This window comes from Wolffia australiana, chromosome 4 (genome assembly GCF_029677425.1).
Source record: "Wolffia australiana isolate 7733 chromosome 4, ASM2967742v1".
NCBI classification, from domain to species: domain Eukaryota; kingdom Viridiplantae; phylum Streptophyta; class Magnoliopsida; order Alismatales; family Araceae; genus Wolffia; species Wolffia australiana.
The window spans coordinates 11,340,280-11,412,368 of NC_135838.1; the positions used below are offsets into that span (position 1 = coordinate 11,340,280).

At 40.1% G+C, this 72,089-nt stretch overlaps 1 long non-coding RNA gene and 1 pseudogene across 1 annotated transcript; one reads left to right on the forward strand and one right to left on the reverse strand.

Moving 5' to 3' along the window:
* Positions 1 to 16,835: 16,835 nt before the first annotated feature.
* Positions 16,836 to 16,946, reverse strand: LOC144702822 (small nucleolar RNA R71; annotated as a pseudogene).
* An 11,417-nt stretch (positions 16,947 to 28,363) lies between these two features.
* Positions 28,364 to 30,131, forward strand: LOC144701934 (uncharacterized). The gene is made up of 2 exons (XR_013581149.1): positions 28,364 to 29,516; positions 29,596 to 30,131. It is a non-coding gene; the product is annotated as an uncharacterized LOC144701934 (long non-coding RNA).
* Positions 30,132 to 72,089: the final 41,958 nt, after the last annotated feature.

The following is a 72,089-nucleotide window of genomic DNA, read 5'->3' on the forward strand; positions in this document are numbered from 1 at the left end:
AGTATTAGATGAACAAATGCAAATGGGTGCAAGCCGCGCTGCTTGGAAACACCCAATGCTGACCACACTGAGAGACAAGAAAGCGAAGGTAATGCCAGTTGGCAAAGTGTCATTTAGCATCCCAAGCCGTACCGAGAGGTCTTGATAATATTATCTATGTTCGTACCGCTCCTCGTGGAGTAGGTCCCGCATCTAACCAGCCCTTTTTACTAGGGAACAGGATAATTCCTACTCCCGCTGGCAGGCCAGCCGGGCCATGAGCGCGATGGGAATGGGCTTCCCAAAAAGCCAGCCCGAGCTGGGGTCAGCATAGAATGAAGGGGATGCCCCTAGTTGCCAAAGAAAGCTGGTTGCTTGATGGCGGATAAAAGTGGACGTGGATCAACTTTAGGAGCAAGGTACAGCGTGACTAGGAGAGCCATTTGGGTGAGACAGAATGGGCAGGCATGAGCGGTCTTGTATCTGAGCTGATTCGTCAGATGACGACTACTGCACATTTTTCTTATAGTATTAGCCTCTCGAAATGGAATGTTGAGCTATATAAATGTAGAGCTAGAATGTAATATGAAATAAATAACTCATCTTGCCCCCATGGGGTCTCTTTCCTTGGGCCATGTACTTTTTGTTGGTGGCTTGGTGTTATGCTTTGCCTGCTTGTGTGCCAGCGCTTAGCAGCCACTGGCTGGCTTGAAGTTATGATCTCTGGCCTGCTGCTGGTTTGAGCTCTATTGTGCTTAGCTGGATTGACCTCTGAGCATTGTATCCAAATCCACATTTCCTCGTATTAGTCTTATTATTATTTTCTCTTCTTAATTTTAAACTAGATTTAACCCTCAAAATATAAACCAATGAATTCGTGATAAGGTTAAGCCCCAAAACTTGCTTGTTGCATCAAAATTCATAATGTTAAAGCATATTTTGAGTGAGATAACTATTGGACAGGTAAATGATGTAGAAAAGATAATAAGAGGGTACTTTTAACAAAATGGCTTAACTAATGCATGAAATGTGAATTCATAGTAAAATGAGGGCAATTTCAATGTAACGATGCCAACATTTTCTTAAAAATATGATCTTGACGCATAAAATGGAGTCATTAGTAGCATACATTTCTAGTAGGCTAATATGTATACATTTTTATTTATGTTAAATTGATTATATGTGTGTTATGAAGCTTAAAATGATAAATTTTGTTACATAAGGGCCGTGTGAATTTTATGAATATTTTTGTATTTTAATGGGTTTATGATGTCATATTCTGAAAGAGCATAATTATTTTGAGTCGGAATATGATTTTCCTGAAATTTTTATTTTGTATTCAAAGAGATCTCCTTTTTTTAGTTCAAAAAATATATTGGTTAACTTTGTTATGACTTTTTTTGGTATTCCAAAATCAGAGGATAATGTAAATCAGAGGAGAGAGAGAAATCACAAGGCTGATAATGGTCCACATTAAAACTGTAATATCTGACATTTAAGGAGTTTTGGCTTAAAGTTTGAGTGTATAGCTTAATTTTCATGCCTCTTTCCATCAATATGGCTAGCTCTATAGACGGATCCTTAGATTTTGTAAAGTTTATCTTTGAACGTACTTCATCTTAGAGAGGGTGATTGAAAGAGATCGAGGATTTTGATGGTCCATCAAGGTGTTTTTGATTTTTCTACTGATAAGGGAATGATGGGGAACCATCTCGACATCAAGACGGAACATCACCAGCAACCTCACCGAGCCACACTAGCTGACGTCCGTGGCGCCTTGTTCAAATACTCCAAGTGAAGACGAAGCCACACATGTTTTCGTTTATTTTCTTTATTTTTATTGTTGTAATTTCCTCGTCAAATAATGGACCAGGCCGTTTGTTTTGGCCTCGTCCATTTCGAACGATTTTATTTTTCTCATCGTTTTGAGAGAACCGCTCGTCTTGAGACGATTCCCTCAAGTTACGCCTAATTGGGCATGCCCACGGCCCTATATAAGGACGACATGCCCAAGAGGATAGGTAGACTGGAAAATTTGAATCAAGTTGTATTTCTTTGAGTTTCTTCCTCTATTCCTAATTCCTAACCGTAGTTAGCCATAGCTTCGAATATAGATCGTCGAAAGAACATGGCTCGTCCTTGACACATTACCGTAGAGAGTTGTTCGCACCCACGTCTTTTGCCTGTTGATTCATCATTGACATTGAGAATTATGTTCTTGAGTTGCGCACGGTCATGAATCAACTAAGAAAGGCTGATCGAAGAGTTTCTTGGAGCTTCGGTCGCCCATTGGTCCATACAACAGTTCATTGGAAAGAAGGAATTGATAGACACCCTCCGTTATTGGCTCCTTCGGTCACCTCACCTTCATTTCTTGGTTTCCTTCAATCGGGACACCAAGAAACTTCATCCGCTGACCGTCTACTCCCGAACGTATCAAGAATGTGCGCCATTGGACTTGCCTCCAAGAAAACCGCCATTGCTTAGGTGGTTTGCGGCGCTCGCGCACGAGAACATGGCCAGTCCCCGTGCGACCTTACCTTGTCATGACCACGCTGATTAACTCAGGTACTTCGCATGCTGCACACCTTCCGCTGTGCCTGCGCACGAGGACGCCGCCCACTGATAAGCATAAAAACGCTCGTAAATATGTCGTTGATTTAATGTTTAGACTTATACAATAAAATTTATAAATACCCTTAATCACTAAATATAGAATATATAGAATATAAAATTTCAAATTTTATTTTTAGATTTTTTATATATTAAATTAAATTCCTAAACAATAAAAACAAAATCTAGCGAGAGAAACTAGACACATGAACCTAGAGAGAGAAAGTGAAGGATTTGGGGACAACATGAAATCTGACCAAAAATTAAAAATCTAATGATGCAGAAATGTCCAAAATTGATGTAGAATTAAAGATCAAAAACCAGATCTTGCATCAGAATCAAAATGCAGTGCTAATTTCATTCAAACCCACTTCTAGGGCATTTACATTTCACCCATGCCTAGGTGTTTTGGAATTGTTCAATAAGAAGATTGAAATACAAATTGGAGACTTACGAATTTGAGTGAGTGCAGAATCAAGAACTGTCCACTTCTAGAGTAACTCTTGTGTCCTTCCTGGCCAAATCCTTGGAGAGAGGGCCAAAAAGTGAAGTTTGCCCTTTTCCATAATCTAATTAAATATCCAACCATAGGGAATGTAGAGGGGCAAAAGACAAACATGCCCTCAAAATTTCAGCCCAATATGACGTCTAGATCTCACGATATCGGCATTTTACTGGTGCTTAGTCTCCATCGTTGGATCTCTTTTATCTTTAAAAAAAATGAAATTTTTTTATTGGCTGGCCTTTTCTTTTCTTGTTTTCCCCGTCCTCGAATCGTGTGCTGTCATATTTTTTTGCGCTTGAACGAGTTACAATGATTGGAATATGATTGTCTCATTATGCATGGTCAAGAAAGCTCCACGTCACTCTAAAATAATAAAAAAAAGATAAAAGACTTTTTAAAATATTTTTTTAATCATTCAGATTCAATTTTTGACCCACATGCATCATCAATTCCACGTGCGTTAAATGCACATGGCGAATCAACGCCGCATGCACCTATTCACGTGTGTCGGTTAGTGCGTGCATTAAATGCACACCCTAACGACCTAGCAAATAAAATAAAGTAAGTAATCTTGCACGTGTGTCGGTTAGCGTGCGCAATAAATGCACACGGCTAACCGGTTCACATGCAAAAGGTCACGTTTGTCGGTTGCCGCGTGCATTAAATACGCGGCTTACCGACAAGGTATATGGATATATGCAAAAAAAAATATTGCCTTTTTCGCCGGTTTGTCGGTCTTTTTTTTCATACTTATATATATAACGCATCCACGTATTCGCCCAAATTTCGGGCCAATGTTGTGGATGTCCCTTGATATATATATATATATATATATATATAATGCTAAATAAATAGCATATGTTTTATTTAAATAAATAATTCATTTCTGGGCTAAATATTGGTCAAAATATTATATACAAATATGGAAAATTCCAGAAAAATTATGAGACCCCTTTTAACCTTTAGCCAAATATTTAAAGGCCTATATAAAATATTTCTTCAATAAAATGAGGTTAAAATACCATGTAACAAATGATATAAAATTAGTAATAATAGTAAAATCAACGTGTAAGTGATTTATCTTCATTTTTATATGATAACATGCAAGTATAGTCATTAAAATACATAAATAAACTTAAAATTAATCAATTAATCATGTTAATTTGCAAGTTATCATAACCCCCCACTTAAATCATTGCTAGTCCCTTAGCAATGTACCATTATTTCTTTAGATTATTTCTTCATCCATCGATCCTCATTCATCTACATGAAGTGTTGGAATTATCAATAACATGCTCAAACAAAACTCTCCTCGACAATTCGGATTCCACATTGTCAGGAATATGGGTGCCATTCCTCATGGTTTTGGGTAGAGCTAATGAAATGAAATAGAAAGATGTACTTCTCTCCAGATATTACACTATGATCTAGAAGGTTCCTCACTGCACTCTTCAAGTGGTGGACCTCTCGCCTCTCATATGAAGATCACTCTCTTCTGGGCAGTGGCTACTTTGTGTTAAAATTCTCCACTAAGTTTCCTCCAAATATAAGATAAAATATAGACATTCTCTGCCTCCCACTTAGCACATAATATCAAATATTGCGATGGCATGGGTAAGAGAACAAGAATGAATAAGATGTAGGATACTCAAAGGGGAAGAGATGGATTTGGCGTGAAAGGTTTCATCATAGACATCTCATTTCAGGTTGCCTTCTTCCAAGACTTAGACAAATCAGACAGAAATAGGAAGAGAGAAATCATGTGTGATACCTTCGCTAGATTCAATAACTTGAAACAAAATTAATGTACTAACAATGCCTATCACAAAAATCATGTTGCTCTTTTTCTTTTTCTTTTTTTTATTCCTCAGATTTTGCTTGAACTTGAGGACTTTCTCTTTTTTATTGTAAGGGGTAAAGAACATACTAAAACATTGTGAAAAATAAATGTGAATATAATTATCATTGATTCTAATGAGGGCACTAGGTAAAATCATTGAAGAGAAGAATAGGTAGTAAGAAATTGAAGAGCAAAATTAGACAGAATAGTGATAGATATGGGACAAAAGTGATCCCATGGAAAGGGAGAAAGAATGGCTTGGGAGATGGCTACCATCCATGAAAGGCTCTAAGTTAGAGAAAGGTTCAAAGAAGTGAATAGGTATATAGCGTATGGTATAAGAAATAGGATGGCAAAATTGAATTGCATATAGAATGGCATAGTGGACTGGCAAGATTGGTGGAGAATCAAGAAAAAGAAATTCTGTGCTTAAAGACTTGGAGAAATGCCTATCTTCCACCCTAAAGTAAGATTGACTCACTCAAAGAATTAAAACATTCAAGTAGGATCGGCTCAGTGAATGGTGGCACAGTGGGCGTCCTCAATTCACTCAACTCTCTACCATTTTGAGTCATAGTGCTTCAATCCTTTGATTTTCCTGTCCCCTACGCACCCACTAGATACCCTAGCCATTTGGAGATCCACTCACATATTATCCAAAATCAAAGTTTGTTTTATTTTTGCATGATCATGATCCGCTATATAAAGCCAAGCTTCCCTACACATGTAATTCGAATTCATGGATGAAGGTCTCCTAAAGGTGGGGTTTCAATTATACATGGAATCAAAATGACACAAAAACATAGGTTTGGACTCCTAAGCACATGAAATGTTCTCGCCCCCACTAAATTATGCAATGTCCTCAATGCATGGAATGAATCATAAATATAATTCAGAAGTTCAGAATTTCATACCTGATTAGGCGCGATCTTTGAAAAACTTACTAATTATGAGATGACATCTCGTTATTTCTGCAAATTCTACTTCTTCTTCTTTCTATTCTTGGAAAAGCTAAAAACTGAAAATAAAATAAAAATTGAAAGCAAACGAATTAGGTTAATTCCCCTTATTTGCGAAATGAAAATGCAAGAAAGAGAAAAGTTCTAGAATCCAAATCCTAGGTTGGTGCTTCCTATTAGGTTGGTGCGATCGGGTTTAACAATATTGTTGCTGTGGGTTGCGATAAATCTTCTGCTTCCACATACGGCTTTAATCGCATGCCATTAATTGTGAACTCCTTCCCTGTCTTAGGATCAAAAATTAAAAGTGCTCCATTATCATATATGTCAGTAACTATAAATGGTCCACCCCATCTTGATTTTAGCTTCCATGGAAAAAGTTTAAACCTTGAATTATTAAGCCATACCTTTTGATGTTTCCAAAAATGCTTACATTTATTGTTATTGTCATGAAAATCTTTCATTCTGGCTTTATAAATTCCTGAATTTGATAAGCTTCATTCCTTAGCTCGTGGAGTTCGTGCATCTGCAATAAACACTGTTTTCCTGCTGCATCTTGATAGAGATTAAGTTTTTTAATAGCCCAATAAGCTCTATGTTCTATTTCCACCGGAAGATGACATGCTTTACTAAAAACAACCCTATAAGGAGACATCCCTACGGGTATTTTGTAAGCCGTTCTATATGCCCAAAGCGCATCATTGCCCAAACTTTCCCATCAGGTAAGATAATATTTCTAATAATCTTCTTAATCTCTCTATTTGAATTCTCAACTTGGCCATTGGCTTGTGGATCATATGGGCCAATGATTCTATGTTGAACCCCACATTTATTTAGCATCGTCCTGAATTGAGAATTATTGGAATGACTTCCACAATCGCTAACAATTGCTCTTGGACAACCAAACCTGCAAAATATATGTTGTTGAATAAATTTAAGGACTACTTTATGATCATTTGACCTAGTGGGGATTGCTTCAACTTGTCTGGAAATATAATCTACTCCCATTAAGATATACTAATGTCCATCAGAATTTGGGAATAGTCCTGATGTAGGACGACTAGGAAATGGACAACTAGAGAGACAGAGAAATGATAAGGACAGAGGGTAGGCAATGGATGGACTGGGTAGGGAGGGATAAAATAGACCGCAAAATCCACACGGTAGAATTCCGAGTTTAAAATCGATGAAATACTGGTGGTGCAGCTCCGATCCTCGTCGAGGGCAGGAGTACTATCCTCACCAACCGCGACGATGCCGAAGCACCAAAATCAATATATGAATTTGCGCCTAAAGGGGGAACTCACGAACGAGAGAGAATTTGAGGGAATCCAAACCAAATCAAATCTGACGGCGCTTGAGACTTCTCGAGGAAAACTGGACGGAGAATACTTCGACACTAGAGAGTTCCGGCGTACCTCAGCACCGTAGTGCGTGAAGAGCGTGCGGGGAATTCTGATCCTGACTAGGCTGGACGATTCCAGGCGTTGAGAGGTCCACTAGACGAGAAAGTCTGGGCATTCCGGGCGTTGAACGGCTCTGCCAGAGAGAGTGAGACAGATGAGTAGACGCGGATATGACAGTCGTGCGCAGGCACCGGAGCAGATGGCGATCTTGGGAGGCCCCCAGGGCAATAGCCTTGGGCGGCTAAGGATCGGCCGTCTCAGGCGGCCTGGGGTGGTTGCCTTGGGCGGCCTGGGGCTGCGGCCTTGGGCACCCTGGGTGGGCTGCCCTAGGCGGCCTAGGACGGCGGCCTTGGGCTGCATTGGGCGGCAGCTTGGGCAGCTTGGGGCAGCGGCCTTGGGCTACCTCGGGCGGCCGCGTGGGGTGGCCTAGAGCGGTGACCTTGGGCTGCCTTGGGCGGCAGCCTAGGGTGGCGTGGGGTGGCGGCCTTGGGCGACATGGGGCAGCGGCCTTGGGCTGCCTTGGGTGGCAGCCTAGGGCGGCTTTGCGCGATGGCCTTGGGCTGCCTTGGGCGGCAGCCTGGGGTGGTCTGGGGCGGCGGCCTTGGGCGGTAGCCTGGGGCAGCCTGGGCAACAGCCTTGGGCTGTCCTGGGCGGCAGTCTGGGCGGCCTAGTCGACGGCCTTGGGCTGCCCTAGGGTGGTTGCCTGGGGCGGCCTAGGCGACAACCTTGGGTGGTCTTGGGCGGCAGCCAAGATCGGCCTGGGCGGCGGCCTAGGGCTGCCAAGGGCGAGGGACAAGAAGGGGAGAGAAAGAGAGAGAAGAGGGAAGGGGAGGAATGGAGATGAGGACAACCACTGGCGACGCGAGGCATTGGCGATGGCGGCCGCGGCGGCGGAGGTGGCGGAGGTAGGGTTGAAGAAGGGATAGGGAGGCTTGGGCAGTCCTCCAAGAAGAATTAAACATAAACTCGATTCTTGAATTATGATTGCCTAACTGTTTGTTGAAACAATGGCCTACACATATAGGCCTTGGAGGAAAGAGAAAATACAACTTAAAGAGGAGGAATTAAAGACAAGAAATTAAAGACGCAAGATGTGCTTCATGTCACGCCAAGGGGCAGTTGTGGATCTGCCGTTGGCGACATGCCATGATGCGTGAAGGAGTGTGCGTGCGTGTAGACCTGCATAATGGAGATGGTTGCGGCGTATCCATGGTGGAGGCATTGACGTCAGTTGACTGTGGCGGTGTGTCCGTAGTGGAGACGTTGACTTCGCTTGATGGTGGCGGCACGTCCAGTGTCGATGCGTTGGCGTCCACGCCACCAAGTCCCCTGGGGTGCAAAGAACTCGACTCTGTTGAGTAAGCGTCAAGAGACTCCAGCGGGAACACCAAGTTTGATCGTAGGCGAGCGAGGTCATCTTCCGTGATCCACGTGTTGTCCGTCGGTGATTTGCCCTGCCAACGAACAGGAAAATTCTGCATCGTCCCACCTTTGGTGAAGGTGATTACCTCGTCCAGTATAGCCTTGATGTTCTCTTGCCTGTCAGAAGGTAGTAAAGGAGGAGTGGACATGTCAAAGTCACTCACCGAGAAGTCCGAGGGTAGAGGAGGGCCGTTAGATGAAAGAGGTGGAGCTTTGAATCCGACTAAATCCGAGATATTGAAAGTGGTGCTTATCCCCCACGTGGAGGGTATGTCAACAGGATAGGCATTTTCCCCTACTCGTTTGAGGATTGGAAACGACCCGGCACTACGAGCATGAAGCTTAGTAGCCCGCTTGGAAGAGAATCTCTCCGGCCTAACCTTCACCATCACCATGTCACCTTCTTTGAATTCGCGAAAGTGGTAGTGTAAATCTGCGGTCTGTTTGTATTAGGTGTTGTTATTAATGATGCGTGTATGAATTTCCTCATGTAGAAGTCTAATATGACTTGCAAACTCATGACCATCATTTGAGACTCTAGTATGCGATAACATGGGTATAAGGTCAGTGGGTGTACGAGGTGAATGACCATGCACTATCTCAAATGGACTCATGCCGGTAGTACGGTGGACTGACGCGTTGTAGGCAAACGCGGCACGCGGAATGACAGAATCCCAAGATTTAAGGTTGTCTCCCACCAGCGATCGTAATAGGCTGCCGAGGCTCCTATTAACGACCTCGCCCGGTCCATCAGTTTGGGGGTGAAAAGCCGTGGAAAAGTTTAGCTTCGTCCCCAAAAGATGCTAAAGGGTCTTCCAAAAGTAGCTAGTGAATCGGACATCTCTGTCCGATACTATGCTTTTTGGAAGTCCATGGAGACGGACAACTTCATTGAAATATAGTTGAGCGACATGAGAGGCATCAGAAGGTTTAAAGCAATGAATGAAATGGGCCATTTTCGAAAAACGATCCCCAACCACCATGATGGAGTCATAGCGTTTGTTCATCCTTGGAAGTCCTAACACAAAGTCATGCTCACATCCTACCAAGGTTTCTGAGGGACCGGTAGAGGGGTATATAGGTCGGTGTTCTGTTTGACCTGCTTGGCGAGAGCACATACACGACATTGGGAAACTATATTAGCTATGTCTCACTTGAGGGATGGCCAAAAGAACCTATGCTCGACCATAGCTATTGTTTTATCTCTCCCAAAATGACCACTAAGGCCTCCGGCATGCGTCTCCCACACAAGAAAGGACTGGGGTATGCATAGGCAACGATCATAAAATAAAATTCCATTTTCTAAGATATAATCTTGATTTTCATGATTCGGGTACTTGCCTAAAGTCTGTAGAATGGGAGCAAAATCGGGGCAATCAGGATATAGGTCCTTCATCTGATCAAATCCAATAACCTCGACTTTCATAACATTCAATAAGTGGACTCGTCTACTCAAGGCATCGGGGACCCTATTTTTGACACCTCTCTTATGTTTGAGCACGAAAGTATAAAATTGGATGTACTCGACCCATCTAACATGTCTAGGGTTAAGTTTCTGTTGGGAATGAAGATATTTTAGATCTTCATGATCAGAGTAGAGAACAAACTCCTTAGACAATAAATAATGACGCCAATGACTCAAGGATTGGATAATGGCATAGAATTCCTTATCATAGGTAGAGTACTTTATTTTGGCATCGTTTAATTTCTCACTAAAGAATGCGATGGGATGATTCTCCTGACTCAATACTCCACCAATCCTTAATCCCGACGCATCACAAGCAACGTCGAATACTTTATCAAAATCTGGAAGTCGGAGGATGGGGGCTCGAGTCATTCTCATTTTAATTTCGTCAAAGGATTTCTGCGCTGCGGTAGTCGACTCAAAATGAGTTCCTTTGAGGCATTCGGTTATTGGTGCCATGATGGTACTAAAGTTGGAAATGAATCATGAAAGGTTGCTAATCTGTGGAAGCTACAAACATCATGGGCATTTTTGGGGGTTGGCCATTGGATTATTGCGGTAATTTTGGCCGGGTCAACGGATACACTTTGGTCAGATAAGATAAAACCTAGGAATGAGACATGACTAACAAGAAAGGAACATTTTTTTGGATGAGCATATAATTGCTCGGTTTTTTTTTTATTGGCAAGAAACACGGTGCCGGGTACGGCCAACCCCAGGGGTTGTGCCCGCACAACGATCCATCCGTGCCCTGGACGCCACCCAGGGGATTTTTATTTTTAAAGTGAAGTGTCTGTCAATGTTTATAGGCGTGGAGCGAGTATAAATATCCCAATTACAGTCGGATCCCACTCGCCCACGCCCATATTTGAGGAAAAGAAAAGATACATAAGTGATACCTCGCACTCGATCGGGGAAGTGTGCGCATCGTCGTACCACCAGAGCCGCCCCGTGATGACGATGTAGTGCGGAAGGTGTCCTCTCCTTTGTCAAGTGGGATGGAGGAAGTTCGTGGTGAAGGCTCTAGTCGAGGCAGGCGTTGTCCACGCCTCTAGCTCTAGAATTCCACGCAATCCTCCAATCCCGCGGGCCTGGCATCACGAGGATACGCCGTGTGCGGAGGGTGGGCATGCCAAGATGATCGAGGCGATAGCAGCCTCTAGCTGTGGGAGGGAGCGCCTGCCAAGAATGAAAGAGAGAGGAGGGGGTTCGTGCATGTACCGCGTGGTTGGGAAGGGCATTTGCTGTCTGGTTGCCCTCTCGCATCTGGTGACAAAAGCAGGCTATGCGAGAACGGCACCGCATGATGTCTTGCCACGCACGGTGGAGTCGCCACTGGGAGCATGTACCTAGACGAAGCATATCAACTAATATCTGTGAGTCCGATTCCACGACGATATTGTGAACGTTTCGTTCCTCACAGAGGAGTAGACCATCACGAATCGCCATAGCCTCGGCTACTGTATTAGTTTGTATGCCATAAAAAGTAGAAAAGGCAAAGAGTATACTCCCCGTATGGAGTACCAAAAGGGTCCATCCACAGCAGCCAGTCAACCAATTGTCTGAAACATGATATCGGTGGTGGTATAGGGAAGAGATCGAAGCAATAAAAAATAAATCAATCCAGTGATGTATCAAGTTTCTAAGATTGCAAGTTCTTATAGACTGTGTACCTCCATGGGGCGTGCTCGTGGAACCTCTTTTGATTCTCGGCTCTCCTATTAAAAAACAGTCAACAAAATGAGATATAGAGAGGGTATCCATCCTCTAGGTACAAAACCCATAAAATATGAACTACAGATATGCCAACAATGTATTTACTTATTGAAAACACATATTTAACATGTGGTGGACTTTGACATAGAGTTTACCTTGATTATGTTGACCTTGTCATGCTTCTACACATATTATGTTGACCTTGACCTGTTTGACCTTAACCTGGATGATCTGAATTAGCCTTAATTTGACCTTAATTATGTTGACTTGGTTGACTGTGACTTCTCGACCTGGAACCCGTTGACCTTAACGTTATTGACATGGACCATGTGAACCTTAGTGTGGTTGACCTTGAAATGTTGGCTAGAAGATGAATATATCCTGGTTGAGTATGAGTTTCCTTAACTATTCAGAAGCAATGTGGAATAAAATGAATTCAATAGCCACGATGACTAAAAAAAGATTAATGTGGAAACTAAATGAATGATGTAAGCAAACCTCGTTTTGCACTCTGTACTGAGTATGAAGATATAAGTGCTTTTAAAGTATTATTCACTTACAATGATACGCTATAAAGACAAGAATTAAATTGTGGAAGGAAAGAAAGTACCTGGTTTGAAAATAATACAAGAAGAATGCACATGAAATAAAGGCTGGTTATATGTATGATTTAAGTAGGGGAAAAATCTTTTCTATCAAACAAAAATACACTGATAGAGATGTGTATGAGATGAGAAAAAAAAACATTGCTGTCAACTATTGAGATTTTAAACCAGGGTAGAGAACTTATGTAATGTAAAGATAGAGGATAAGCCTTCTTGAACTTAAGTTTCCTTATAAAGATAGTAGCTATAGCGTCACACGGAAACTTTCTGGGATCAGTTGAAAACTAAAATGTATCACGGATATAGAGACACAAAAGAATTAAAGTACAGTTACTTGTGGTATTCTTCTGTTTTGACATGTATTTGTTAAATTACAATATAAATAATTCTACATCACAATAAAAATGTCATTGAAATTCAACATTAAATACTTAAAATGAATTGTTAAATTTTCTCATAATTAGATCACTTGTGAGATTCAGAACATTAAATACATTTGTATCGTATCATACTCGGAAAAAAATAGGTATGACCTTTATCAAAAAATAAATTAAACTTTATAGGAATTGACATAATAAGTCAGTTTAACAATACCACATCAAAGTAAATCGATTCAATAGTATCCCCTGATTATTTGTGATATTGTTGTATCCAGGTCATGGTTTATATTTTATGCACTTACAACTAAAAACTTCTCATAGATTGAAAGTCTCCTGGTTTTCTGTTTGGGGCCTTGGGCATTAAACTTGCCTCCATTGACTTTCAAATCATTGCAGAAGCATATAATTATAAAAGGTTCCAATTTTTTATGCTTCAAGAACTTGCATTGTTTCTCTAAGGCTCTCACGAGAAACCATCAAGAGGAGTTTCTTTGCATAAGGAGTATAAAAACAAGACTCATAACATTTAAATTTAAGAATAGTATTATCATGATCAATGTGCATTAACTTCCATGAAATTCATTATATATTTTCATCCTGCTGAGTCGTATGATCATTTTAATTAGAAACTTTGTTTGAATGCTTCTAAACTTAGATTAAATACTCAATTCTAAAGTTCTCTATATTTATAAGTGAACCTAGCGTCTTGTTTGTATTGAAAAAATCCTGATCCTAGCATCGTACATAGATACATAGATTGGAGGAGTCGCTTGAACAGCAAAGACAGAATAATTGAGGCTTAGAAACTTTTGTTCACACTTTCTTATTCTTTTCCATTCAGTTGCCCGTTAATTTTATCACTGTCTTTTCAAACAGCTTAGTTTTCCCTTTGCTAACTATATAAGTGCCTAAATAATATTGATCACTGAGCCCTGTGCTTATCCTCAAGGTTCCAGTTATGAATTCCATCCCTTACTTATCATCCATTGTTTTTTCAATACTCTCCTAGATCTTCATTTCCCTTTGTTATGAATCCAGAATATGGCCCTTTTTATCCCTTTAGCCTCTCTAAATTTATAGTATCTCTCACTAAATAATCAATCAAAATATCATACCTGTCACCCTGAAACCTTAACTCAACTATTGGTCATTATTCAATAGAAAGTCCCATTGCGTAATCTAAAGACCCAGGCAAAAACCTGTTATTTAGACTCCATTGAATGATCAGCATGGTGTCAATTTGAAATTGGTTGTCATCTAAAAATGGAATGATGCATCTAAGAAAATCTCACGAAACCATTAATGGGAAATCTCTAATGGCCTTTGAAAGTTTCAACTTCTCTTTTATTTTATAATTTGTTATAAAACACTGTTTTGAAGTTTCCAAGTTCAGGTTCTTTGTCTAAGTTCATGAGAATGTAAGGATAACCAGCTTAGACAATAATTGAAGTAAGTTTACTCAAAAAAGCTTTCAAAAGCACATGGCCAATGAGTTTGATCTTCATTTAACTAGGACTAGAATCTGATTTTGCAATTTGTTTTTTATTTTTAATTGATGTACAAAACTAATTATGGATAGAACTATTATGGAGTATTTGATATTCTAAACGACACTTCAAGGGTAAGGCGACTACGACAGTTACACTGTTCATGAAGGTAAAGGATGCAACATCATTAACCTTGTTTTATAACAAGAAGACATCAACATGATCATTATAGGTCCAAAATCATTTATGGCAATGTGGCAATTGAGAATGGAGTCTAAGGTCAAGATGACAAGGTTGTTGTCTATTTTCAATAATGAGCCGATGAATGAAAGCATCAATGATCTAATCAAAGTTAGAGTATATTAATATCTCCATGATCATATGTCAAGGCAACAATATAGACATGGACCATCTCTTTTGATCTGTTCATCCTTGTAATTCTCCTCTTAAATATCATTATGTGAATAAACATAAACATTATAATGTCCCGCGAGAGATACTAGACATCTCAACTAACAGATAGAGTTATATCTCTCACTGTGATTATACCGCTGCTCATTACCCACACACTAGAATGACTTCGCTTGTGAAATTCACATAATATATATGAAAATAGTTACAGTGAAATAGGATTGTGTATTTGGTCAGTAGGCACTGAAGATGCATGACTGGTGACACATCTAAGCTAACATTCATGAGAGACATGTGATAAATGTTATTATGTCAATATATGTTTGTTTTGACTAACCCCACTTGATTCTATGAGTCAAGTGGATTAGATCTCATCTTTGTTTAATAAGTACAGATATTTAGTTGGAGATAAAGTTTTGGATCAGGAGGGGCGCCTGGACCAAGTCAAATCAAAGCTATGGATCAGGAGGAGGTGCCTGGAACAAGTCAAATCAATCCTATTAATCAGGAGGAGGCACCTGGACCAAGTAAAATCAAGCCTATTAATCAGGAGGAGGCGCCTGGACCAAGTCAAATCAAGCCTATTAATCAGGAGGAGGCACCTGGACCAAGTAAAATCAAGCCTATTAACCAGGAGGGGCGTCCAGACCAAGGCCGTTATGCATGCAGATTATCCAAGTCAACTGGATATCACAAATCAAGCTGGACCATTCAAATGATCCAAGCAGTTTTTAGAGAAGAAAACCCTATAAATACTCTCCAAAACAATGTGTAAGATTGTCTAGAATTTTTATGGAAAGAGTGGAGTGTTGCTTGTTCTGAAAGTTCTGTAGACCCTCTATTGTTGATGAACAATTGAGTGGAGTGAAGAAGCAACGCTGAGAAGACTCTAAGGAGGAGGATCGTTTACCAGCCGATCAAGGGTGTGACACAAGGTAAATGTGATTTTTTAGAGTTTAGTAAATTGCTTAATCATTCCTTTTTAAGACAGATTCAATTGGGTTGGAAAGTTCAGGATTGTAACTTTCCAACATATCCAATTAAATCTGTTCAAAAAATTCTTATTTCAAAGTTATTGCTCATCTCATAGAGATCTGGATTTTGACTAAGTCCAGATTTGTATGAGATTTTAATTTTAATTTTGAATTAATAAATCTTAAATAAATAAAAAGTTGATTTCAGAAATAGTGTAATATTTACTCTTATTTAAAAACTTGAAATCTCGAAATCATTTTAAAACAATTATTGATCGAATGGAAATATAAATTTAACTGAAATATCTGCTCCTTGTGGTTCGACCCTTACTTACCCTAGGTTAGTGAGGTAATTTTATTTGTTGAATAATCTCGAATCCTCACACATTGATAAGATTATCAAGTCCTGAAACTATTATTTAAAATATCAAAATTTGAGATTATCAACTAGCGCCGTTGCCGGGGAGCACGGTTAATCAGTGAAAATTATTTCTGTTCAGTTATTTCTGTTTATTTTATAAGCTGAAGGATTAATAATCCTTCAGCTCATTATATTTCTAACATTTTGGGTTGAGATTTATGATAGTAACAAGGTCTAAAGCTTGTGGAAGATTAGAAGGAGTGACTCAACCAAAAGACTCATCTCCAAATTAATCAATTACAGAACAGGATCAAGAGAAGCACAACATGGCGGAAGAAGGATTTCCTCATCAAGACTGAAGGAGAACAATGCTTGATAGATCAACACCATCAGGAAGCATAAGGCAAACGGATATAAATATTTATGTTGGAGAAGGAGTTATGTTCAGGTATGATAATGCTTTAATAAATTCCTTACCTGAATTCAATGGATATGCTTCACAAAATCCTTTAGAATTTTTAGATGATTTTCATATTAGATGTTCTTCTCAAAATGTACCAGGTCTATCTACTGAAGCTTTAAAAATGAAATATTTTCCATTAACTTTAAAAGACAAAGCTTTTGCTTGGTATCGAAATTTAGGAATTACATTTAGCTCGTGGGAAGAAATGCAAAATAAGTTTTTACAAAAAATTTATCCTATTTCCAAAACAAACTTTTACAGAAGAGAAATTTATAATTTTTAGTATCATGAGAATGAGGCATTTAGTGAAGCATGGGAAAGATCTAATGATTTAATTAGAAAGTGTCCTCATCATGGTATTGAAAGCTGTCAATTAGCTCAAATCTTTTATGAATCATTGTCAGATTTTATGAAGAATAAAGTAAATCTAGTTACTGGAGGAGCATTTTACACAGCCTATGAAGATGAAGTTTTTGACATGCTAGAGAAAGTAGCAGAAACTGACTTGCAGGAGATAGGAGCAAACCACAATGGAAGAAATTCACAGCCAAAGAGAGGAGGAGCTTTGCAAGTCAACATCAAGGAATCTGAATTACATGCAGGAATCAAGGAGACCAACCGGAAACTAGAAGAGCTAAGCTCAACTTTGAAAAATGCTTTTCTAAATAATAATTCTTCTCTTGTTAAAGCTAAAATTTGCTCTCTTTGTTTCAGCAAAGACCATGAAGATGGAGCTTGTCAGGCCATAGAAGAAGAAGTCAATGCATTCAATCAACAACAAACTTCTTGGGCTGGACAGAAGAGAAACAACTTTAATACAGAAAGCTTCAACCAAGGAAATAAACAGCAATTTCAGCCAAGACCCCAGTTTCAGAATCGACCTCAACAACCATATCAGGTCCAATCACAACCCCTTCAAGATTTTTCTTCACTAACTCCTGTGATTTCAGATATGATAGAAAAATAGAATCAAAAGCTTAGAACAGAGATGGAAATGCGGATGCAAATGATGATGGATTTCCAGACCAAGCAAATGTTGGAATCCCAAGAGCAAACCAGAAGATTGCTAGAGAGTTTCAGAATGGGATCACTCGACCTTAAGGGACCAAGCAAATGTAAGGGAGTTGACTATAACTCCCAAGCAAATGTAAGGGAGTTGACTATAACTCCCAAGAAGGTCGATTTCCAACTCAACCTTGCATAAATCCTTGTAATTTGTTTCATGTTAAAGATTCTTTTAATAAAGCACAGAATCATGAGGATCTTGAAATTTTGCCAAATTCATGATTAAGAAATGGAAAAGAACTTCCAGATCCTCATGTGTCTCTCAAAAATTCTAGATATGAAAATGAATATGAGGATGAAGATAAGGAGCTTTCTCACAAGAAAGAACCTATACCTTCAACTCATGTTCAAGACATTCCTTATCCCTCTGCTTTAAACAGAAAGAAACCAGTTACTGAATCCATCTTAACTTTCCAAAAAGACAATTCTAATTTTCTTTTTGCTTCCATCTTAACTTTCCAACTTCCATCAATTGTGCTATCTAGCATCTGTAGAAAAAGTTCAACACGATATCCACCAATATGTGATTGGACAATTGTGCTATCACTTTTAGGAAGAAGTTTTACTAAAAAAATTTACCAATCCTTGTCTCTTTTTTCTATTACTGATATTTTTGATTTTATGGATTTTTAATTTTATTTTTTATTTATTTATTTTGTATAATATTTTATCTTTTTGTTTCAAAAGCGGTTAAAAAATGGAAGGTTTATTATAATAATGGAAGTGTGGATATACTAAGTTCTCTCAATAAAATACATCCATTAATATTGAGAAAAATAGTAAATAGAGTTAGAAGATGGGGACAGAGAGAAAAAAATGAGATAAGGATTAAATGATATCATGAAATAATGATATGAGTGAGGGGGGAAGTATAAACTTGGGAGTAAAGCTTTTCACAAGTAGTTAGGAGTTTTGGTTCCTAACGCCTTTCATATGTAATATGTAAAAATCGGTGAAATGGTGTATGATAGGTTAGGAAGTGGTGTGCAGTGAATACATCTATAGGTTTCAAATAAAGGATTCAGGTAGCTCAGTTAAACATTATCACGTGCTTAAGACTTGAAGGGATGACCACCTTTCTCCCAGTGAGATTCTATTTAATGGACATCCCCAGCAAAACGTAGCTTTGTCCAATAAAGGTGGTATAGCAGGATTTTTCACTCAGTATTAAATGTTGGGAGGTACTACTTCAGCACATTGATATTTAAATTTTTTGCTTACCCTTTCAGATGTCCTAGACAGTTGGAAGATGAACATGTGATTGTACACCCATGACTCATACCATTGAGAGGTGTGCCTCATACCATATGTGCGGAGTATACACGTGCTTTATGGACTTTAGGTAAATTAACTCTCAAAGGTAGCGTATGCTTAAGTTCACAAAGGAGTTTCTGAAGAAACATTTATCAAACTATTTTACCCCCAAGTTCATTTGAACTAAAGGCTTAACAAATTTGAATATATAATGATATATTTGACCCCTATGTTAAGACCTCTGTTAATCTCCTATGGCATGAAAAATATAAAAATAGTGTATATTAATTGACATTTTTGATTCCATATGATCATTTATCTGTTTCCAATAAATAATTTTTTTCTTGAATCCTTATTTTCTTCAGTTTGTACCCATCACCCTCTAGTAACTGCTTATTTAAAAGAAAGGCCGTATAGCGAAAATAGCAAAGTCATAGTGCTTATTTAATACCCATTAATGTAATTAAACCACTAAATATATGTATTTTAATGTTAAGACCTTGAACAATTATAGGACAACTTTAGACTAAATGATAAGAATTAAAACCAACACTCACTAAACTATTAACCAAAACAGTCATTATGATCTCAGTATGCATGAGGTTTTCAACAGGGATGGGGATAAATTTATATATCAGTCAGTTTTTCATGACTCATTCGGGCATCAACCACCAGTAAAATGTTTTGTGAACCATAAAATTCCCATAATAATGTGTAATATACATCAATTTAAATATCCCTAAAAGCAAATCCTCAAGTTAGAGTATAATCTAATATCACATTTTTGCAATCAATATTGAAGTATGATGTGCACAATATTGTGACTACTTCCGATGATACACAAGCTAATGGGTAGGTGGATGTAGGAAATAGAAAACTCAAGAAACATTTTCAAAATGCGGGAAGGATTAATTGTAAGTATTGACCTAGTAATCTAGATGAGGTATTATGAGCATATTGAAAAGCTTGTAAGACTCCTCTTAGTCTGTCCCCTTCGAGATTAATTTAGGTAAAAGTTTTTCATATCCATGAGGAGTCAGAACATAATGCTCTATGGGCTATAAAGAAGTGTAATATCTCAGAAGATGATGCAAGTAAACATAGATAGCTCTAGGTAATTGAATTGAATGATTTGAAAAGGAAACATATAATGACTTACATATGTATTAAGCCAGAATAAAGACCTTCCATTACAAGAGTTTGAGATATAGGTCATGTAGGGAGGGACAAATTGATGTGCAACGACGACGGCCGGGATCGATCGGCGCGTTTCACGTCACAGGGTTATGATGCGAATGTATGGGATGTAAGCCGAATGATGAGAAAATACGAATGAGCAGATAAGGACTTGACGGATAACGACGTCGGCCGTACCGATCAAAGAGAGACGAGTGAACCTAAGATCAAACTCCCAATGACCCGCTGGACCTACTAGACGTCTACTAAGTGAGGGGCATCTAACAGCCCTGGAGCGTTCGGCGTCCAAGTCGGATGACAGTCCGTCTACCACAAGAATCCCTATGCTCGACAAGGTGGCTAGTCCTATCCGATGATGTTCGAGAATATCACGGTAGCGGACGCGATAGGGGAAGACGAGACTGTCGAAGATAATAATACTGGAGTTTATAGAGGGGAGACGAGACTGACCTTTGTATCGCTTAGTCCAAGGCGTCCAAGTCGTCGAGCGGATGCTTAGTGTCGGGTAGTGCGGACGAGTGTCGTTGGCGAGACAAAACCGGGTGCGGACGGTGCGGTCGTAACTACCAGCAGAGAGCTGAGTCCACGGGTGGCGTGCAACAAAGTCAGCGCAGAGGCGCACAAGGCGCTTGGCTGGCGCGCGGCGTAGTCGTGTGGGCGGGCAAGACAACGAACCAAGTATCGTGGGAATAGTCGTGGGGTGGGGCAGAAAACCAAGTAATCGGTTATGGCGTAGAGGTGGGAATCAAGAAATCAAGAAAGATGAGGCGAAGGGGAGAACGAAGGGGAATCAAGGAGATATGGTGAGATCAAGAAATCAAGAAATCATGAAATCAAGAATTCAAGAAATCAAGAACTCAAGAAATCAAGGGGAAAGAAAGTGGGCGATCAAGAAAGACAAGAGGATGCAGTTGGGGATCAAGAAAGCGATGGGGAAAGGAGGGTGGCGATCAAGAAAGGCAAGGCAGGCGGTTGGGAATCAAGAAAGCGATGGGAGAAAGGAGGGTAGGCGATCAAGAAAGGCAAGGCAGGCGGTTGGGAATCAAGAAACAATGGGGAAAGGGGGTGGCGATCAAGAAAGGCAAGACGAGGCGGTTGGGAATCAAGAAACGATGGGGAAAGGAGGGTGGGCGATCAAGAAAGGCAAGACGAGGCGGTTGGGAATCAAGAAACGATGGGGAAAGGGGGGTGGGCGATCAAGAAATGGTGGAAGGGTGGAAAAAGGTACCAAGAAATGGCTTTCTTGAACTGTAACAACCAAGAACCCTCCAAGAAAGAGGAGTTCTTGACGGATCTGGGGTGTGCTCCCTCGACGGAGCAGATTTCCCCGGTTGATGGCGTGTCGGCGACGCTTCTTGAATCTCCCAAGACCCCCGGAGTAATCTCGACGAAGGCCTCTTTCGATTCTTGATGGCGGCGGCTTCTTGAAACTCTTTCCTGCCGGTGATCTCGACGGCGCGCTTTAACACATCTCCTCGGAGTGATCTCGACGGGGAGACGTGGGCTCTACCCACGGAGTGATCTCAACGTGGGGTGGGGCTAGCCAAACCCCTACACTACTCTCTCGATAGGGAGTCGAATTGTGAATAAACTTTTCAACAATGACTCCAAGGTGTTCCTTGGGCATGCCATCCCCTTATATAGTGAGGATGGGTGCCAAGTGAACGTGGGAGAGGACAAACCGTCGCGAGACGTGGTTCGGCCTCCCTTACAAATTCAAAATACAAACATAAAAAGTAAAAATGACGAGGACGGGGCCCAACAACATTGGCCCAGTCCACGAATCCAAAAATACAAACACACATGAAAATGAGCATAAGTAAAAAGATAAAAGTTCTTACGCGGGGTACTTAAACCCGGGTGGCGGCGGCGCGAGCTGCTCGGCGTGGCTGACGACATCCCGTCGCGTCATCCTCGAGATGGTTCTTCGTCATCGTGGCGTCGTCCTCGAGATGGTCCTCCATCACAAATGTTTGGTTTTCTTTAACTCTCATTTTAAATTATATTCTCACAAATTGAAGTCAAGATGGATGGGGCTCGTATTATATTACAGGTTTATACATATAATGATCGTTTGGGGCTCGAAATCTTATGGTCCAGAAGGCCGATCGAGCTGAAATTTGGAGGGTACTGTTTTATTTCTCATCTCAATCCATTTGTATGGTTGGATTTTAAATTTAGAAGTGATTTTTCTAGAAAAACTTATTTAAGCGCTCTTCCTCCTAGAGAGACAGAATGAAAGGGAGTGAGGTTTTGAAGGTCCATCAAAGTTGTTTGTGGTGTTTTGAGTGCTTGAAGAAGCTCCACATAGAAGGAATTAGAGTGATCTACGTCAGCAAAATGCCTTGATCTTCGCATCATGTATATATCAAATGTTAGCCCCTTGCCTTACATTGATCCATCTTCAACACATTCACTAAGGACCAACGTAAGCCTCTTTGGGGACCATGTTAAATGGAAATATGATTTGTGGACTAAAGTCCATAATTTAAATGTGAAAGCTAATTTCCAATCAGAGTATAAAGGCATAAGCTAATTAAGGCTTGATTTCAGGTTTAAATTAAACACTTTTAGATGATCCATGAAATTCATAAATGATACTAATTATCAGTTTAGATAGCCCATTCATGGAGGATGAATAGTAAAATGATTTCTGGGTTTTTTAAAATTCAAAAGGTTTAAGTAGTATGAATAGTTGTTAACTAGTTTAAGTGAATTAGTGTATGAATGCTTCCATCTCAGATGAGGTATATCAAATCTTGCTTATGTGTCTAACTGTTTCATTAAATTGAATTCTAAGTCAGGTAGGGGTACACAAGTCTTCATGGGGTCGACGCTGAAACCCCCCTATTTGGGTAACCTTAATCCCTTCTGTTTTTTATTGTTACCTCTATTCATAACCTTCATACCTACTTCATGCCCTACCTTACAGCACGTTGCCCATTATAGCTATCCAGCCATGAACCCGTCTTATCACTATTCAGTATTACAAAAGATATGCTTTATTTCTAAGTCTAGCTATTTCTATTTTTTGAAAACCAATGATAGTTTCTCATGTTTTACTCATTTTTTCATGATTTTATCTTCATCTTCTCAACATCATTTTTTCATCTTATCTTATTGATGTTCAATAGTGCCCTAAGAACAGAAGGTACAGATGACTAGGGCACTTTAAATATCAAGATTGGTTTTATAGTCCTGCATACTAAATTCAGTTATGCTTGTTAAATAAAGATTTTTAAGGCATTTGGTTATGAGTAGTTTTTGAAACTGTTAAAAAAATAAATTTAAAAAACAAGATAACAAATGTAGAAAAATGAAAAACGAAAAATAAATGTATGGGCTTTTCTCTAATTTGTGTTCTTTTATGAATTCCCAATATTTCCCTTTTCATTTAGTGCATCAAAGGGCTGCATATGCTTTTATTAACCTGGATAATTTTCTCAAGGATTGTGGTTCGTTCCATTTTATTATTCCCCCTTGCAGCTATTGGCAGTTAGATATGTATATAGTATGTACAGTTGCGCACCATGATTCATACCCACTATTAGACCCTTTTTCTGCAATACAACCTTTATTCTCTTTCTTCACCCTAAGAGTATAGAGGAACCACACTATTCACATTGTTTCAAACATCTTCTTCTGTGCTTACATAGGATTAGATAAAAGCATAACTCCTATTCTCGCCTCAAAGGAAAGATATTGGAGAAGTCTAACTGTAGGTACGACAGAGAGAGACCAATTTTGAAATGAGAGTTTAGAGGTTACATTTTTTTCTAGCATAGACCTTTAGATAAATATATATATCTGCTCATCTTTATTGAACCCTTACCTCTCTAACACAAGTTTCACTTACATATCGTTCAAGATCAGGTATCTAAATTATCACAAAAGGCTTTCCTCATGGATTGTGATTGATATTTTTAAATAACTTACTCACATTACTCTCACAATCAAGGATACCTGAAAAATTGAAGGAGAACTAAAAGATATGGCTAAAAGATTATAAATGGTTTACGTTTAAAATAGTTTAATAACATAAAAATGTAGTGGTAATTATGTCTGATTATAGCACATTCCTTTTTATTTTATGTATAGAAATTTATAATATATTAGTTATAATTCAAAAAGAAAATCCATAATTTATTTAATTTATTGATATACAATAATAACCCCTCTTAATTAGCTTAAATAAAGTGGATTATTTTTACTCTTGTATTTCAGTTTTATTGATAAAAAGTATACAGGTAGAAACTGGATGCAAATGAGTCAGAATGAGACATTACAGCTATGACTTCGACCGTATATGAGGCCAAATATTTAATCAGTAAAAAGGGTCCCTCTTACGCCTACTTTTATTTCATGTGAAAAGAAGGCATGATTTGTAGAACTAACTAATTTGAATTTAGAAGCCAGTATCCTACTGGTGGATAAATGAAAATGAAAATCAATGCTGAATTTCGGGTTACTTGGAAATAGGTTTGTGGGTTGAGAAGATTACGGCTTCTTAACATAACCTGTCTTCACCATTGCTAGTATTCAATGATTTTTTCAATTATCCACTTTATTGTAGCACAATAAGGAGGAGAAAATGTGAAGAATTGAAAAGTATAGAGAAAACTTTTTGTGATATTAATTAGGGTCAATATGATGGTTCAAAAGTATGGGATAGGTTCAGACTATTGTAACAAACCAGTCCACGCTAAAAAACTAATTATGTAATAAAGGTTACAAAACCATTTACTCACTGCTCCCCACAGCCCAAATTGTTTTATCCCTTTGCAATTGAGGGCTAATAAGGCACATTTAGTGATATGACATTATTTACATATTTGTGCGCATTAAATCCATTATAGGTGTAACTAAATCTCCCTAAAGTAGTTATATTGTTTATAAAGTAGTTTTAAAGTAGTATGGTGTTTTCAAACTTTTCCATTTTTTGGTATTTGGGTGGATTATTTTACGTTTTAGACTATAAAACACTTCTTTGAGTCCACAAATATTCAATTATTAGAACTTTAAATGCATATTATTTTTTTACAATTTTTACTACAATTTCCTACAGGGTTTTGTTGTGTTTAAGTACCACAATGAAGGACAACCAATCAGTGACATCTACACTAATGGGTGCCCCAGTCATTGCAAAAAAAATGTTTCAACATCAGACATTTGAATAATCATTAAGAATGACTAGTTGTTATGTTTGCCTGGCCTTATCGAAATGTGGCAGGCAGTGACCCCTTGATTGAGGAGGAAAAGGCCAACTCCTAGCTAATTATTTGGTTGGTAACAATGTTTTTCTGTCTTTGGTCCATGCATATGGCTTCATCTGATAACACACAAATTATTGTAAAAATATCCTGCATCTGTGTGTCTATGTTTCTCTGTTTTCCTGCTTTAAACTAATTAAAATTCCATTCATTTTCAATTTCCGATTACTCCAGATTTTTGGAAATTTTCAGTTTTTTGTTTCACTTTAGATTCATGAAAAAATTAATTATACAAGAGAAATACTACAAATTTCGAATTACTAGTCACATTTCCTAATTTCAAAAAATATTTGCACACGGTCTCAAATTTTCCCACATGTTATTCACAGAGAAATTCCCTTCTTGATGTGAAATGTAGCATGAGTTGGGAACAATTGGAGGAGGGAGAAACTGTAGAAATCGAATAACTATGATTCACAAAATTTGAAACCTTAGTATCTGAAGATCCGGCCGTCATATTGATCTGAAATGTTTGTGGTATTTTCATCTTCTCCTGATATTTTGTCCACTAGATGGATTTGTAAAACAATGTCGTGAAGGGGGTAAAACCTCTTTAAACGTTTTCCAGCCATAGTTGACTAGGAATGACACACCACGCTTTGAAAGTCAAATTTTTATGCAGTTCTTGAATTAAGCTGGTGTGTTTCTTCTTCCCATCTTGATATTATACTTTTTAGTTCCCAAAACGGAGAGCACGGGCGAGATAGTTTTTTAGTCATGTTCTAGGAATAGTTATTAAGAGGAGAGCATCCTCTTAGTTCAATAGTGCAATATAAAATAATTAAAAAATTACATCGGTCAATTACCATTGCAAAGGTATCAGTTAGATTGAATCGATTATTATCTAGACTATATTCAGAGTGTTTATTCAGTTTCCCTTTTAGATCTCGGAAACTTTGGAAGTCAAATACCCAAGGAAAATCTAAATCAAAAAGGGAAATGATTTATTTCCCTCCATTTTGTCATTTAGGTATTGAACCTTTTGGTGGGATATAGCCCTAAACACCATGATTGTTCTCATCATTCCTTTAGGTGATCTGAATCTTTAGGAGTTGCTTGAAATCACTTGATCCCCATCTATCTTTCTGCATCCTCTCTTTGTTTAGTGGGCTTCCCATTTCCTTGTGAAGTTTTTATTTCCTAGAACCATTAAATAGATTCACATTGTAAGAACGGTTGCCTCCACGTGGATCAACCGTTTCTCATTCTATGCTCTTGCTATTTTGAAAAAAGGAATTTTCTAAACTTTATTGCATAAGCTTAAATCCAATGACACGATAAAACTTGCATTTATTCACATCACTTTAAGTCTCATTAGTATCCATAAAATGGACCCCTCATTTTCTGTAAAAAATATCTTCAACTTACTTAATCTTTTAGGATACTGAATGAATAGGAGCTTCTGAAGATCCATCAAGGCTTGCCCAAGACACGAAAGTGTTTTCGCCCTATCTTATGATAAGAAAGTATGATATGATCTCTTAATTTATATTTATTTATCACCGTCACTTCAATTAAGTTAGATGCACACCTATCTTTTTCCTTCGTCCCAGATCGGTATCATCACTACACCATATCATGCCACTTTCATCCCCAATCTTCGTATCATATACAGTAATGCCTAAACTATAACTCACCTATTTAAACATCTCCTCCCAATATCCATATTATGATTCATTGTTTCCTCTTCACATCTTGATCTATATTACTCATTATTAATTTCACATGGTCCACTTGTATCCTCCTACTTGTTACCTTTTAACAATAATCATCTTATTCCTATTGAATATTTAATATCATACTTCATGTATTTATTCTGGCTCATATATTTTTAATCCCCACTTGGAGAGAACAAACTGCTAATATTGATGCTCAATGGAGATCACGCATACTCATTGCTTGCCAGTGAAATATATTTGTGCACTGACCACTTTGACAAACATTTACTGTTTTAAACTCAAAAGTACGTAAGATAATTTAATATTTATTTCAAATTCAGTTTATATTCATAAAATTAAAAAAAAATCATATAGAAGTTAAGAATCTGATAAATTTTATTAATACAATTATCTTATGCTGTTTATTTTAATATTATTAGGTAGTTTTATTTTGTTTTCGTTAATTAAAATCATGTAAAATAATAAAAATAAAAAATATTATAAAGTTGAAAAAATCAAGTTTTATTTTTTTTAAATTTAAAATTGAATTTATTAACTACCTGGTTTTTGTAGATTCGACCCTTACTGTATCCTTAGTAAGGACACTGTAGTCAATTTATTTCCATAAATTACGACTTAAAATTATCTTTTAACTGCAACGTTTACTTCCTCAACTTCACTTTTGGTTATTCAACCATAAGGAATTTGATAATGTTATTAAACTGTAATTCTACAAATATAATTCAATATTAATTTTTTTACACATTAAAGTCTATTTTTTCCAAAAATTGACTTTGTTCTAACTTGTATGGATCTCAAAATATACTAAAAAGTGAAGATGATGAAAATTATAAAAAATGAATTAATAAATTTTTGACATCAGATTTTTTTAGTGAAAATAGTAAACAGAATGGGAAGTTATCCCATTTGATTTTTGTCCGTGCCGCCTGTCACCGTTATAGAAAGCCGCGTGAAAGAAAGCTTGATTATCCCATTCGATTTTCGTTGTTTTCCTAGTTGTGTCTCGTGTTTTCTTCGTGTTCGTCCCATTTTCTTAGCGCGACAATGCATCCCGTGTTCGTGTTTTCATCATCAAAGTGAAGGGACCGTTAGTCTTTTGGATCCCCTTCATTGGCCCTTGTCTTGTCCTTTCTCTTCTTGTTTTATTTAGTTTTATTTTATCCCCTTTTACATTGTAATGAGGAGGCCCATTATGTGGGGCCCCCCTTAATGGACCCTTTTCTTCCCCCCTTTGACCCAAGTTGGGGGCCCATTGACCTCTCCCCTTTTATAAGGGAAGAGAGGGCATCGTAGACAATAAAGACCAGGAAGAACAAGAAAGCATCGTTGTTGAATTTTTCTGGTCTACCCCTTCTTCAGAGAAGAAATTGCACAAAGGAAGGGGAGAAGAGGAAGGTCGAGAGGGGATAGGAGAAGAACTTGCCTGCTTGCAGGCTATTTCTGCCGCCTAATCGCAGGGAGGTTGTGCAGGGTTCTTGCTGGGGAAATTTCATCAGTGTATGCCCGATTATTGCCATCGGAAAGGGGACACTCTTCTATGCTTTGAGTTTGATCCGATCCGCACTGTGCAGGTCACTCTTGGGACAAGCCAAGAGCAATTCACTGGTTGTCCAAGTTTCAGGAAATTATACGACCGTGAAACATCGCCAGAAAATTTCTTGATCTAACAGTCCATTTCCCGCTACGCCTGTTTGAACGATGGGGAATGAGGCTGTCGATCAATTTTCTTTCGCGTGGGAAGGCACCAACACTTTCTGGAGCCAGTCGTGTGACCGTTGGATGTCGATGAACCATTCCTGAATGCTGGGAATTCCGGCGGCCATGAACTATCACCCCATAGATCGTTCGACCTCACGTTTCCCCTCCCGCTACACCACCACGGTTCCAACAATAACCTCGGCTCATCCAACCGCTTAACGGAGGAATTATGATCCGTTCCCGAGTCGGCAACCACCGGACTCGAGGTGGCTAGGTACGGGGCAGTGACTGCTGACGCCTGAAGGACGGTTGAAGCTCGTCGATCCAACGGGCTTGGAATAGCCCCACCCGCTCTTGAGGCCGCCGAGCGGGCGATTCAATTGCCCACACCTCAACTCGTGCTTCCAGCAAGTGTTTCTTGGCACTGTGTTAGATCAGGTCACCAATCACACTACCCCGCCAGCTGTCGCGCTTTCGGACGGAAATTCCGCCACGAAGGCAAATTTGACCCGTTGTTGCCCGCTCACTGCAGTTGGCACCGTGTCGCTGTCGAGTGACATTCATCGATGCGCCGACTAGGGTCAGTTGCTGGTTGGAGCAGCGACCGCTGCCACTTTTGCTTCATCTCTTCCTCCAACCTTTACATAGAGCTCCAGCAGCACCGCTGCGCGTTGAGCCGCCATTATCTCTCCAGCAACTCTCTACCACACCCGCTTTGACCACCACTGACGTCGACGAAATCCTGCACTCCGAGCCACGCCGACGAGGTACAGCCTCCTTTCCCGTCGCTCTTTTCTTTACCTTTTGCAGTATATTTTTGTCTTTACTCCACCGCGCTCGGGCTAGGTAAGTGAGAGAGAAGAATGGAGAGAACTACGACTCTGTGAGTGTCGTAACGGCACGGACGAGACCGCTTGATACGTGCGAGCCCTACAGATAGAATCCGTTCGACCCTAGACGGTTTCATCGCTCATAAGAGCTTCAAGAGACCACTCCCGCTGTAACCAAGTGACCTCGTCCAAGCTTGGAGCTCGGTGCCTCCCTCGAGTCGGAGTCTGCACGTACGACACGTAGGACCTTCATACTTGCATCGTAGTTACATCGACCCTTTAGGGTTACCCGTCGGATGACGACACCGTTGACGTTCGATACCTTCATCCTTTATCGGCACCGAGCCATCATACTCGGTGTCGACCGGACGACATCCTAGATGACGTCCGATATCACATAGGTTTTTTGAGAATTTTTGTGTTTTAGCGCATCCTAATGAACTAATTCAACTATTTTTATTTACTTATTAAAAGAATGTATGTAAGCACGAGGTGAGGGTGTTTTCACTTTGCATCAACTCTAATTACAATGATCTATTTGTCCTTTTGGCTTATTATATTGTTATGTAGGTAGTATGTGTGGGTATGTATGTAGTACTTTCTAATGGTAATCCAAAGTCAGCGTACTCATACTTGAATTTGACCCACATTTGGGTTGGTCCAAAGGAGTTCTTGCGCTGCTTTTCACAGATGAAAGAACTTAAATAAATATGAACCTCTTGGTGATGGGACTCTATTAGGCCCCAAGAACCTAACCTCTGTTTACAATTAAAGGATATTAGTAATCCATTGAATTTTAGTCACCATCATTTTATAAATGTCTGAATCTCACGATTAACATACTAAAATGATATTAACAAAAATCTGTAAATGATAGCTTAATAACATGCAGTTGTTTACATATATATCGTTGTGCATAGTAAAGGATAGCTTAATAGACATGGTCCTTCTGTTTGCTTTGTGCGAATTGGTGCGAATTGTGTGTTCTGTTTTGATTTCCGAAGTGAACAAAATCAGATTCGCACAGAACATCGCACAGACCCGTATGCGGTTTGGTTTGTACGAATTGTGCGAAATATGTGCGAATTTTGAACATTCTGTGCATTTTGTTCAGATTGTGTGAATTTTATTCTAATCGTGCAAATTTTTACCCATTGTACGACTTTTGTTCGAATAACATCTGTTCTCATTTTTGCACAAAAAATAACAGAACAACGAACAGAGCCCTGTGAGGTTCTTTTGTGCGAATTTTTTGTTCGTTTGAAAAGACTATGTCAGTGCATGTTTAACAAATTATACATATATATCGTTGTGCAAAGTTAAAGTTGATCTTCGTCGGTAATAAGAGAGGGTAATCATATGAACCGTATATGTGGAAAACATATTTGAGTGTGCTGCTGCTAAGGATAATAGAAGATAACTTCTGATCGATTGACTTGTAATGGACAATATCCTTTCAGAGATTAAAAATATATATATATCAAACGAGTGGTAGTATATCGGGGGACTCAACTCGTTGGAAAGGCGGAACATCCAAATAAAATTGTATACGCTGAACTGATCATAAGACGCTTCGTGCTTTCGCGAACTATAAAATTTAATAGATGCAGCCGCTTGCAACGTTTTTCCTATGATACTGACTATCAGGCGCGCAAGATTTCACCGAAATTTCATGCGACGTTGCGCGCGTGTAGGAAAACTGAAGTTAACCTTCGCAATTGTGGCAGAAACTTCTCACCGTGGAAATTTCAAGCATAAGCCCGTAAATAAATAGAGTTTGAAAGTTTCGTCTGAGCGTGGTTCAGTAACCCGATGATAACGCCCGTAGAAAAGGAACCTCTTGGGGATGATGGATTCCTGTAGTGGCGCTCTGACAAACATCGGAAAAACGGGTCCCCTTTCCGGATAGCTACAAAGAGGATAGTGGGCATAAGTTAATAAACAACATTAAGCGTAACGTGTTGCGAAAGTTTCACGTTATTTTACAGTTCTTTAATAAGATCATCCCCACAAACAAAAACATAAAATAATGAAAACTATTGTATAACTGAGTGGCATTTTCACATTGCGTGGAACCTTCACGCGTGTTTCCTTCCGTTGACATAGCTCCTCACTTATATATTATATCGTGATTGCCTTCCCCTCTGCGTTAGGAGATGGAGGAGACAACCATTATCATTATTGTGATCGTCATTTTCGTCGCTTCGGTGATTCTGAGCATTTTCTGTAAGTGTATGCGCGGTGGGACTGTGTGGTTGGAGTTCTCTGCGGGGGACTAGTCCGATACCCAATTAACGTTGCGTGGCTTGGTGCGCGCTAGCGTAGCGGGAATCAAAGCGTTGATGGCTGAGGATTATGGTGCAAATAAAGCAATAGAAAGCTAAAGTTTGTGTCTTTTTGTTTTCTGAGTGTTCTCGGTTATTACAGACAGATTCTGATGTTAAAAATATGTATGATCAAGGGCATCCTGTCTATCTTACCGGGCTCCTGCGCCTCTAGTGTGTTCCATACAATTGTCAAGCTCATGCATGTAATATTCTTATGAGAGTTTTGTTTGACTATCTATTGGCGATGTACAGTGAGACGTAGTTGACGGTTTTATTCCTATCAGAGCCTTCTTACTTGCTTTCTGCGCGTCTGGGATGGAGTAGCCGTGAGGTTCTTCAAAAAATAAGTCTGATAACTTGCAAAGATAAAAGTTTTTTCTTGACCCCGACTAGACTGACATTTGAACGGGCCCGACGCTGATATGCTACGGAAGAGAGAGTGAGGAAATACCTGTGAGTTATGCTTCGGATTTAATTCACGACGGTATCGAAACTGAGCAGACGAACAAGTACATATTCAGGGGATTTAATTACTCAATTTCAATGAAAGTAAATAAAATGAATCCCGCATGCCCGAAAATGTGTTTGTTTGACGAAAGTGTTTTATTATGCTTGTAATCTTACGAATCTCTAACAAACAGAAAGTCGATATTGTTATAATCAAAGCACAAACAGCTTTTCATTATTATGAGTTGAAATGATTCCTTAGAGGAACGGCACTTTTAGACAAGTAATGGAATTTGACATCTTAAGTATCCTAAAGTTTGTCATATAACATTACAATTTTTCGGATAACAAGAAAGAAGTTTCGATAATTTACTTAAGATGACTAAGACGGTAAGACCGCAAGTTCCACATACCATTCTCTGCTTATATCAAAGAGCACATCGTTAAAGATTAAAATATAAGTAATATAAATGTACAAACGGGATCGGTTCTATGTTTAATCGTTTTATGAAAACGTTTTAATAATACATTCGGAGAACCCATTTGGGCATCCAGAAACTGTTATTTCAAGAAATCTATGCTACTATAATAGACATTGGTGTACCCTTCTGGCCTCTGATTGGCTGACAAAAGCGTGAGAGAGAAAAGAGAGTGTGAGAGAGAAGAGAGAGAGTGAGAGAGAAGAGAGAGAATGAGTGAGCCCCCTCTCTCAGTTCTCTCTCACTCTCTCATTACCATGAGAGGCGACGATGCCGGCCCGCTAGGGCGGAGGTTGAAGGAGGCGTTCATCCCCAAGGGAAAACCGTTGTTACTGGATAAGCTTAGGTTGTTCGTGCAGAGCTTGGCGGCAGGTGGCCCTTCAAAAGACGAGTTCGAGGCGAAGAAGGCTAAGCTTCCTCCGCCTGCGACATCGGCGGCGTCGGCGACGACGGCAAAGATAGAGGCGGCGGTGGAGATGATGACAAATAAGGCCGTTCACAAGGACAACCACGGGTTCATAACGATCACCATGACGGACAAATTCTACTGCCGGGCGAGGAACATTTTTGGGATATTGGTGGATGAGTGAAGATGAAGTTCTAGACTCTCTCCGGTGATCGCCGGTGGGAACGTCTCCGGCGAGAAGTCTGTTGGACCCACGTTCTTAGTTCGTTATTTCTGTTTCAGGTCTGATCGCGACCGTTCGTCGTCCGGAGTTATAACGACGCTCTGGCCTCCACGTGGGATGCCAGCTCATATCATGGGAGGTCGTTGCAACAAACTTTGGCCTCCACGTAGGATGCCAACTCATATCTAGGGAGGTCGTTGCAACAAACTTTGGCCTCCACGTGGGATGCCAGCTCATATCCTAGGAGGCTGTTACAACAAACTTTCCCTCGCTACTTCCTTCGTTGGTTTCTCTATAAATAAGAGCCAAGTGTTTGATGTAATGCTTGAACTCTAGTTTTCCCTTTTGCAGCAAGTTTAATCTGCTTTGTTCGATTGTTATTGTTGAGTTCCGATCTAAAAAGACCAAGGACATTTCTTGAAGAGTCTAAAAGCAGTATCAGAGCCACTCGACATAAAGGGACTTACCTATGGCAAAGAAGAATGGAGAATCGAGTTCCGGTGGCGAACTACCTTTGTCGCTGTTCAGTCTCAAGCTATTCCGATCAAACTACCAGATCCGGTATGTCGATGGAGGTATATGTAGATTCTCATGATCTTTGGCAAGCTGTAGTTTGAGACAATGTCTCCAAGAAGAAGGATCTTATGGCGTTGTCGGCAATCATTAGTACTATTTATGAGGAGCAGCTACAGATGTTAAACGTCAAGAAGACGGCGAAGGAAAACTGAGAGATTCTCAGGCAGAGAAATCTCGGAGTAGAGAGAGTCATTCAATCTCGCACACAGGCGTTGAAGCGAGAATATGAGCTCCTCAACATGTCCAAGTCCGACTCAATTGTCAACTTCGCGATGAAGTTTACTCGGATTGTCTCAGACCTGAGAAATCTTGGGGAGGCGATGCCAGAGCAAGAAGTGGTAAGGCGATTCCTGAGAGCAACGCCTTCCAAGTTTGGTTCACTTACCGTACATGAAATGCGTCTCAGGGATAGGGAATCTCAAGAGAAAGAGCAAGCCTTACTGGCCAAAGCAATGAGCAAAGATATAATTGGAAATGAGGAGTTCTCACGAGGGGGAAGAGGAAGAGGCCGCGGTCGAGCTTTCTCAGATGGAAAAGATAAAAAGCCTTTTGCTTGCCTAGCTCTCAAAGGTATGGACATTTTTCTTATGAATGCCACAATGAAAAGAGGGAAAGATGTGATAGTTCTTACAAAGCTGAGACCTCACCCACTCCGTCGATAGTAGAAGAAGAAGAAATGATGGAGGACCATCTCGAGGATGACGGCACGATGACGAAGAACCATCTCGAGGATGGCGCGATGGGACGTCGTCAGCTACGCCGAGCAGCTCGCGCTGCCGCTCGCCACCCGAGGTTTAAGTACCCCGCGTAAGAACTTTATCTTTTTACTTATGCTCATTTTCATGTGTGTTTGTATTTTCGGATTCCTGGACTGGGCCAATGTTGTTGGGCCCCGTCCTCATCGTTTTTACTTTTTATGTTTGTATTTTGAATTTGTAAGGAGAGGCCGAACCACGTCTCGCGACGGTTCGTCCTCTCCCATGTTCACTTGGCACCCATCCTCACTATATAAGGGGATGGCATGCCCAAGGAACACCTTGTAGTCATTGTTCAAAAGTTTATTCACAATTCGTCTCCCCCCTATCGTAGAGAGTAGTGTAGGGGGTTTGGCTAGCCCCACCCCACATCGAGATCACTCCGTGGGTAGAGCCCACGTCTCTCCCGTCGAGATCACTCCGAGGGAGACGTGTTAAAGCACACCGTCGAGATCAGTCCGGTGCGAGGAAAGAGTTTCAAGAAGCCGCCGCCATCAAGAATCGAAAGAGGCCTTCGTCGAGATTACTCCGGGGGTCTTGGGAGATTCAAGAAGCGTCGCCGACACGCCATCAACCGGGGAAATCTGCTCCGCCGAGGGAGCACACCCCAGATCCGTCAAGAACTCCTCTTTCTTGGAGGGTTCTTGGTTGTTACAGTTCAAGAAAGGCATTTCTTGGTACCTTTTTCCACCCTTCCACCCTTCCTGATCCATACCCCCCCTTCTCTTCGTTCTTGATCCACCCCACCACCGTTCTTGAACACCCTCCCACATTTCTTGAATTTCCCCTCTTTCCCTTCCCCCACGTTTTTTTGATTCCTTCCCCTCGCCCCGTTTCTTGATTCTTCCATGCCCCACCCATTTTCTTGACCTTCTTGATCCGTCCCTTCACGTTCTTGAACCCCCCCCATCTCGTTCTTGATCCACCCCTACACGTTCTTGAACCCTCCCCATCTCGTTCTTGATCCTTCCCATCACGTTCTTGAACCTACCCATCTCGTTCTTGATCCGTCCCTTCACGTTTTTTAACCGCTGATAACACCCTAATTTCTGTCTTTATTTCATGTTATTAGCATAATTTTATGCATTTAAAGAGCATAAAATGGGATTCTAATCATATATTTACATGAAAATAGTGTTTTCTAGTGATTTCTGATTTTTTCCTAATTTTCTGTTAATTCTATGAATTTTAAAGGATTTATTGAAGCTCGAAATAATTATTTTTTAATGAAAATGGCATATTTATATTTTATTTCCACATTTATCAGCATGGGAATGAATCAGTGAATTTTCTAGAATTTTTAACGAATTTGTAGGATATTTTTGAGATTTATTTGAAGATGAAATGTATTTATTTGAAGGAAAAAAATTATATTTATCATAGATAAAGAAGTATTTTTATTATTTTCAAACTTTTAAGGGCCTTTTTGCGAACTTTCGTTGCAAAAAGACCCTGAAAACAGCTCTCGGTCGCCACTGCAGGAGTAAAGATCCAATTTAAAATTTTACAGTGTTTTATTGCTATTTTTAATATATATTTTTAATGTTTTAGGAGAAATCGGAGGAGAGAGAGTGCGCCAAGGGCATATACGCAATTACTTTTGGGCGGCCTCCAAAAGCAATTCCAGGCTTTTGAAGGACTTTTCTACAAAAAGGAGGATTCAAAATGCGCCAGCCAATGAGAGAGCGACACGTCATTGCGTGTTTAAAAACGAAACTAATAAATAAATCAATTTTAAATCCAATGGATTAAATTGGTTTAAAATTGATTTATTAATAACTTTTGATCCTGAAGTCTGATTGAGATGATTTGTTTATGGATTTGTTCGTCATGATCCCCTCTTTCTATCTGTATGGTTGGATCATTCAGATCTAGCCTACAATGATAGATAAATATTAAGTACTAAACGGGGGTAAAATGGTGATTTTTACCATATAACCTAAGTATAAAAGCTAAATTTCGAGAGGGGGAGCTCATTCTTGATGGTTCTCTATCACAGCTGCAAGACAGAGAGGAGTCCCACCCTGGATCAAGTTATCTGGTACTTTTTCCTTGATTGTATTTGGATTTGTGCATTTTGAATGAGATTAGTTCAATTTCTTGTTTCTTCTTCTTGGTTTTGATCTGAAATTCTAAATCGCTTGGCTTGAGCGGCATGTACAAGCCCTGATTAGGATTGAGAGGAGAATTCGAGGGATTCAACTAAGCATTCAGCTGCATTCGAGAATAAAGCTTTAAAAAGATTAGTTTTAATTCTTAGGAGATTAAATTGCCCCCATTTCAGTTTTGAATTATCAAAGTTGCAAAAACAAACCAAACTCAAATTAAAAATTCCCTTTTAACCTCTCTAATTGACCTCTTGGATCCTTTTATTAGGATAAAAGAAGCCAATTTAGAGCTCCATATTTCTTCTATTCATCTCAACTCTTCTACCCCCCTTTCTAAATTCTCATCTAATTAGGGTGACTTGATCCTCATTGAAGATCAAATTCAGTTTAATCAGAGTGAAACGACCAATAATCACCAAATCAAATTCCTTACTAGCTTCCCTTGGACGACACTCGTACTTATCACTATACGTCTTAAGTGGAATCCTTATAAATTTTATTGCATAAGCCAAAATCCACAACGACAAGGGCTAAAAATTGCATAGTTTTTACCCTTATTTTTAGCTTATCAACCCCCCCATCTCGTTCTTGATCCGCCCCTCCACGTTCTTGAACCCTCCCCATCTCGTTCTTGATCCTTCCCATCACGTTCTTGAACCTACCCATCTCGTTCTTGATCCGTCCCTTCACGTTCTTGAACCCCCCCATCTCGTTCTTGATCCGCCCCTCCACGTTCTTGAACCCTCCCCATCTCGTTCTTGATCCTTCTCATCACGTTCTTGAACCTACCCATCTCATTCTTGATCCATCCCTTCACGTTCTTGAACCCCCCCATCTCATTCTTGATCCTTCCCATCTCGTTCTTGACCCTTCCCATCTCGTTCTTGATCCTTCCATCTCGTTCTTGATCCGTCCCATCTCGTTCTTGGTCCTTTCCCCATCTCGTTCTTGACCCTTCCCCATTACCATTCTTGAACCCTCAATTCTCCCACACTTTTTTCCTCTCGATTCTTGGCCCCTCGCCCTCGCCTCCTACTCGATCACCCTTCCACCGTTCATCGCCCGGCGTCCGCGCGAGAGGGTACCCCTCCCACGCGCCTCTCCGCCCGCCGCTGCAGGCGTCCGCACGGCCTCGCCTAGGACCACCGCGCGGTGCGTCCGCTTGCCAGTGCGCGCGTCGTGCTCCTCGCGCCAGCCCGTGCGCGTGGGCACTAAACACCTCCACGCATGCCCGTCAGCTGCCATTTCCTTTGCCGTGGTCCCAAGGTCGGTTGACTTGATCACCTCCTGTGCTCATCGGTCCAACGTCCGAGCGATCTCGCCAGAGTCGTCGACCGACACGTTACCATCTACACCACATCACCTGCTAGAACAAGATTTGACGCCGTGGATTAGCGGGACTTAAGGTTAGTCTCGTCTCCCCTCCGTTTACCAGCATTACTATCTTTTCCAGTCTCATCTTCCGCTATCGCGTCCTCTGCCATTATTTTCATTACAATTCACGGATAGGATAGCCACCGTCGTCGAGTGTAGGAATTCTTGAGGTTGACGGATATTCTTTGGCCTAGATGTCGAACACTCTAGGGCCGTCATACGCCCCTCATTGTCTAGACGTCTAGTTGATTTCGCGGGTCATTGGGAGTTTAATCTAGGGATCATTCTTCTCTCGTTGACCGGCACGGCCGACACCGTTATCCGCCGATTCCCTCTACTGCTCATCCGCTATTTTCCCGTGCATTGAATTACATCTCACGTCCTCGCATCATAATTCCTGTGACGTAATGCGAGCCGATCGATCCCGGCCGACGTCGCATTGCATCAAGAAACATCAGCACTCTTGATGGCGTTTGAAGAAGGAAAAAGTGATCTCCTACTTTAAGGTTCTGAATTGGAGCACTCAAACTCCAATCTATGGTATCTAGACATTGGCGCCACTAATCACATGACTGGGAATCGAGATTTTTTTTCAAAGTTGGATGATTCAACTGGAGGAATAGTGAAGTTTGGGGGCAACTCTCGAGTTAGAATAGAAGGAAAGGGAAGTATTCCTATCCTTCAAAAAGATGGGGAAACTATGTTACTTACGAATGTTCTTTTTGTTCCCAAACTTTGTGCTAACATTCTCAGCTTGGGAAAGTTAGATGAAGAAGGCTACAAAGTACTTATGCAAGAAGGATGTCTTACAATTCATGATTGAGAAGACAATTTGCTCATCAAAGTGAACCACACGTGTGGAAGACTATATCTCTTGAAGCTTCAAGTAATCTGTGGCTGCTTACTCTCAAAAGAAGAAGACCAAACAAGTCAACTATGGCACTTGAGCTATGGTCATCTGAACTTTCATTCATTGAAAGATATGGGTCATAAAGGTTCAGTGGAGGGGCTTCCACTAATTACACTGCCTACCTATGTCTGTCAAAGCTGCTTGGCAGGGAAACAAACCCGTACTTTGTTTCCAAAAAACTCCAATTTCAAGGCCCAAAATCCACTAGAACTCGTGCACATGGACCTCTGCAGACCTATCAATACATCTACATTGGGGGGTAGTAGGTATTTCCTTCTAATTGTGGATGACTATTCAAGGCTAATGTGGATATCTTTGCTGAAGCAAAAATAGGATGTGGTGTCTCAGTTCAAGAAGTTTAAGGATCTGGTCAAAATCGAAAAAGGGGCAAGGATCAAGTGTATAAGAAGTGACAGAGCAGGGGAGTGCAATTCAATAGAATTTACCTCGTTTTGTGACTCACAGTGCATCAAACATCCGTTGACTACCCCTTATTCTCCTCAACAGAATGGCATTGTTGAAAGACAAAATCGTACGATATTGGCATTGGTGAGAAGCATGCTCAAGGAGAAGAATTTAGCTCAAGAGTTGTGGGGAGAGGCTGTGAATACTGCTGTTTACCTTCTCAATCGGTCGTCCACTTCATCTTTACAAGGTGTGACTCCTTATGAAAGATGGACAGGGAGAAAACCCTTAGTAGCTCATCTTCGCATTTTTGGATCTATAGTACATGTAAAAAGTACTAAACTACCTTAGAGGAAGGTTGAGGATCGAAGTACTCCTATGATTTTTGTGGGATATGAGCTAGGTTCCATAGCCTATCGCTGCTTTGACTCAGTCAAAGGATATATTGATATCAGTCGAGATACAATTTTTTAAGAGAATGCCAAGTGGGATTGGAGACACAAATGTGAACAAGTACCTGCTCTCACTATTTATCCTGCCTTATCCACTAATGAGACAGAAGAAGATGGCCATCACTTGGAGAATGAAGGGCAAGGAGAAAACCTGCAACCTCTTGAAGTTATCTCGGACCAAATCTCAACATCTGAGGTATCTTCAAATCGAAAATACATGTCCCTCACTCAATTATATGAAGAAACAAGTCCTCAGACTATGGAAGAAGATGAATGTCTTGTACCCACGGAAGAACCTATGACATACCAAGAAGCATCACAAGAAGAAGTCTGGAGACTAGCCATGGAGGAAGAAATGAAGGCCATTATCAAGAACTTTACTTGGTGTTTGGTGAAACCACCGGAAGGTTACAGACCAATTGGTCTAAAATGGATTTTTATAATCAAAAGAAACCCACTTGGGAAAATTATGAGACACAAAAGCAAGACTGGTAGTAAAATGCTATTCTAAAAAACAAGGAAAAGACTATGGAGAGGTGTTCGCTCTAGTGGTAAGATTTGAATCCATAAGAGTTATGATTTTTGTAGCAGCTAAAAAGGGGTGGACTTTACATCATCTCGATGTGAAATCAGCCTTTCTGAATGGGGATGTGGAAGAAGATCTTGATGTGAAGCAACCGGAAGGATTTGTGGTCCAAGGTGAAGAGGGTCATGTTCTTAAACTTAGAAAGGCATTGTATGGGCTTAGAAAGGCATTGTATGGGTTATAGAAAGGGATTCTATAACCCTATCTCAAAAGATATATTCCAAAAATATTCTCAAACATGCCAAGATGATAGAACACAATTCCAAACTCCAATTGAAACAAGACTCAAGTTCAATAATCTGAGTGTATGTAGTGTTGGTCCAACATTTTTACGAAGTCTAAGGTATATTACCAACAAGTGACCAGACTTGTCCTATTCTATAGGTTACTTAAGCAGATTTATGGACAAACCTACTTCGGAGCACTTTTCAGCTCTTAAGCCAATTTTGAGGTACTTAACAGGGACGCTTGAGTATGGATTGGTGTATGAAAAAGGGAACAAGGAAAAAAGCTTAATGGGGTACAGTGACAGTGATTTTGCTGGTGATGAGAACGATCGGAAAAGTACTTCAGGGTAAGTATTTTCTTGCAATACTGCCTAATTAGTTGGTCATCACATAAGAACAAGACAGTCTCACTATCTTCATGTGAGGCAGAATATATGGCTGCCACTTCGGCTGCTTGTCAAGGTGTTTGGTTGAGGAGGATTATTGGGGAGTTTTGTGGAAAAGAAATAGAAGCGGCAAAACTCTACCTGGATAATTAATCTGCCATTGTCTTAAGTAAAATTCTGGTGCAACACAGCCGAACCTAGCATACTGACACGAGATATCACTTCATTAGAGAATGTGTGGAGGAGAAGATGTCTTGGAACTATAAACATTTATGATGGGAGTCTGAATCATGGGGGAAATTGCAGATGAGGATCCAGACTCTCTCTAGTGATTGCCCAAGGGAACGCCTCCGACGAGAAGTCTGTTGGACTCACGTTCTTAGTTCGATATTTATATTTTAGGTCTGATCGCGACCATCTGGCGTCCTGAGTTATAACGACGTTGTGGCCTCCACGTGGGATGCCAGCTCATATCCTGGGAGGTCGTTGCAACAAACTTTCCCCTCCGCGTGGGACGCCAGTTCATATCCCTGGAGGCTGTTACAACAAACTTTCCCTCTCTACTTCCTTCATTGGTTTCTCTATAAATAAGAACCAAGTGTTTGATGTAATGATTGAACTCTTGTTTTCCCTTTTGCGGTAAGCTTAATCTTCTTTGTTTGATTGTTCTCGTTGAGTTCTGATCGAAGAATAGCGAGGACATTTCTTCAAGAGTCTACAATGAGAACAGTTGGAATGGATTCACGTAGAACAATGCAAAGATCAGCAGGGAGATTGGAGAGGCGTTCAGTCTGTTCAACAGCTTTATCGCGGGAGTGAACGAGGATTTGAAAGAAGATAAGTTGATTGTTCAGAAATGGCGGTTTGCGAGCTGGCCTGGCGATGTTCATTCCACGGTGAGATTATTCAATTCCATTACCATCACAATTCTGAAAATTGATTCCTTCTTCTTCCTCTACGATCTATCCCGCCTTTCCAACTCTGAATGTTTCATTTTGGTCTTGAAATTCCTTCTTTTTCAGTGATCTCCCCCTCCATTCCAACTGCGAAACTTCATTATGATCTTGAAATTCCTTCTTCTTTTTCTTGGACTATCTCCCCCCACATTCCGACTTCAAAAGTTCATTCTGATCTTGAAAAATATTTTTTCTTCAACAATTTCCCCCGTCATTCAAACTCTGAAAATTCATTTTGATCATGAAAATCCTTCCTTTTCTTCAACGATCTCACCCTACCATTCTGATTCTAAAAGCTCGTTTTTATCTTAAAATTCTTTTATCATTAACGATATTCGATTAAAACTTCTGGAAGTTCCTTCGATTACAACCTCACAAGGCCATAGTTTGGTTATTGTGAAGCTTAAGAGAAGTAGTCCACCGGAGGGGAGACGCTGCAAATAGTCTCTTCCGAGGACGGTGGGGAATCCATCGTCGGCCATGGAAGGTGGAGAGAGAGATTGGTTTTCGCATCGATTGATTTAGTTTACAATAATTAGAATATTAATGATTGAATGCATCACATCTTTATATTCGACAATTGCTTTATAATCTTCTGCCTTTCACAAACAAAAATATTTAAATAGTTAGGCAAACTTACATAGTATCAGATCAAATAATACAATATCTACAATAAATATAAAGCATTATATCTTGAATGAGTTTATTTGGAATGAGATCTTAACATTAATACGAATAATTGCACTTCATATTACTATTTAATTCACAATTATTGGAAGATTAATGATCGAAGGAACCACAGCTTTATGCATATATGAATTATCTGAGTATCGATTTAGATATGAAGCAGTCTTCTTGAAAGTGGTTTATCTAAAATCAGATATGAACACTAATATATAAAATTTCAAATCATATAACTGGTTTAATGTACAATAATTGGAACATTAATGACCAAACGCATTAAATATAACACATTCTTCTTGAAATGCGTTTATCTGAAATCAGACATTAACATTAATATGACAAATTTTAAATCATATAACCGATTTAATGTACATTAATTCAAACCTTAATGACCAAATGCATTAAATATAACACAGTATTCTTGAAATGGGTTTATCTAAAATCAGACATTATTATTAATATAAAAAATTTTAAATCATATAACCGATTTAATGTACATTAATTGGACAATTAAGGACCGAATGCATTGCACCTTTATGGATATATTGTTTATCTAAATAATATAAAATATTTTTCAATAATTATTATCTATTCATTACCTGTTCACGTACAGAAATATTTAAATAGTTAAGCCAACTTAGGTGTCCAGAGATCAAAGAACAAAATATTTTCATTTTTAATTGGGGCATCCTGATAAAGAAATTATATAGCATTCTATCTTGAATGGGTTTGTTTGAAACCAGATCTTAACATTAATACAAATAATTTAAATTTATATAACTTATTTAATTCACAATAATTGGAACATTATTGATCGAATGCATCACATCTTTATGCATATATGCATCACAACTTTATGCACATATGATTTACATAAGTAACAACAAATATAGTTCAATAGTTGGTTTATAATCTTCCGCTTTCCACTGGTTCATGAATAGTGAGTAAAATATCTCTACGATGGTCGAGAGCTTAAAGAGAAGAGCACCTTGCAAATGGGTAGGTCCTTGGCTCGTTATCCTTGATTATGTTTTTAGTTAGTCACGACGCTTCTCCATTTGCAGCGTCGTTTACTTTTTCTTTATTCTCTCTATCAGTGTGTGTGGAATCGCTGAAACTCGCTACAGGTGGGGGATGTGGTATGGAACTCCAGCCAGCTGCTGTCTATTCACCCCTCCTTGTTGTACAAAGACAAGAGAGTGAGGATGATTGACTGAGAAGAGAGTGAAACAGTCAAGCGAGCAATGGAAGAGGGACCCTAGAGCATTGTTGTCTATTCCGCCGGGTCGAGCGGGTCGAGCAACGGTGGGGAGGAAGGGGGGGTGGCAGCGGAGAGGGGCCACCGGCGGTCAAGGGAGTGGGGGGCCGGCGGCTGGGAGGGGGCGCTGGCAGTCAGGGGAGGGCCGGGGCGATGGAGAAAGGGCGTGCGGGCGGGGCTGCGGCGTGCGCAAATAACCGCACCGCACGGACCCGTGTGTAGTGTGCAGTGCGGTGTGCGAATATTCTATGCGGTGTGATGTGTAAAATTGGTGTACCCTTTTGGATGCTGATTGGCTGACAAGAGAGTGAGAGAGAATAGAGAGAGTGAGAGATCCCTCTCCTTGCCCTCGCCCGCCCTCCCCCCGCGGCCTCTCGCTCCTTGCATTAAGGCACAAAATTCAAACTGCACTGTGCACAAAGGCACAGAAATTTATCTAAAGCGAGCACTACAAGCAGGCCCTACTAGTTCATTTAAAAGAATAATGTTAAGCATTTCATGTGCTACGTCTGCCCCAAGCGATGGCCGGGAGTGGAGAAAAACGGTTCGAGCCCATACATGTTTGAACTTGTTGGCAAACACACATGACTGAATAACTAGTTGACGTTGTCTGACTGCTGAACCGACACCAAAATTGGCGGATAGACTATAAAGAGTGACTCTGGTTACTCCATGTGAAAACCTAGAATGAATAGGGGAAATAAGTTGACCTGTGGCCAGGATCTCATTCCTCCATCTCTTAAACGCACTCGCTATTATCCAGTCTCGATGTCATTGTGCATCTTATGGTATCCAAATTAATACCCAAATAGAATGTTCCGCACAAAATTATCTGCATAAAAATGTAGTTTGTTTGTTATCGTATTATAACTGATTAAAGCTGCCTTTAGTGGGATTTTTAGTTCTCGAGAATTTTGTTATCTGGAAGACCTAGCTATCTGCAATTTTTCTAAGCTTAGATTCATGATAAAGTTATTTTTACAACACACAGGTACTCATTTTCAATTACAAAAGACTTTTAGTAATTTTTATAGATTCTTTCATATTTCTCATCGAATTTCTTCCACTGATTTATTAGTTTGGCAAGTTTCTTATTGATTATATTCTTTTATGTTTCCAAAATGCCAAGAAGGTTGGAAATAGTCATGCTTTTGGAGAGATCATTCAAGGAAAGCATCGTCATAGTTCAAGAGTGCATAAAACCCAAAAAACGTTCAGATAACTGTCCCTCGTTCCCATTATCTGTGCGTTAACATTTAACTCTTCATATTGATTTCCTATTTTCCATTCCAGACTTCTGCTATTCGAGAGCTTTCTCTCCAAGTGGAGATGATGTTGGATGACTATGACTGACACGGGTGAAACCGTTTACTCAACTAGTGATGGCTAAAACAGACCACAAATCAACACGACCAAATTTTGAACATTTAAATCTGTTGAAAATGCTTATGGTGCAGGCCCTTTCCTCGATCAAGGGCAAGCGGACTATCTTACAACCACCGTTGTGAAAACAAAGCTCCAAATCCAATATCACGAACGGTCGATCACAAGAAGATTCAAACGTATTCAAGTAAGTCCGATGGTGGTTGCAAAACACACGAGGAACACTTGAAAAGTAATACCAACACCAAAGAGGGAAGAATGGTTATTTGGCACAAGAGAGTGTGAAGAAGGTATGCAAAAAAGTGTTGATGTGTCATTGGCGGGAATGAATGATATGTGCTTTGATAGGACGTCGCGGAACCTAAACGGTAGGTGCGACGACTGTTGGATGTGCTGGAGATTAGGGGGTTACATGTCTGAGCTCGACGACCGTAGGGCAGGCGGTTGCACGCAACGGCCAAGCGGGAAGACGACGACGCCCGTGGTTGCAAGTCGTAGCAGAACAACCAGGTGGCTACGTGGGGGGGCGTGAGCAACCGTGTGCGCGGCAGGCGTGGCCAGCCGTACGCGTGTGGCAGGCACGGACAGTTGTGCGCGTGTGTTAGGCACCGGCGGCCATGCACACGACGGGTGCAGTCGGCTGCGCGTGATGGGCGCCGGCAACATTGCGTTGGTGGAGGGGACGACGTGCGGCAGATGCACTGGCGGTAGTTATGGGCTGAAGATATTCTCTCGCAAGAGGCGGCGGTTGCAGCCGCGACATCGGTGGCAGTGGCAGAGAGGGGACTAGGGTAATTTTATTTGAAGAATAAAACTTAAATTCCAAAATAAAATCACCGAGTAATTCAGTACAGCATTGGCCTCTGTATAGGCTTTGGAGGAAAGAGAACTTTTAAATAACCGTTGATGCAGGACTGACGTCGTCGACGTCCTGCGGCGGGAGTTGTGATCCGTTCGTCCTTCTCGGGGACAGTCATCTCGAATTACACGTCCCGCTCGTGGTAAGTGTCCCGAAAAAGCTTATTCGCGGGGTCCTCAATTTGTTGGGGAGCAAAAGGTGTCTCTATCTCCACATGGTCGGCGCTCCACGGATAGTCGTCGAGCCGTTGGTGGACCCTATTACTGGTGGGCCGGGATGTTCAGCCAGTTGGATAACGAGGACGGCGGCAAACTGTGCCGCAGCGTATGATGACCGAGAGCAGCATCGTGCGGCGGCGGTGAGCGGCGGCTTGCGATGGTAGCGGCGAGCAGCAACAGCGGCAACGACGGCATCGACAGCGAGCAGCCAACAGCGGCATCAGCCGCGAGCGGCAGCAGCGGCAGTCGCGGCGGTGAGTGGCAGCGGCAGTGAATGGCAAGCGGCAGCGTCGACGGCGAGCGACACCGGCGGTGGCAGCATACAGCGACGTCAGCGGCGAGTGGCAGCGGCAGTGACGGCGGCAGCAGCGGTGAGCGGTAGCGTCGGCGGCGTCAGCGGTGAGCGGTGGTGGCAGCGAGCGGTGGTGAGCGGCGGCAGCGGCCAGCGGTAGCGCTGGCGAGTGCCGACAGTGGCGAGCGGCGGCGGTGGCGGTAGTGGCCGGAGGTGGCGGCGGCCACAGGACGAGCGGCAGCGGCGACCGGCGGCAGCGGTGGTAGCCAGAGGTAACAATGGCAATTGGAAGCGAAGAAAGGTGGCGGCGGCGGCTGGAGGCTGCGGCCGTGGGAGGCGGCGACGACCAGAGGTTGTTTCGATCGGGGGTGGCGGCAGCCGGAGGCGGTGGCAGCGACTAGGGACGGCGGCGGCGGCGAGAGACGGCGGTGACCAGAGATGGCGGCAGTGGCCAGAGGCGGCAGCGGTCAGAGATGGCGATGGCCCATTAAATGAGGCCTGTTAATTGGCTTAGGGCTGAAGTGGCATCCCTCAAGATACGTGCATGGGCAGCTAGAGTAGCCGGCACCTCGGGGCACGGATATACGGCGTCTCAGGTCATGAATTTACGGCTCCTCGGGGCTCAGGATTCAGGCTGGCTGGGCCTGGCCGGCTGGCACAAGCCCAATGGATGAGGCGGCCCAATGGACCGAGCGGTTGAGCGCGATTGGGGACGGTTAGGGGCGGTGCGGCACGGGCTGGCGAGGTGCGGCTGTGCACGGCTAGGCGTGGCGCGGATGGGCGCGGCGTGGCTGGGCTCGGCGCGGGCCGGCGCAGGTTGGGGGGATGCAGGTGGGCGCTGGGCGGCGCTGGGCGCGGCGGCGTAGGCGTGCGGGGCTGCGGTAGTGCGTAGAGTTCGGAGAGGCACGGCTAAGCGTGCGGGAGACGGCGGCGCGGTGCGACTGTGTGCGCGTGGGTGGCGCGTGGGGGGCACGGGGTGCGGCCGACGCGGAGTGCGACCGGGCGCGGCTCAGTGCGCGGGAGACGGCTTTAGATTTGAAATCCTGGATGTTTGACAGTTGTAACCCTTGATATTTGTCTTCTAAAATGGCTTTCTGACGTCTTTCTCGGAAGAATCAGATGCATGTCACCCTCTTCCTTCTCCTCTCCCTCTTCCTTTGCCATCAATCTTCCTCATAACCAAGATATTTTTTCTTTATCCTTTTCCTGCGAAAGATTGGCTGAGGCCTTCTTTCTTTCGCTTAGCCTTCACTTGCATCGAAAGAGCTTTCTCATGATCCCTTGATTCTTATTCAACTAACATCTTTCTTTGTCATAATATATTCATTTTCAGAGACACAATTCCTTCTTCCATGGTCCTAATATTCAAATCACTGAATTGCTCAAGATATAAAGTGAAACAAAATTGTCAAACAAAATTTACTTTAACTTCTATCAAACAAAATTTATGAATTAGTTAGCTTACTCAAAGACGTGTAGTAGATAGTAAGGTCATTTCCTCAGAGATTGGATCTCAGAGAGAGAATTAACTGGTAAGTTAGGAAATAGAGAGAACAGAGACTAGAGTAATAATTATAATAGTTTGATGACTATTAATATCCAAATGCTAGCTTGGAAAATGTGGATGAGTTCTCTGAAGATGATTGAGTAGGATAGTAGAAGGAATTTAGGGGGTTGAATATAAGCAAGCGACGATAAAGTCAAGGTAAGAATTAGTGAATATAACCAATCCCACTAGTGGTTTGTAGAAATGATTAAGGGAGAGAGAGATGTATTAGCTGAATGTTTATAAAGGAAACTCATTTTAGCGATTTTATTTGAAAATGAAAAATTGTATGATGATAGTATATGTATACTAGAGATTTTAGGTGATTTTTAACACATTTCTGGAGTTCAATTTCTGATAGATAATTCAGACTAAAGTTTCAGAAAGACTATGTATATGAATGTTCGATGAAATGGCTGACTGAACAAGAGTGATTCTGTGGTGTTTTTATAAGAAACACAAACAATTTTTGGGTTTTTGTATGTAGGAAATCAATAGAATGAGACTTGTAATTGTATTTAGCCATATGGTATTTTAGTGTATTTTCATTGGTTTAGAAATATTGAGAAAATCAATTAACATTCATTTAAGCAAAATGCAGATCAACTGTTCAATGAAATGCTTCAAATGGAGTTTTTTTAGCCTGTGATAAGTGACTTTGAATTGTTGGATTGAGGATGAATCCCTAATCTTTGTTTTATACTATATAACATAACAATTAAAGCTATCTAAAAGTTGATTACTAACTAGAATTCCTCGCCGTTTGGGGGTCATCGACAGCTTCAGATCCTCATCCGACAGGGTCTTCTTTCTGGTCAGTATTTGATTATTCTCCTCTTCCTCTAACACTCTCTCCAATACCTGTGTTCGCATCCACAGCCACTGTCACCGCCCTCAACCGAGATAACGAATAAAAATGAAAAGAAGGAGGATCCTGGCTATTTAGGGCAGATAAACTCTGCTTTTATGGGGGTGGAAATGCTCCAATGAGTTTCCTGGCTGATATGAGATTAATCCTGACAGTTTTTTGCGGCAATCGGGCAAAGATTTGCCCTCTCGTTGCGGGAATCTGGTTGCTAGTGTCGGAGATGATGACCACAGGTAGAAGAAGCTGATCACTTCCTTTTGACTGATAGATCCCTGCATTGGAGGGTTAAACAAGTACAATTTTGGTGGGCCTTGAACAGTCGGGACAACACGTCAACTCCGATCTACACTTGGTGTTGCGTGATTGGTCCATGTTGGTCCATGTTGGTGCTTGTGAGCTCCGATCTACACTTGACTATTCGATCTTATCAAGGAAGATCAACTGCCAAAGTTAAAACATGGACTTTAAGAAAAGCCCAAAAATTTTTTTCCTCTAAATGATTTTCACGTGATGGCCTGCGGCCTCGATAAAGACTTGTCAAGACTGCGCAAGCTTGGCCTTGTAAGGACATCAAAAAGCTCTAGTTGTTAGTCCCAAATGGAAAGATTTAAAAACATTCATTTATTTGAACAGTTATATTGTTTTTACATTTATATGCAGGTGTGCCTTTGCGCGCTTGGGTCATGATGATGCACGTACCCGAGGTGCTGCTCTCGGAGGCTGTGGCTATGGCTGTGCTTGCAGCTATGGTCCTCCGGATCCTTGCCGCTCAGGTTGCAGCTACAACCTAGCCCCATGGCAGCTCCTTAGGGACCAAATTTTTTTATTAGTTTTTTATTATGATTCTTTCTTTCTTCATTCTTCTTCTAGTTCTTTTACTTTGTCAAGGATTTATTTATTATGTCATATTCACGCTAAATTAAATAAAAATGGGAAATTTACACAATATGTGAACAAATGCATGTAATGGAATTTATAAACCCTATATCATGAAATATGTATGTTAACTCCATTAAAAATATATCATGTACCCTTAAAAAATGTTAAATTGCCTAACGTGAATTTTGATATGTCACTTCTCCTTCATGAAGTCTTTCTACCAGACTGCGTAATTCTCCCACGACCTTGATAAATCTGAGGGAACATTCTGCTCCACTTTCCTTCTTTTCCATTGAGAGGTTCTCCAACATTATTTTCAATCCTTATACTCGTGATTGAACTACTCTTTCAACTCTAGTATTCGGAACTCGAAGTATATCCCAGTTCTCTATAGTGGTTTTCTTGACATCCAACTGATCCATAGCATCATTTGAAACACCTGAGTGAATGGCAAAAAGAGCTTGACCGCCTTTCTCTCTTCATGTCTCACTCGCAGTGATTACACCCTTAAGCCCACAGGCTTCAATGTTTACTTTCATTCTCAAAGCCCGTTGTTTATAGTTTGTATTAGAGAACATGAGTAGAGGTAATTGCCCTAACTATATGGGCTTCAGCATATCAGCTTCAATGGTAGCTTACTTGTGTGCAACCTTCATTGACTCTAATCTCTTAGGCATCTCCTCAGGTCTGTTAAACTATAACACTCTGATACAACTTTTTAGCTGCTGAATAGTCAACAAGGATCTTCTGATGATTCTGAAATCAGTCAATTAGATATAGAGAGGTCAAAGAATGGAAAGCAAAAGGAATAACTCTCTTGGGTGCACATTCGGACTGTCATTCATACATATCATCAAACTATATGAGCATATCTATAAGCCCAAAAATATTGTTACAGATAAAACAAACTATTGCATGGCATTCCATGTGTCTCAATCAGCATCCACAATCTATTGAACAGTTCACAACCATTCTCCATTGAACGGCTCGAATTAGTCCTAACAAAACCAACAAAAAGCAAAATCACTAAGTTTTGAATTTTTCATGATGTTTCTTCTGATTAATCTCACGATCATTAAGATCAATGACCCAAGAGTGTTTCCACTTTTTCAAAAAGGAAGCTTCATATAGTGTTTCCCTTACACCAATATAACTCCTCCCTCGTAAGTTTCAATTGGATTGCCTTGTACTCTGCATAAGACGAGGGAGCAGCGATGGAGTTAACCATTATAATTATTGCCATCATCATATTAATCAATTTGGTTTTTTTAGCATTATCTATAAGTGTATATGCAGTGGGAGCATGCTATTGGAGTTCTTTGGGGGGAGTAGTGAAATATCCAATCAATGAGGGCCTCCAGGTCCACGCTAGAGGGCATGGTGGCTGAGGTATAGTGCAAAATCTAGTAATATAAGGCTAAAGTTTCCCACTTCTTGTTTTCTCAGTTTTCTCCATTTCAGAAGCCAAATTATGCATTTTAAATATGTATCATAATGTGAACCTGGTCTATCCGACCTTGCTCCTGAACAATTTCAAATTCACTTGTGATTTATTTTTTGATTGAGCAGTGAAGGTAACTGCTGTATGAGAGTTTATTTCATTGTTTTTTCATCGATGTACAGTGAGATGTGGCTGAAAGTATTATTTGCATCACAATTGGTCTATTTCTATTGTCTTCATCTAGAATGGACTAGCCGTGGGGTCCTTGAGCAACCATGTCTCATACCTTAAAAGAGTAATCCCCAAAGAAACTATCGCAGTTTAATACTCCATCGCTAATATGCTACAAAAGGAAGAAAATGAGGAAATACGTGAGTTGCGTTTCTGATTCAATTAACGAAACAAAAAAATCTGAACAGTGAAATAAGTTCATATTTAGTAGATTAATATCTTTATTTTTTTGAAATATATATTTTTATGAAAAACATTTAATGAAACATGGATTGGTGAAATGGTTTTTGATATGATAGTGGACATATGGATGGCGAAAGTGTCTTATCATACTTCAAATTTTGTGAAGCTTTACAAATGGAAATACAGGATACTATTATAATCATAAAACAAAAGACCATATAATGTTTGTGGAGGGGATAACAATATGGTTCTTAGGATAAGATGGAAGAAGTTTCAGTCATTTTTTTCTATGGAATACGACTATGGCTGATGTCAGTGAGGATGGAAAATGGTGCTGAGCGATAGATAAAACAAACTAGGAAGCCACATGATCGCGTTGAACATTTAAAGCCGAACTAGTTGATGATTTTTCAGCCCCTTACCTCAGTCCAGGGAAGGAGGACTGCCTTACAACCACCGCGGTGAAAACAAATCTCCAAATTCAAAATCCCACTTGGTCAACCACGAGAACACACAAAACTATCTTTCTAACCAGTTGAAGACATAAAATTCAATGGTATATAAGAAAACCACACAAGAAAACAATGGATGAACTAATATTGATCAGCAGAAGACAAAAAGAGGACCTTCAGCTCTGGCATAGTCTGATAATACACTGCAAAAAGTCAGAGAAACATTGGTATGGGGACAGGGTGATGTGCCCTTCAACAAAAGTACGAGTGTGATTTGCCCTATCACAGATCAGTTAGCTAGTGGACCACTCAGTTTATATCGGGTGTCAAGTTTAGGAGGGACTGATAATGAATGAGGACCGGGCAACCCAATCTCAAGGATTGTTGGTTCGTGGAAATTGAAAGATGAGACAAAGTAAAACAATGTAGCACTAGTCGTGCCAAAATGGTCGGTCATTGTGAAAGGCCAACAGCTATCTCTGTTGGACAGAAATTGGTATATCTCTTTCATCAAAACCTTTTTGATGCGCTCAAAACACTAGAATGTTTTATATTCTCCAAATGTCACAAATGGATAGAAGTATGTGATAGAAACCCATCACATATTCCACAGTTACAACAATTTATGTGGATGGCAAGCTAGGAACACATTCTATATCTCAAACACTACGCAACTACAGTATATACATATAATGCATATCTTATGCTAATAATCAAGTCCATCAATACATTATCTGAATAAGTGAGTTATGCTGGGATCATAATATGGAGACCACTAATCTCTAAATATAATTTAAAACTATTCATATAGAAAGAATATTTGCAGAGGATATCAAATAACCAAATAAAAAAAAATATTCGTATTCATTTCATGAGTATGAATGATAATGGGTGCTATTTAGAGGAAAGTATTAACTAAATTAATCCTAAAGAATCCATGAATGCTATTATACCTATCTATCAACAGGATTAATTGACATCTTTGTTATGTAAGTGGTCCTAAAAGATGTGACACCAAAGATACTAAGAGGTTAGACAATTGTGTTTCGAGAATGATATATAAGTTCCTATCCACAAAATTTCAGATTGTCTTTGCTTGAATGCCCCAACAATTTCATAAATGTGATTATGTGCTCAAGATGAGATCCTCTACCTTGGTATATGATGAAACAGTTCATGGAAGAAAAGGGGATGAAGTACTTAGAGAGCTCGTGATGATATTTAAGGAGAGCTCCTGATGATTTTCAAATGAAACAGTTGAGACTAAATTGTTCAATCGGTGTTAATGTTCCATAATACTCTAAGTCATCTCATGAGTATCAAGCAGATGGCCAAGTACATGTACACGCCAATTGATGATGATAATATCAATCACAAAGTCTCCTCGACCCCATCAACCTATTACTCTCTCCCTCATAAGTACACGTACACAACAATTAATTTGAAGCAATTGGCACAATTTTATGCACTTACAGAGTTTAATATGGGCTTGTTATCATATATTACATGTTAATTAATTTCTCAAAGTGAATTCATATTTTTCTCTAGTTTTCTGTTAATTATAAGAATTTTATGGAATAAATTTACCCTTGGAATAATTCTGTTTAAATGAAAATCGCAGATATAAACCTTAATTTTGATGTTAACTAATGTGGGGATCAATGACAGAATTTTGCTACAATTTTATAGGATTTTATTGAACTTTTGGGAATTTATTCGAGAAATAGATGAATTTTTAAATATGAGAATGGTATTTATATGGAACATATGAGTTTTTAAGCAACTTCTAAAGTCAAAGGGCTTTTTCTAAATTGTTACTGCAATTATGCCCTTAAAACAGTTCTCAGTCAAGGTCGTAAGAAATTAAAATAATTATGGGATTTTATTGCACTTAATCAGTATTTTTCACTTTATGTTTTCAGCAAAAAATATAGGAGAGAGAGTGAAAAGGATATACACATAAATAGTTGTCAGGAGGCGTCGGTTTGCGCGTGCATATTTAATCATGGACTTTTTTATAAAATTCTAGGCCATTCTCTCTCCAGGAGGCAAGTTCACCTCCTGTTCTGCGCATACAAAGTGCACACACGGGAGGTGAAGTGGCATTCTGTGGTTCGGTTAAACTTTGAAGGCGCACGAGTGCACATCGCTTCATATTATGTCTATTTTTATTCTTTTTTTCTTTATTTTGATTTCAGGACAGGGAGACGTGGCACGCCAAGAAACAACCCGCCATTTTAAGTTCAAAATTCTCCAGCCAATCTGCTATTGACACATCATTGATTGTTAAGAAAAATAAAAATAAAATAAATGAATTTTGATCCAACGGCTAGGATATGTCAAAGTTCAGTTATTAATAACTTTTGAACCAGACGTCTGATTAATATAATCTTTTTATGGATTTGCTCGGCTCTACCTCCTATTTCTAGCTGTTTGGTTGGATCATACAGACAAATCCTACATTGATGGCTATAAATTAAATACAAAATGAGAGTAAAAATGTATATTTTACCATGTAATCTAAGTATAAAAGCCAAATTTTGAGAGGAGGGGATCATTCTGGAGATGGCTCGATCACAGCTGCAAGACAGAGAGGAGCTTCATTCTGGATCAACTATATTAGGTGCTTCATATTTCATTTTATTTTATTTTTAGTGTGTTTTGTATTCTGTGTTAGTAAATTTTGTGATTATTCTTCTTTATCCTGGTCTGCATTTCTAAATCACTTGGCTTGAGAGGAATGTGCAAGCCCATACTAGGATCGAGAGGAGAAATTACGAAATTGATTTAGCCATTCCATTTGCACATTAAGAAAAACTATTAAAAAAACTTTAATTTCTAGGAGGGATTAGATTGCCTTTATGATCCAATAGTTACTAAATTGTTTTACCTAATTTCCCAAAATTAAACTAAATCAAAATCAGATTTTCTCCTTATCCCCTCTAATTGACCCTTTTGATCTTTTTTATTGGATCAAAGAAGTAAATCTAGAGCTTCTTACTTCTTCTATTATTCCCATCTCTTCTACCCCCTTTCTAAATTCTTCATCTAATCAGGGTGATTTGATCTTCGCTGAAGAATGAATTAACTCTAATTAGGGTCCAATTATTCAAGCAGATCACTAATTAAATTCCTTACTAGCTTCCCTTGGATGATGCCTTGACTTATCATTATACATCTTAAGTTAAGGTTTTATAAATTTTATTGTATAGCTAAAATTAACAACGAAAAGGATTATAAAATTGCAAAATTCACCCGTATATTTGGTTTATGAATTGGGGTCATTACCAGGGAAGCATTGCTATGGAAATTAAATTGGTTTTCATTTCTATCAATTGAGTGCTTTAACATTGGGTTCAACATCTTTCTTAATTAACTTTTTTATAGAGTGCTTATTTATTATTTAATATATCTTCTTGCACTACATTTTCCTTCCAATGTTGGATTGAAATGCTTAGGAAGTGCTACGTATTGAGCTAAAATATTATTGCACTACATTGTATTTTCTAATAGACAACTATTTCTAAGCATATGAACCAACCATGTCTTATTATTATGGGCATAACTCTAAGTATCACCATGATGATTCATACTATGAAAGTGCACAATCTGAGTATTTTCATGATAAGAAAGACTCCTTGAATCAGGGTGAACATTTGCATTGTGACATCAATCCTCCTATGTATGATTATTACCATTCCTATCAGGCCTTCCCCATTTTCATGAGCATTCATATTATCCGAAATCTATAGGGGCAAGAACCCCTAAATTTTCTCTCCATAATACCCATGATCATGGCTTCCACACCCATCATATGCACCCTTTGGAATATCCACACTATGAGTGGGGGTAATCACCTTCATTAGGACTATCCTCTACAAGTTCAGTGCAAAATACATCATCTTCATTATCCAAAGAGCATCATGTGTTTTTTTTGAGTTTGAATGATTCAACAGAAAAATTCTCTACTTGATGACTTCAAAGAGAGTGACCAGTTTATGATGAATTTTTTAGTATGAGGATATTTTCAAACATGAATGTCTTTCTAAAATGATTTTACTCCATAATATGATTAGAGGATTTCCTACTAAACAAATGATTTTCATGATAGGGGAGAATACTTCTTAAGGATCTTACATATGGAGAGATATGTTTGTAAATTTTTTAAGGATTTATTAGCAGAAAGTGGTCCCCTTGTGGAAGATTATTTTGTTAGAAAAATGAAAACTATTAAGATGGAGATTTCTGAAAATTTTAATTTACGTTTTTATGAAGATGAAGTACATGGGTATGAGGAATCACAATCAAAATGTTATGTTGCTTCTGAGTTAATTTTCTAGGATGATATGGGAAAAAAGGTGGAAAGAGATGAGGTAGGTCAGTTTGAAAATACCCATCCTCGTCTTGAATCGTATCAACGTCCTATTCCATCTCCAGAAGCACTACGTACTGGAATCGTATGTAAACCCATATATAATAGGAATTAAAAAGAGATTAATGAATTGTATAGACATGGTTCTTTTTCGAAAAATGTGCAGGGATAATTTTGGGAAATCAAGGATCTCAATCGAAGAATTTGATGAAATAATCTCTGACCTTTACATGTTGTTTCTTTGATGACAAAAATCATGTAAAAGAAAATAGAAATGTGAAGGCTTCAATGAGGATAATTTTAATGAATATAGAAATGGAAAAAGAGTTTTGCAGTAGAAATTTGTTTAAAGGTCAATCCAGGACAAGGATCAAAGAAAATTGTGATGAATTTGAGGTTGAACCTTTTTGCATGAAATCGTTTTTACATATTGGCATGATCATTTCTTTCAATGGAAGTGGCGTTATTTTTCACAATTTTCTTTATATCATGCTTCTCTAGTATTTTCCTATTGTGGGCCAAAGTCAGAAGGAAACTAACTTTTAAATATATGTGTATATACATGGGCATCGAGCTTATCACACATGGGGCTTTGAGTTTAGCTTTATGAATGAGATAATATTTAGTTTGATTTATCTTCCTTTTCCTAATTGGAACTGGGATCCTTTTACAGTTCTCCTTTACATTTTTTTCTATTCCTTTAGTTGTCGCACCAAGTAGGTGGAGGCCCCATGAATGAGGTATCAAGGGATGCAACCTTACCATAAGGAGGAACGGGTTTGAAGGTCTGTCTATAATCTGATCTTCTAGGACCTAAGTCCTCCTCCTCCTTTCTCTATTAAATTTATCTCTTTAAAGAGTTCAAATATTTTGTTCATGTGGAACTTCTATTGTTGTGGTGTTTTTGTTTTTAGATCAGGATGTTGACAAAGTTGAAGAATTATGAATTACAATGCAGCCACAACTTATTCAGGTTTTTTATATCCATCATGTCAATGCCGAGCCACAACTTCCATCTCCACTTTTTTCCATCCACTCCATCAATTTTCATTTTGGTTATTTTCTTAGTTATGCATTAAGGACCATGCATGCTCTAGTAGGAGGGGAAAGCAAGTTCAATTTATATGGCAAACTGTGACTTCTGCATTAGTTTTAGGGAATATTACATGCATTAAAGCTGCTTATAATCAAAGTTAACGTGTGTACAGGAACCAAAATCTTCATCTGTTGGCATGAGATCATGTGTAGAGAAGTTACGCTCCTAGAGTGGACCTTTAGCATGTCTGTGTTGGAAAAATGTGTGATATTAAGCAATGTGGGTTCAATTTCAATTTGGGTAGAGTGTCTAGTGGGTGATTAGATGATGGAAAGTCAAAGGGTCTAAGTTCTATGCTCCAAAGGTAGAGTGATGAGCGAGTGAGGTCCCTCATTCCATCAGCTCAAAATAGAATAGTGGAAGAAATGAAAATGATATATCAAATGGATATGACAGAAGAACGGATACATTGTTGTGAGATAGAAAAGAGGTTGATGGATTAGATGATTTAGGAGTTTCATATAACATGATGGAGACGAGACTAAGATGGAGATCGAAAATGGCTGTGGTAGGGTGAGAGGATGGAAGACAGTGATGATAATGAGATAGGGACGATAAGGTCGAGAATCAAACTAAAGGAATGTGAACAAGAGAAACCAATGTAAGGCAAGATAATAATCTTTGATCCCTACATTTTGCTAGGATCAAAAGATTTTCCTGATGTAGATCAGCCTCATAACGTCTTTTTTGATCTTCCATAGTGTAATATGCTAATTGCCAAGATCGATTGGCGCGTATTACACCACAAACGACGATACAGAATGCAAAAGATAACTATATGTCCGTATGCAACTTTAGAGAAACAACAAAAAGTCATTGACTTAACCGACGAATCAAGACGATCAGCTAAGTTGGTGAACTTCAATTTGGACACAATCGATTTCCTGACGTCCCTTTGGACCAAATCTAGCGAGTAAGTGGAGGGGTCCTTGTACTGCGCAACGGCGTCCTATTTTCATGTAAACAACTAAGATTGTTCGGCAAAGATAAATCACTAACTCTCATTAAATGGAACAAGTATGGTTTAACCAGGATGATGCTATCTCTCAAGGCGCGAGCAAATAAATCGACAGATACGGAGGAAGTAATGTTCTGCTTGATGGAGAGGAAACGGAAGAACCTGATGGATCAAAGTCCATCGTCGTTGAAGCACAATCCAGAGATCCACCACATGTGAGGGCAGGACACCGGGGGGACGTGATCGAGTCGAAATTGTAGGCATATTGTAAGTGGCTTAGGCATGTGCAGACAATCCCGGAAGCGCGTGTAGGTGGGTGATAACTTGCAAATTAAAATGATTATTTCATTATTTTTTACATTATATTTATGTGTTTTAATGACTATATTTACATGTTATCATAAAAATAAATGAAGATAAATCACTTACAGTTTGATTTTACATGGTATTTAACCTCATTTTATTGAAGAAATATTTTCTACAGGGCTTTAAATACTTGGCTAAAGCTTGGTCAGGGATCTCCGAATTTTTCTGGAATTTCCATATTTTTATATAATTGTTTGACCAATATTTAGCCAAGAAATGATTTTTTTATTTAAATAATACATACGTCATTCGCCCAAATTTTGGGCGGATACGTGGATGCGTTTACGTATATATATATATGAAAAAAAGACGGAGAAATTGGCAAAAAAAGCAATAACTTTTTTTAAATATACATATACTTTGTCGGTTAGCTGCATGCATTTAATGCACACGGAAACTGACAAACGTGACCTTTTGCAAGTTATTCCTAAATATTAATCTGAATTATACGTGAATCTCAATTACCCTTTTTAGCAATTGACATGGAGCAGACCCTTAGAATATTTGAATGAATCAGTTAGTCATCTGCATTTAATGCGCTCGCTAATCGACATACGTGCAACATTACTTACTTTATTTTATTTGTTAGGTCGTTAGCGCGTGCATTTAATGAGCGCACAAACCAACACACGTGAATAGGTGCATGCGGCATCGATTCGCCACGTGCATTAAATGCACGAGGAATTGATGACGCATGTGGGTCAAAAATTGTGGCTGAATGATTAAAAAAGTCTTTTATCTTTTTATTATTATTTTAGAGTGACGTGGAGCTTTCTCAACCATGCATAACGAGACAATCATATCCCAATGATTGTAACTCGTTCAAGCGCAAAAAAATGTGACAGCACACAATCTGAGGACGGGGAAAACAAGAAAAGAAAAGGCCAGCCAATAGTAAAATTCCATTTTTAAAAAAGATAAAAGAGATCCAACGATGGAGACTAAGCACCAGTAAAATGATGATATCGTGAGATCTAGACGTCATATTGGGCTGAAATTTTGAGGGCATGTTTGTCTTTTCCCCCTCTACATTCCCTATGGTTGGATTTTTAAATAGAGCATGGAAAAGGGCAAACTTCATGTTTTGCCCCTCTCTCCAAGGATTTGGCCACGAAGGACACAAGAGTTACTCTAGAAGTGGACAGTTCTTGATTCTGCACTCACTCAAATTTGTAAGTCTCCAATTTGTATTTCAATCTTCTTATTGAACAATTCCAAAACACCAGGCATGGGTGAAATGTACATTCCCTAGAAGTGGTTTTGAATGAAATTAGCATTGCATTTTGATTCTGATTCCAGATCTGGTTTTTGATCTTTAATTCTACATCAATTTTGGACATTTCTGCATCATTATATTTTAAATTTTGGGTCAGATTTCATGTTGTCCCCAAATCCTTCACTTTCTCTCTCTAGGTTCATGTGTCTAGTTTCTCTCGCTAGATTTTGTTTTTATTCTTTAGGAATTTAATTTAATATATAAAAAACCTAAAAAATAAAATTTGAAACGAAAATCATTCATCTTGCACTTCAATTTAAAAGTCCCTTTCTTGATTATTTAATCCTCAATTTTAATTCATAAAACTGTCTTAAATCTATAATAATTGGGAAATTAATAATCTGAATTAATCTGATATAGTGATTGAAATATTCCTATCTTAAGCTTTATGACCAAAAATAAGATTTATTAATTGCAGAATTAATTCTTCTTTGAATTAATTTATTGAAATTTACAGAAATTCTTACTTGCTGCCTCCCTGTGGTTCGACCCCTTGCTTGCTCTATATTCCACATTTAGTGATTAAGGGTATTTATAAATTTTATTGAAGTCTAAACATCAAATCAACGACATATTTACACACATTTTTAGGCTTATCAATTGGCGTCATTGCAGGGAAGGCAGGGTTTCAATTTGAAAAATTCTGCTCTTGAGTGATAATTTCTCCCTATCTTATATTTGATTTTTCTTGTTCGTCTAAGCTGATTGTATTGCGATTTGTGTGTTTGACATTGCATAACCGGTAGGAGGTCCTTAAAACCTTATCTAGTGAACCTTGAGACAATCAGTAGAAGTCCTAGCCTTGATTATATTTTTGAGAGCTCCGAAGGGGAAAATCAACACACTTGTGAGAGAATGGAGGATAACCAAAATTGTAGAGCTGAACAAGGAATTAGAAGAATGAGATTTAGAGAGTTTTCTGATCCTGCAAAGAGTGAAACTTACACTAAAATCTCTGCTCCTTTACCTGAAAATGTTAACTTTAGAATTGACCTGAATATGATCAATCAATTATCTACGTTTTATGGACAATTTAATGACGAGCCTTATAAGTTTTTAGAAGAGTATAACCAGATATGTTCTGCTTATAGTTATGCAGGTGTTCCTCAGGAAATTCTCAAACTCTGACTATTTCAATTTTCGTTGAAAGATAGAGACAAAGAAAGGTTCAAAGGAGTATATCAAGAATATCAATCATGGAGTGAAATACAATCTAGTTTTTTAAAGAAATTCTATTCTTACGGAAATACCACTTCAATTAGGAAGACTATAAGAGATTTTTATCAAGGAATTGATACAATTGGAGAGGCATGGGAAAGATTCATGTCACTTATTCGGAAGTGCCCACATCATGGAATTCTATCTCATGAATTAGTTCAAATTTTTTATGGTGGATTGAATGATCAGGGACGACACTTAGTATATATATCTAGTGGAGGAATGTTCCTTGACACTCATGCAGATGAATCCATGAAACTCATGGAAAAGGTAGTGGAAGATTGGACCTATCGCCAATGTTTTTCATGCGCTAACCGAGATGCAGGTCCAAAGCGTTGAGGAATCATTGACGTCAAAGCAGTTGAGCCAGATATCATAGTGGATAAGTTGGAAAGAGACATGAGTAAGATTGGTAAAACAATAGAAGCTATGAATAATAATTTTAAATCTTTTTTGCAATAAACTAAACGAAAGGCTAATACATAAGAGGGCAACAATTCCACTAACACCCCTTGTTGTTTTTGTTCTAGTAAAGGACATTCTGATGAGTCTTGTCCTATGGTTGAACAGGTTGACGCATTTGAGAGACCAGATGCAAGACATACTCAATGGAATGCATGACCTAATCAGAATTTGAGCAAAGGAGGAAACAACAACTTCACATCAAAGCAATTCGCTCTGCAGCCATATCCACACAATTTTCAAAAATTTTATATGCCTTTTTACACTCATCCTAATAACAATAATGAAAGCACTAACTCAACCTTAATGGATTTTATCAGGGAAATGCAGGAAGAGAGAAAGAGCGTGCATGAAGAAAAGAAGATGTTGATGCAGACATTAGAAGAACAAAAAAAAGGAATTAAAATGCTTAAGTGAGGACAAGGCGTTCAAGCACAACAACTTGCTCTCAGAATTAAAAGTAAATTGGAAGAAATCCTTCTAAGAGAAACCCATCCAGGTCAACTCCCTACCCAGCCTAATATTAATCCGAAGAAGATCATGTTGTGTGTAGATAGGAATTTAAAATCATCATGTTTTATATCTTCAGAAAATAAGAATGAATCTTGCATTAGTGATAATAATAATGATGCATCATGCGACGATTTTAAGAATAATTTTTTATATAGTTGTGAAGAAGGTATGAATGAAAAAGATAATACGGATGAGCAAGTGCATGCAATTTCAAAACTTAGAATTGGAAAGGTTTTGTTGAATCCTCATGAAAAGGGTGTAGGGTTTTATGAAGCTAAAGAGAAAGAAAACGGAGAGATGGAAAATGATCAACAAGAAAGATTGCCAGGATGAGGACATACATCCAAGAATGGCAGACCCTAATCCAGTTGATTATGGACCACCCATTCCATTTCCTATTGCATTAAATATAACTAGGAAAAAACCATAAAATTCTCATTTGCTTAAAAGATTTAAAAATGCAACCATAACTATTCCCCTTGCTGAGGCAATACAAAATATTCGTTCCTATGCAAAATATTTGAAGGAATTGTGCACCCCTTCTAGGAAGCAGAAAAGAGCATAACTTTCTAACAATATTAGTTCTACTCTATTAAATGATATTCCTATAAAAAGAAGAGATCCGGGGGCTCCTCTCATTAAATGTGAAATAGGAGGAATGGTGTTTAGCAAATCACTATTTGATTCAGGTGCTAGTGTTAACATAATGCCTAAGGCTTTGAATGATAAATTTAAATTTGGTGAACTTGAAGCTATTTTTCTTGAATTACAATTAGCCGATGGATCCATTAGGCAACCTTATGGAATATTAGAAGAAGTTATTGTGAAAGTATAGAACCATAAATTTCCTGTTTATTTCATAGTTGCAGCTATGAAAATAACAGGAAATTTGAGCAATGCTCCTATTATTTTAAGCAGACTAATCATTATGGCAAAAGCCACGACGGATTGGGATAAGGGTATTGTGGAACTCAAAGTAGGAGATGAAAAATTGAACTATCTCTCTCAAAACTAATGAAATACCCAAAAGATACAAGTGAGAAAATTTGTTTTCTAGGGTTGGTAGAAGAAGACAATTTTGTTTTTTATCAGCGCTCTCATGAGGTATTTCCTTGTGAATGTAATGAGTATTTAAATAAAAAATCATCTATGCCATAAACTATTTCATTACATTCTGAAATTGAGCATAAGCCCTCACCTTTGTCATGGAAGTATGCTTATTTAGGACCAAGCAATGCTTTTCCGGTAATTTAATCATCATTGTTATCCTCTGAAGAAGAATTAGAGCTTTTAGATGTTTTATCTACATAAAAATCTGCCATGGGATGGACAACAGTTGATATTTCGGGAATTAGCCCAAACATTTGTGAGCATAGAATTTATTTAGAAGAAAACTCTAAAGCAACAAGACAACCTCAAAGGTGACCCAATCCGCACATGCTGGAGGTTTTTAAGAAAGAAATCATGAAATGGCTAAAAGCTGATTTCATATATGCCATTTGAGATAGCCCATGGGTAAGTCCTGTACATGTGGTGCCTAAGAAAACAGGAATAACAGTGACAAAGGAAGAGAATGGAAATGAAGTTCAAACTAGAGTGGCTTCTAGTTGGAGAGTATGCATAGATTATAGGAAGCTGAACTCGATAAAAAATAAAGACCATTATCCATTACCATTCATTAATCAGATTCTTGAAAGACTTTTAGGTCAAAATTTTTATTGTTTTATAGATGGATATTCAGGATATAACCAAATTGAAATCAACAAAAGTGATCAGGTAAAAACAACGTTTACATGTCTAGTAGGTACTTTTGAATTTAAAAGGATGTCTTTTGGGTTATGCAATACACCAGCTACTTTTCAAAGATATATGACTGCTATGTTTTCTGATTTAGTAGGGGATTGCTTAGAATTTTTTATGGATGATTTTTCAGTCTTTCGTTCATCTTTTGACAGTTTTCTATCTAATTTAACCAGGGTATTGCAGACATGTGTGTAGAACAATCTGGTGGTAAGTTGGGAGAAGTCCCACTTCATGGTGGAGGAGGGAATTGTCCTAGGGCACCATATCAGCAAGAATGGACTAAGGGTGGACCGGGCCAAGGTCGACGTTATCAAGAACCTCCCCCTGCCCACAACCCTTAAACAACTTAGGGGATTTCTCGGGCATGCTGGCTTTTACAGAAGATGTATTAAAGATTTTGCTAAAATTTTTAAACCTTAACTAATTAACTTTCAAAAGATACATTTTTTGTTTTTAATAGTAATGCTAAAGCATCCTCCTTGCAGATTAAAGAGGCATTAATTCAAGCACCAATCTTACAAGCTCCAAATTGGAGTAAACCTTTTGAAATCATGTGTGACGCCTCTGACAGTGCAGTGGGAGCTATTTTAAGACAAAGAATTGACAAGAAGCCAGTTGTCATCTACTATGGAAGCAAAACTCCAGAAGCAGCACAGGTAAATTACTCAACAGCTGAAAAGAATTGCTTGCTATTATTTTTGCCTTAGAAGAATTTCGCTCTTATCTGTTAGGTAGTAAAATAATTGTTTTTTCATATTATACACTTTAAAGTTTTTATTAAAAAAAAAAACAAACAAAGCCTAGATTAATATGGTCGATCTTATTGTTACTAGAATTTGATTTAGAAATCAAGGATAAACGTGGAATAGATAATACAGTTGTTGATCATCTTTCTAGATTATCTGCAGAATTATCTGTCTATCCATGATGATTTTCCTGATGAATATATTTTTAGAAATTCAAGGTAGAAAACTTCCATGGTACGCTCATATTGTAAATTTTCTTGTCATAGGGTTAATACCTAATGATTGGGAAGTTAATGATAGAAAGAAGTTAAAGATATTTTTAAATTTGGTATTTACCATGTGTTGAGAAGGTGTGTACCCGAGGAAGAATAAGGGAGCATATTAGATGCTTGCCATTCTTCTCTACGTGGTGGACATTATGCTCCAAAAGTAACTGGATTTAAAGTTTTAAATTGTGGATTCTTTTGGCCAAGCTTATTTTTAGATGCTTTCCAGTTCCCCTAGTTGTTTAAAATGTCAAGTTGTGATAAATATCAAAAAGAATGATACAATGCCACTACATCCCATAATTGAAGTGGAAATCCTTGACCTATGGGGGATTGATTTTATGGGACTTAATGGCGTGGACGCCAACGCATCGACACCGGACGTGCCGCCACCATCAAGTGAAGTCAACGTCTCCACTACGGATACATCGCCACAGTCAAGTGACGTCAATGCCTCCACCATGGACACGCCGCAACCATCTCCATTATGCACGTCTACACGCACGCACAGTCCTTCACGCATCATGACATGTCACCAACGACAGATCCACCACTACCCCTTGCGGGGACATGAAGCACATCTTGCGTCTTTAATTTCTCATCTTTAATTCCTCGTCTTTAAGTTGTATTTTCTCTTTCCTTCAAGGCCTATATGTGTAGGCCATTGTTTCAACAAACAGTTTGGCAGTCATAATTCAAGAATCGAGTTTTTGTTTAATTCTTCTTGGAGGACTGCCCAAGCCTCCCTATCCCTTCTTCAACCCTACCTCTCCCACCTTCGCCGCCGCCGCCACCACTGGCTCGTGTCGCCAGTCGCCATCCTCCTCTCCATTCCTCCCCTTCCTCCCCTTCCCTCTTCTCTCTCTTTCTCTCCCCTTCTTGTCCCTCACCCTTGGAAGCCCTAGGCCGCCGCCCAGGCCACCCTTGGCTACCGCCCAAGACCACCCAAGGCTGCCGCCTAGGCCGCCCTAGGCTACCACCCTAGGGCAGCCCAAGGCCGTCACCTAGGCTGCCCAAACTGCCGCCTAGGACAGCCCAAGGCTTCCGCCCAGGCCGCCCTAGGCTACCGCCCAAGGCCGCCGCCCCAGGGCGCCTGAGGCTGCCACCCAAGGTAGCCCAAGGCTGCCGCCCAAAGCCACCCTAGGCTGCCGCCCAAGGCAGCCCAAGGCTGCCTCCCCAGGCCGCCCAAGACCGCCGCCCAAGGCCACCCTAGGCTGCCGCCCAAGGCAGCCCAAGGCCGCCGCCCCAGGCCACCCCACGCGGCCGCCCGAGGTAGCCCAAGGCCGCCGCCCCAAGCTGCCTAAGCTGCCGCCCAAGGCAGCCCAAGGCCGCCGTCCCAGGCCGCCTAGGGCAGCCCACCCAGGGTGCCCAAGGCCGCAGCCCCAGGCCGCCCAGGGCCGCCAGCCCTAGGCCGCCCAAGGCAACCACCCCAAGCTGCCTGAGACGGCCAACGCTTAGCTGCCCAAGGCTATTGCCCCGGGGGCCTCCCAATATCGCCATCTGCTCCGGTGTCCACGCACGACTATCATATCAGCATTTGCTCATCTGTCTCACACTCTCTAACAGAGCCGTTCAACGCCCGGAACACCTAGACTTTCTCGTCCAGTGGGCCTCTCAATGCCCAAAATCGTCCAGCCTCGTCAAGATCAGAACTCCCCGTAGGCTCTTCACGCACTATGGTGCTGAGGTACGCCAAAACTCTCTGGTGTCGAAGTATTCTCCGTCCAGTATTCCTCGAGAAGTCTCCGGCGCCGTCAGATTTCATTTGGTTTGGATTCCCCCAAATTCTCTCTCGTTCTTGAGTTCCTCCTTGAGGCGCGAATTCGGATATTGATTTTGATGCTACGACATCGTCGCGGTGGGTGAAGATAGTACTGCCGCCCTCGACGAGGATCGAGCTGCACCACCAGTATTTCATCGGTTTTAAACTCGGAATTCGACTGTGTAGATTTTTGTGGTCTGTTTTATCCCTCCCTACCTAGTCCATCCATTGCCTACCCTCTGTGCTTATCATTTCTCTGTCTCTCTAGTTGTCCATTTCCTAGTCGTCCTACATCAAATTGGTGTTAGATCCTAACCTGTGTCATCCTTGTTGTCTCCGCCATCGTAGATGTCATCATTTCATCAGTCCCATTACATGCATCTGCGTTCAGATAAACGATTCTCCGTTCCAATGACAGACCAACCCCAAGATGGTCGTGATGTGTCCGTCCACGTCCAGGACTTGTCCTCGTCCGTCCCACTGACCTTCTCTCGCGGGAACATCGATTGCGTGTTAGACGCTGTCCATAATGGTTTTTGCAATGTGAATACATGAATTACCAACATGGACAAGCGTCTATCCTGTTCTATCAATGCAGTTAGTGAACGGACATACCAACTCGAGAATAGAGGTCATGACCGACATCGCCATGATCGCAAAAACCCTTACCCACCTGATCCTAGATCTACAGATTGTGATAGGAATCAGTATGATCTTGATGATCCTATACGACCCGAGGATAGATCCGGAAGTCAAAATCAGAAATGTCCCGAACGAGACGATCTGATTCCTTTGAAAATTCGCACTCTGATCTGTGATAGGAATCGTTGAGACGATTACTATCTGCCTGAGCCTAGGACTCCAGGTCAGGATAGGAATCGTCCGCCACGGAACAATCTCTATCCACCTGTGGATAAAGCCCCGGTGCATGATGAAAATTGTCTACCACAAGACGATTACCATCCACCGGAGAAGAGGATTCCAGCGCGTGATATGAATCACCCCCCACGGAATGATCCTTATCCGCCTGATGATAGACATCGTGGATGGAACGGGAATTGGCCAGACGGGAACGACCCTTTTCCACCCAAGGATGTGGTTCCCCTCGCGATCACCACCGTGCAGATCACGACAACTAGTGGCAGAAAATTCAGCGTAGCGTCAAAGTCGATGTTCCATACTACGAGGGATCTAGGGACCCCAAAGAGTATCTTGATTGAGAGTCCAAATTGAATAGTTATTTCAAGTGGTACAATACCCTAAAGTGGCACGAAGTCCAATACGCCGAGATGAGATTAGGGGGACAAGCGAAAATCTTTTGGGAGAGTCTTGAATTTTTTATTTATAATCGTCGTGAGGTGCCCATAGATACTTGGCCCCAAATGAAGGACAAACTACGTGAGAAATACGTCCCACTTGCTTATTTAGATAGCCTTCTTGACCAATGGCACAAACTACAGTAGGGTAGACGTCCCGTCTCTGAATATATCACGCAATTTGAGGAATTCTATATGAGGTGGCGAGTTGAAGAAAACCCTCGAGTCACTATTTCTCATTTTAGGTTAGGTCTTAACCCTTATTTGGAGATAGAATGGCTTGTCCGTAAGGCCACGACTCTCGAGCAGGCCTATACCATACTCTCAACTCTAGAGCTTTGTGAGAACTTATACCATACTCCTGTATACAATCGCCTTGCTCTTACCGATCGGTCGCACTTATCCAATCCCTCTCATCCCAACCGTGCAGTCCAACGCAATACTCTGTTAGCTCTCTCGGCACCTCCCGTTCCCACTCCCACTCGCACTACCACCGAGCACCGCCCTCCAGCTCCGACTCCGTCCTCTACTTTGCCAAATACTCGTACATCTCCTTCCCTCGAGTCCACCGCTACAACTCCTCCTCAACCCAATCCCGCACATATCAGTCCCTCCGGCTTGACCTATTTTAAATGCCAAGGCCGTGGTCATAGCGCTTCCCAATGTCCATCACGAGCCCTACATATAGGTCAGGAGCCCTCTGATAACATCCCTATCATAGATGATCAGCCTATCAACAAGGAAGAATATAGAGTAGATAGCTACGTCGAAGATGAATTCGTGCACGAGGAAGATTTAGTGGGCTTCAATGGTATCACCGACTGCCCACCAACCCTTCCTCGGCGGAATCCATCTACATCTGTTAGGGGAGTTGTCTGATGTACCTTTACCCAGCCTTCGACCGTTAATTCCGCTTTGAGGACGTCCATATTCTATACATATTTTAAGATTCGTGACAAGATGTGTAAAACGATTGTAGACAGCGGTAGTTGTATTCACGCCGTATCCAATGTCATGACGTCATGCTTGGGATTGCGTTTCATCGACCATCCTAACCCGTATTATGTGTCCTGGATTGACGCTACCTCGATTCCCATAAAGAATGAATGCCGTCTTCCTTTGAAGGTTCAATAAAATGAGGAAGACGTGTTGTGCGATGTGCTACCCATGAAGGTGGGCAGCGTTATCCTCGGCCGCCCTTGGCTGTATGACAACGATGTACATCTCTTCGGTAGGATCAACACTTGTTCATTCATCCATCAGGGAAAGAAAATTACATGGCATCCCTATACCGAAAGTCCACAAAAGCCTTCACCAAAATCTCCATCCTTAGGCTTGTGTGTTATTAGCGATCACCAATTTCAGAAGGAGCTAGATTGTGAAATCACTATGTGCTTAGCTATGATTCCTGATCACTCCTCCGAGGATGCCACCACCCCATCCCCCGAGGTTTCTCAGCTACTCAAAGAATTTGCGAGCGTCTTCCCTAACGATTTATCTGATGACCTACCCCCGATGCGTGATATTCAGCACGCCATCGATCTCATTCTAGGGTTATCTTTATCCAACCTCCCTCATTATCAGATGGATCCCACGCAGTACAAGGAGCTACAATGTCAAGTCCAAGAACTCTTGGATAAGGGATTCATCCAAGAGAGCCTTAGCCCGTGTGTCGTACCCGCACTGCTGGCTCCCAAAAAGGATGGGAGTCGACGCATGTGCATAAACAGTAGAGCTATAAATAAGATTACGGTCAAGTATAGGTTTCCTATTTCCCACATCGACGACATGTTTGGTATGATAGCAGGTTCAAAAATTTCCTCCAAATTTGATCTTAAGAGCGGTTATCACCAAGTTTGTATCCGTACAAGAGACGAGTGGAAAACTGCGTTTAAGATCAAGGATGGATTATATGAGTGGAAAGTCATGTCCTTTGGTTTATCGAATGCACCTAGCACCTTCTAGGGATTGATGCATCATATACTTAGACCATTCATAGGGAGCTTTGTCGTCGTATATTTTGATGATATTCTTATTTACAATAGATCCACACCCGATCATCTCCGTCACTTACGTCTAGTTTGCGAGGTGTTGAAAACGGAGCAATTAATTGCATGTATTTAATGTCTTTTGAAGAGATAGAGACATTTTCCCTCATCTCAAGAGCTTCTCTCTCTTCCGAAATCGGCGATTTTATCATAACTTTCGCCATAGAGCTCGGACCGATGTGATTCTTGTTTCATTGGAATCAAAGGCCTCAATCTATAGGAATCAACTACAAGAACGCCACAAACAGACTCCGAAAGCTCCTGATCAAGCCTTTTGATTCCAAGAGGTAAGTGGCTCTATCAGATCTTTAATTTCACGAATTCTTATGATATAGATGGGCTAAATATACAAAATTTGTACTCTACTTGTTCGTCGTGACGAGCCGCATCGTTCTATATCAATATTTTGTCATGACTCTTAATCAGCAAATTTGATTGGAAAACCGCTTGCCATATAAGCGAACTTGCAGCCCGCAATCCAATGAAAGCTGCTGAGTTGGACAGGCCATTGTTGGCCGTCGCTGCCATGTCGGCGAGCCAGATGGCCCAAGCCGATCATGCGGTGGCAGCTGACGGGTCCACAAAACCCATTGTAGACCCATCACCACCAATGGATTCCGTTGGATTCTGATAATTCAGATTTTGGGGTAATTAGTGATGAGCTAACTTCACTAATTAGTGTCGTTGGTTTATCCGAATTAAAACAACAAAAATTTATAATAACCTTACTAGCGTAGGGAGAGTAAGGGTCGATCCACAGGGAGCAAGGGTTTTGTGCTTTAGTTTTGTACTTTTTAATAATTTTAGAGGTAGGTTTACTACATATGAAGATAAATAACTAATTAAATAAAAATATATAACAAAGAAAAATAAAATATTATTATAATATTATAATAATATTAATAGGCAGAAAATAATTTTTGGGTATTTTTTAGGAGTATTTGAAAGCTAAAACAAAATAGGAAATGAAACAGTTTGGCGCTCTGGACTTAGTCAAAATTTGGCTAAAGTCCGGATGCCAAATGGGGAAGGTTCCTTGGTGGAGGAGAGAGAAAAAAATGGACTGTACTAAAATCACTCTAGAATGAGTTGTAGAATGAATTTTAGAGCGTGGATGGATGCACTAGAGCCGTCTGGATACTGGCTAGCTGATCCAAGACTAATCAAAAGACAAAAGACGAACAAAAAAGAATGAAAAAGGAGAAATAAGAAGGTAACCTCTTTGTCACACCCGCTAAGGTCCAAGGGACTTCTTCTTCTCCTTTCCACCAGCTTCTTCAGCCCTGGATGCTTCCTGCTCAGCCTGGCACTCACTGAGGTGAATGGATCTATGACTCAATTGCACTTAGGCCACCAAACATTACTTTGGATTGAATCACAAGATGAATTTTACAATA